Below are 72089 nucleotides of genomic sequence, written 5' to 3'. Positions count from 1 at the left end.
GTCCTTTCGCTTGGATCTTCCGGTGTCGTTTGCCATTCACAACGTGTTCCATAGGTCTTTGTTGCGGCGGTACGTTGTGCAAGTGGTTCCTTCTGTTGAGCCTCCTGCTCCGGTGTTGGTTGAGGGCGAGTTGGAGTACGTGGTGGAGAAGATCTTGGATTCTCGTCTCTCCAGACGGAGGCTTCAGTATCTGGTCAAGTGGAAGGGCTATGGTCAGGAGGATAATTCCTGGGTGGTCGCCTCTGATGTTCATGCGGCCGATTTGGTTCGTGCCTTTCACGCTGCTCATCCTGATCGCCCTGGTGGTCTTGGTGAGGGTTCGGTGACCGCTCCTTAAGGGGGGGTACTGTTGTGAATTGAACTTTTTGGCTCCCTCTTGTGGTCACTAGCGACATGACACTTTGATTTTCTTTTCCCAGCTTGGTACCCACCTGGTTCGTTAGTCCAGGGGTGTTGCTATTTAAACTCCCTGGATTCTCAGTCTGGTGCCTGGCATCGTTGTAATCAGTTCCATTCTGTTTGCTCCTGTCTGCTGGTCCTGGTTCTTTGCAAAATAAGCTAAGTCCTGCTTCCTTATTTTTTGGTTATTTGCATTGCTCTTATTTTTGTCCAGTTTGCACTAAATGTGATTCCTGATATTGCTGGAAGCTCTAGGGGGCTGATATTCTCCCCCCGTGCCGTTAGACGTTTCGGGGGTTCCTGAATATTCAGCGTGGAAATTTTGATAGGGTTTTTGCTGACTATATAAGTCATCTTCCTATATTCTGCTATTAGTCAGTGGGCGTCTCTTTGCTAAAACCTAGTTCATTCTTACGTTTGTCTTTTCTTCTTACCTCACCGTTATTATTTGTTGGGGGCTTGTATCCAACTTTTGGGGTCTTTTCTCTGGAGGCAAGAAAGGTCTATTGTTTCCCTTTAGGGTTAGTTAGTTCTCCGGCTGGCGCGAGACGTCTAGAACCAACGTAGGTACGTTCCCCGGCTACTGCTATTTGTTGTGCTAGGATCAGTTATACGGTCAGCCTAGTTACCACTGCCCTATGAGCTGTTTTTTTGTGTGTGCAGACTTGGTAATTACCTCTGAGACCCTCTGCCATTGGGGTCATAACAATTATTACTTTCTAGGTAGCACAGTGGGGGCATTATTACTTTCTAGGTAGCACAGTGGGGCATTATTACTTTCTAGGTAGCACAGTGGGGACATTATTACTTTCTAGGTAGCACAGTGGAGTCATTATTACTTTCTAGGTAGCACAGTGGAGTCATTATTACTTTCTAGGTAGCACAGTGGGGGCATTATTACTTTCTAGGTAGCACAGTGGGGGCATTATTACTTTCTAGGTAGCACAGTGGGGGCATTATTACTTTCTAGGTAGCACAGTGGGGGCATTATTACTTTCTAGGTAGCACAGTGGGGGCATTATTACTTTCTAGGTAGCACAGTGGAGTCATTATTACTTCCTAGGTAGCACAGTGGAGTCATTATTACTTTCTAGGTAGCACAGTGAGGGCATTATTACTTTCTAGGTAGCACAGTGGGGGGCATTATTACTTTCTAGGTAGCACAGTGGGGGGCATTATTACTTTCTAGGTAGCACAGTGGAGTCATTATTACTTCCTAGGTAGCACAGTGGAGTCATTATTACTTTCTAGGTAGCACAGTGGGGGCATTATTACTTTCTAGGGAACACACGGGGGCATTATTACTTTCTAGGTAGCACAGTGGAGTCATTATTACTTTCTAGGTAGCACAGTGGGAGCATTATTACTTTCTAGGTAGCACAGTGGGGGCATTACTACTTTCTAGGTAGCACAGTGGGAGCATTATTACTTTCTAGGTAGCACAGTGGGGGCATTATTACTTTCTAGGTAGCACAGTGGGGGCATTATTACTTTCTAGGTAGCACAATGGGGGCATTATTACTTTCTAGGTAGCACAGTGGAGTCATTATTACTTTCTAGGTAGCACAGTGGGGGCATTATTACTTTCTAGGCAGCACAGTGGAGTCAATATTACTTTCTAGGTAGCACAGTGGAGTCATTATTACTTTCTATGTAGCACAGTGGGGGCATTATTACTTTATATGCAGCACAGGGGGGGCATTATTACTTTCTAGGTAGCACAGTGGAGTCATTATTACTTTCTAGGTAGCACAGTGGGGGCATTATTACTTTATATGCAGCACAGTGGGGGGCATTATTACTTTCTAGGTAGCACAGTGGGGGCATTATTACTTTCTAGGTAGCACAGTGGGGGCATTATTACTTTCTAGGTAGCACAGTGGGGCATTATTACTTTATATGCAGCACAGTGGGGGGCATTATTACTTTCTAGGTAGCACAGTGGGGGCATTATTACTTTCTAGGTAGCACAGTGGGGGCATTATTACTTTCTAGGTAGCACAGTGGAGTCATTATTACTTTCTAGGTAGCACAGTGGGGGCATTATTACTTTATATGCAGCACAGTGGGGGGCATTATTACTTTCTAGGTAGCACAGTGGGGGCATTATTACTTTCTAGGTAGCACAGTGGGGGCATTATTACTTTCTAGGTAGCACAGTGGAGTCATTATTACTTTCTAGGTAGCACAGTGGGGGCATTATTACTTTCTAGGTAGCACAGTGGGGGCATTATTACTTTCTAGGTAGCACAGTGGGGGCATTATTACTTTCTAGGTAGCACAGTGGGGGCATTATTACTTTCTAGGTAGCACAGTGGAGTCATTATTACTTTCTAGGTTGCACAGTGGGGGCATTATTACTTTCTAGGCAGCACAGTGGAGTCAATATTACTTTCTAGGTAGCACAGTGGAGTCATTATTACTTTCTATGTAGCACAGTGGGGGCATTATTACTTTATATGCAGCACAGGGGGGGAATTATTACTTTCTAGGTAGCACAGTGGGGGCATTAATACTTTCTAGGTAGCACAGTGGGGCATTATTACTTTATATGCAGCACAGTGGGGAGCATTATTACTTTCTAGGTAGCACAGTGGGGGCATTATTACTTTCTAGGTAGCACAGTGGGGGCATTATTACTTTCTAGGTAGCACAGTGGGGCATTATTACTTTATATGCAGCACAGTGGGGGGCATTATTACTTTCTAGGTAGCACAGTGGGGGCATTATTACTTTCTAGGTAGCACAGTGGGGGCATTATTACTTTCTAGGTAGCACAGTGGAGTCATTATTACTTTCTAGGTAGCACAGTGGGGGCATTATTACTTTATATGCAGCACAGTGGGGGGCATTATTACTTTCTAGGTAGCACAGTGGGGGCATTATTACTTTCTAGGTAACACAGTGGAGTCATTATTACTTTCTAGGTAGCACAGTGGAGTCATTATTACTTTCTAGGTAGCACAGTGGGGGCATTATTACTTTCTAGGTAGCACAGTGGAGTCATTATTACTTTCTAGGTAGCACAGTGGAGTCATTATTACTTTCTAGGTAGCACAGTGGGGGCATTATTACTTTCTAGGTAGCACAGTGGGGGCATTATTACTTTCTAGGTAGCACAGTGGGGGCATTATTACTTTCTAGGTAGCACATTGGAGTCATTATTACTTTCTAGGTAGCACAGTGGGGCATTATTACTTTCTAGGTAGCACAGTGGAGTCATTATTACTTTCTAGGTAGCACAGTGGGGGCATTATTACTTTCTAGGTAGCACAGTGGGGGCATTATTACTTTCTAGGTAGCACAGTGGGGCATTATTAATTTCTAGGTAGCACAGTGGGGGCATTATTACTTTCTAGGTAGCACAGTGGAGTCATTATTACTTTCTAGGTAGCACAGTGGGGGCATTATTACTTTCTAGGTAGCACAGTGGGGGCATTATTACTTTCTAGGTAGCACAGTGGGGCATTATTACTTTCTAGGTAGCACAGTGGGGGCATTATTACTTTCTAGGTAGCACAGTGGAGTCATTATTACTTTCTAGGTAGCACAGTGGGGGCATTATTACTTTCTAGGTAGCACAGTGGGGGCATTATTACTTTCTAGGTAGCACAGTGGGGGCATTATTACTTTCTAGGTAGCACAGTGGGGGCATTATTACTTTCTAGGTAGCACAGTGGGGGCATTATTACTTTCTAGGTAGCACAGTGGAGTCATTATTACTTCCTAGGTAGCACAGTGGAGTCATTATTACTTTCTAGGTAGCACAGTGGGGGCATTATTACTTTCTAGGTAGCACAGTGGGGGCATTATTACTTTCTAGGTAGCACAGTGGGGGGCATTATTACTTTCTAGGTAGCACAGTGGAGTCATTATTACTTCCTAGGTAGCACAGTGGAGTCATTATTTCTTTCTAGGTAGCACAGTGGGGGCATTATTACTTTCTAGGTAGCACAGTGGGGGCATTATTACTTCCTAGGTAGCACAGTGGGGGCATTATTACTTTCTAGGTAGCACAGTGGAGTCATTATTACTTCCTAGGTAGCACAGTGGAGTCATTATTACTTTCTAGGTAGCACAGTGGGGGCATTATTACTTTCTAGGTAGCACAGTGGGGGCATTATTACTTTCTAGGTAGCACAGTGGGGGGCATTATTACTTTCTAGGTAGCACAGTGGAGTCATTATTACTTCCTAGGTAGCACAGTGGAGTCATTATTTCTTTCTAGGTAGCACAGTGGAGTTATTATTACTTTCTAGGTAGCACAGTGGGGGCATTATTACTTTCTAGGCAACACACGGGGGCATTATTACTTTCTAGGTAGCACAGTGGAGTCATTATTACTTTCTAGGTAGCACAGTGGGAGCATTATTACTTTCTAGGTAGCACAGTGGGGGCATTACTACTTTCTAGGTAGCACAGTGGGAGCATTATTACTTTCTAGGTAGCACAGTGGGGGCATTATTACTTTCTAGGTAGCACAGTGGGGGCATTACTACTTTCTAGGTAGCACAGTGAGGGCATTATTACTTTCTAGGTAGCACAGTGGGGCATTATTACTTTCTAGGTAGCACAGTGGGGCATTATTACTTTCTAGGTAGCACAGTGGGGGCATTATTACTTTCTAGGTAGCACAGTGGAGTCATTATTACTTTCTAGGTAGCACAGTGGAGTCATTATTACTTTCTAGGTAGCACAGTGGAGTCATTATTACTTTCTAGGTAGCACAGTGGGGGCATTATTACTTTCTAGGTAGCACAGTGGGGGCATTGTTACTTTCTAGGTAGCACAGTGGGGCATTATTACTTTCTAGGTAGCACAGTGGGGGCATTATTACTTTCTAGGTAGCACAGTGGGGGCATTATTACTTTCTAGGTAGCACAGTGGGGGCATTGTTACTTTCTAGGTAGCACAGTGGGGCATTATTACTTTCTAGGTAGCACAGTGGAGTCATTATTACTTTCTAGGTAGCACAGTGGAGTCATTATTACTTTCTAGGTAGCACAGTGGGGGCATTATTACTTTCTAGGTAGCACAGTGGGGGCATTATTACTTTCTAGGTAGCACAGTGGGGGCATTATTACTTTCTAGGTAGCACAGTGGGGGCATTATTACTTTCTAGGTAGCACAGTGGGGGCATTATTACTTTCTAGGTAGCACAGTGGAGTCATTATTACTTCCTAGGTAGCACAGTGGAGTCATTATTACTTTCTAGGTAGCACAGTGGGGGCATTATTACTTTCTAGGTAGCACAGTGGGGGCATTATTACTTTCTAGGTAGCACAGTGGGGGCATTATTACTTTCTAGGTAGCACAGTGGGGGCATTATTACTTTCTAAGTAGCACAGTGGGGGCATTATTACTTTCTAGGTAGCACAGTGGAGTCATTATTACTTTCTAGGTAGCACAGTGGGGGCATTATTACTTTCTAGGTAGCACAGTGGGGGCATTATTACTTTCTAGGTAGCACAGTGGGGGGCATTATTACTTTCTAGGTAGCACAGTGGAGTCATTATTACTTCCTAGGTAGCACAGTGGAGTCATTATTTCTTTCTAGGTAGCATAGTGGGGGCATTATTACTTTCTAGGTAGCACAGTGGGGGCATTATTACTTCCTAGGTAGCACAGTGGGGGCATTATTACTTTCTAGGTAGCACAGTGGAGTTATTATTACTTTCTAGGTAGCACAGTGGGGGCATTATTACTTTCTAGGCAACACACGGGGGCATTATTACTTTCTAGGTAGCACAGTGGAGTCATTATTACTTTCTAGGTAGCACAGTGGGAGCATTATTACTTTCTAGGTAGCACAGTGGGGGCATTACTACTTTCTAGGTAGCACAGTGGGAGCATTATTACTTTCTAGGTAGCACAGTGGGGGCATTATTACTTTCTAGGTAGCACAGTGGGGGCATTACTACTTTCTAGGTAGCACAGTGAGGGCATTATTACTTTCTAGGTAGCACAGTGGGGCATTATTACTTTCTAGGTAGCACAGTGGGGCATTATTACTTTCTAGGTAGCACAGTGGGGGCATTATTACTTTCTAGGTAGCACAGTGGAGTCATTATTACTTTCTAGGTAGCACAGTGGAGTCATTATTACTTTCTAGGTAGCACAGTGGAGTCATTATTACTTTCTAGGTAGCACAGTGGGGGCATTATTACTTTCTAGGTAGCACAGTGGGGGCATTGTTACTTTCTAGGTAGCACAGTGGGGCATTGTTACTTTCTAGGTAGCACAGTGGGGCATTATTACTTTCTAGGTAGCACAGTGGGGGCATTATTACTTTCTAGGTAGCACAGTGGGGGCATTATTACTTTCTAGGTAGCACAGTGGGGGCATTGTTACTTTCTAGGTAGCACAGTGGGGCATTATTACTTTCTAGGTAGCACAGTGGAGTCATTATTACTTCCTAGGTAGCACAGTGGGGGCATTATTACTTTCTAGGTAGCAAAGTGGGGGCATTATTACTTTCTAGGTAGCACAGCACAGTGGGGGCATTATTACTTTCTAGGTAGCAATGTGGAGGCATTATTACTTTCTATGGAACACTATTATTTTTAAGGGCACTATCTATCTGGCACACCGTCCATGCAGCTATGCTTTGGGGGGAGGGGGAAATGACCCAATTTTTGAAGTACTGGGTCACTGTTGAACACTGGGGACGGTGCAGGAAATGTGAGAAGTCAGATGTGTCTTTCTTATAAACTCGTGGCTGGAGAAGTTGTCATTTCAGTCGGGGCCTGATGGAAAAAACAAGAAAAGTGAACAACTCTATCCATAAGTCACTATACATAACTTTACTTAAATCTCTTACATTTTTGGCAGGACTGGTACCTAGCACTTTAGAGTGTTTTTTTTTTTGTGACAGTTTGGTGATACAATTCAATCATTATATAGGGGTAGATGTATAGAAGTCTTGTTGGTAATATTGGTCTTTTTAGTGAGAGTTGTTCTGTAGAGGTACGGTAATATTATGTATTTACTATGTAGTGGTATTGGTAGTAGTATTGTTTGGGTCTTGTGTAGTAGTAGTTTTGGTATTATTGGTCTTTGTATAGCATATATACACTCACTGGCCACTTTATTAGGTACACCATGCTAGTAACGGGTTGGACCCCTTTTGCCTTCAGAACTGCCTCAATTCTTCGTGGTATAGATTCAACAAGGTGCTGGAAGCATTCCTCAGAGATTTTGGTCCATATTGACATGATGGCATCACACAGTTGCCGCAGATTTGTCGGCTGCACATCCCAAAGATGCTCCATACAAGGCAGGATGGATCCATGCTTTCATGTTGTTTACGCCAAATTCTGACCCTACCATCCGAATGTCGCAGCAGAAATCGAGACTCATCAGACCAAGCAACGTTTTTCCAATCTTCTACTGTCCAATTTCGATGAGCTTGTGCAAATTGTAGCCTCAGTTTCCTGTTCTTAGCTGAAAGGAGTGGTACCCGGTGTGGTCTTCTGCTGCTGTAGCCCATCTGCCTCAAAGTTCGACGCACTGTGCGTTCAGAGATGCTCTTAGGCCTACCTTGGTTGTAACGGGTGGCGATTTGAGTCACTGTTGCCTTTCTATCAGCTCGAACCAGTCTGCCCATTCTCCTCTGACCTCTGGCATCAACATGGCATTTCCGCCCACAGAACTGCCGCTCACTGGATTTTTTTTCTTTTTCGGACCATTCTCTGTAAACCCTAGAGATGGTTGTGCGTGAAAATCCCAGTAGATCAGCAGTTTCTGAAATACTCAGACCAGCTCTTCTGGCACCAACAACCATGCCACGTTCAAAGGCACTCAAATCACCTTTCTTCCCCATACTGATGCTCGGTTTGAACTGCAGGAGATTGTCTTGACCATGTCTACATGCCTAAATGCACTGAGTTGCCGCCATGTGATTGGCTGATTAGAAATTAAGTGTTAACAAGAAGTTGGACAGGTGTACCTAATAAAGTGGCCAGTGAGTGTATGTATACATATTTAGGAGGCACGAGGTCCTTTGTCGGAGACATGTAATTTGGGGCTTGAGCCCCTGATCTTTCAAGATCCTACACAGCACTCCCGAGGGTTGGAGGGGGCAATGTAATAATATTTCTCATTTAGAATCCATCTAATATAGTCTGAAGCTACTGAACTGGCTATTCAAAGACTCCAAGAAAATTTTTTTTAGAATTTTTCTTTATCTACTATATAATTGTCTAAGGGTCACGTCCGTCTGTCTGTCCTTCTGTCTGTCACGGATATTCATTGGTCACGGCCTCTGTCTGTCATGTAAATCCAAGTCGCTGATTGGTCGTGGCAAAACGGCCACAACCAATCAGCGATGGGCACAGTCCGGCAGCAAAATGGCCGCTCCTTACTCCCCGCAGTCAGTGCCCGGCGCCCGCTCCATACTCCCGAGTCCCCTCCAGTCAGCGCTCACACATGGTTAATGGCAGCAGTAACAACAGGTAAAGCACTCCATTATCACTGCTATTAACCCTGTGTGTCCCCAACTTTTTACTATTGATGCTGCCTATGCGGCATCAATAGTAAAAAAAATGTAATGTTAAAAATAATAATAAATAAAAAAAAACTGCTATTCTCACCCTCCATAGTCCGCCGAGCCGCACGCGGCTGCCGCCATCTCCCGTTCCTAGAGATGCATTGCGAAATTACCCAGAAGACTTAGCAGTCTCGCTGCATCCTGGGAACGGAAGATGGCGGCAGCCGCGCGCGGCTCGGCGGAGCTTCGGTGGATCCCGGTGGATCCCGGTGGGTGAGTATAGAACTATTTTTTATTTTAATTATTTTTTTAACAGGGATACGGTGCCCACACTGCTAAATACTGCGTGGGCTGTGTGATATACTGCGGGGGCTGTACTATATACTACATGGGCAGTGTGATATACTGCATGGGCTGTGTGATATACTGCGGGGGCTGTACTATATACTACATGGGCAGTGTGATATACTGCATGGGCTGTGTGATATACTGTGGGGGCTGTGCTGTATACTACATGGGCAGTGTTATATACTACGTGGACTGTGTGATATACTGCAGGGCTGTGCTATACACTGTGTGGGCTGTGTTATATACTACGTGGGCTGTGTGATATACTGCGGGGGCTGTGCTATATACTACATGGGCAGTGTTATATACCGCGTGTGCTGTGCTATATACTACGTGAAATTGTGTTATATACTGCCTGGCCTGTGTTATATACTACGTCGCCTGTGTTATATACTGCTTGGCTGCTATATACTGCGTGGGCTGTGTTATATAGTACGTGGGCTGTGTTATGTACTGCGTGGCCTGTATTAACGCATCAGGTAGTCTACAATATGTATGTATGTATATAGCAGCCACATAGTATATAGCACAGGCCACGTACTATTTGTCTGCTATATACTACATGCCTCCTATATACTACGTGGCCTGTGCTATATACTATGTGGCTGCTATATACATACATACATATTCTAAAATACCCAATGCATTAGAATCGGGCCACCATCTAGTATTTTACATATATTACTTTGTGTTTTTGTGCATTCTCTTTGTAGGTTTATGTTCACGTTATTATGACAGATATTACTCATGTTTTTGAGTATCACAATGTGAGGTTTACATAAAAAAAATCCCAACAACCGTTATCTGATTCCATAAAATACATATCAGGGAGGACATGGAGGTGACATAGACCATAAAATACAGATGTTTCCAAAACAACCTCAGAATACAGTTTCTTATCAGCAGTGCCCACTATTTCCTAAAATGTAAAAATCATACGGAAAAATCATGTTTACTCTCATACATATATAGGAATATTTCTTATTTTTGTAGAAAATTATGATAAAAGTAAAATTTTAAAGGTAAAAAGCTTTTTTTTTTATATTGATCCTATAAACTTCAGTCATCTTTTTTTGCCAAATGTGTTGGTGATGGTGAAGGGCCATAATATTTAGTTAATTTTTAGTTAGTTGAACATAATCTACACAGGAATTAATGACAAGTCTCTGGTTAGGTTACAAATATATACGGTATATATATTTATTTACGGTAATCTGATTAATTTAGGGATAGAAACATTTTGCCAGATAATATTAACCAAGAACCTCAGGAGGAAGTAAAGTTTGTTCACATTATAATAATGAATTTAATTCTTAAACGGGACCTTTCAACAAATATTTCATTTTTAACTAGACACACCATGGAATAGTGGCTGCAGTGGAGAAAAATATATTTTTTTATTATTTTGCCTCTCTATTGCGGAGATATTAGCAATCAAATATTAGGCACCTAATGAGTTAACTAGTGGGTGTTATTAGATATTTTTCACTGGGGGCGTGTTCTTCTGCCTCCTGTATGACACTGACCAATCATAAGCAGGCAGCATCATAGAAGTGCGGAAAGACCTGTAATGATGTCATCAGGGTAAAATGACCTGAGCCCACAAGTCCTGCCAGCAGGAGTGTGCAGCCTAAATAAAGACGTGTGTAGCTATTAACTCCAGTGACAAGTTAACTCATTAGGTGCCAAGTATCTGATTTCTAATATCTCCGAAGGAGAAGAAACAGGAAAGAAAAAATTCTTCTGCTCTGCAGCAATTATTACATCATATGTCCAGTTCAACGTGAATAAATTTGGTGCGGTCTTCTGTAAAAAGAGTTGTTTTGAGATCATCGTAATCCTATTCTTGTTGCCAAACATACTGTAAGCCCTGATGGAACTATATATATATATATATATATATATATATATATATATATATATATAATATCTATTCACCAAGTCCAAAAAAGTATAGAAAATCAATAAAAAGATTCTAAAAACGAATCAGACTGATAAAGAAATGTAAACCTAAAATGTAAAATACACTGCGGTGTGAACAGACACAAAGGCCTCGATTCATGAAATCTTTTAGACCAGAATTCTATTGTAAAATACTTAGAAGAGTTGCAAAATTTTTGAGCAATCGGAGGCTGTGCAAAAGTTTGGTAATTTTTGGCATTTTCATGCCATTTTTGCCCAGTTCTGACAAGGTAAGCATAGTTGGGGTTGGATGGGGCATGGTCACCCCACCTCGTCAAATTCATGATGAGAGGCAGCGTTCTTTACAAAACAAATCTATTCTGACTCCAGTCCCTGAATGGAGTAAGATTTGTAGTGAGTTACACACAGATATAAACACCTATTCATGCCTCACCTGATTCATTAAGAGGCATCTGAATCAGGGGCCTTGCACTCCACCACATCCCCACATCAAGACCAGTGTGAAACATGCCGATATGTATAAATTGGGGCCTAATTGATCATATTGCCTTGGTTAAAAAAATAAAAATGTTCTATTTTTTGCATGAAGTACAATTTTACTTCAATAATTTCAGTCGTTTTATTGGTTTTATGATTGATCTGTCAAAGGATACCATTCACCATGTCAATAGATTTCGAGAATTTGGCCAAATATATAAATCTGGATAATATATTTCATGCGCATTTGGGAGGTAGGTTGAGTCAGGAGTGTCTGACCTATCTCATTCTCCTCATTATTCCGAATGTGCAAAGATGGAGTCCACATGATGAGTATTTTTGGGGACTATGGGGTAGATAACTAGCTAATTTGTGGTATCAGTTGTAAAATAAAAGCAGCAGAAGTAAAAATTAAGAAAAATGTTACCATAAAGGGTTATTACCAAGATGTATAAGTAATAACAGCTATAGTGAGGGTTCAATCACATCAATCTTAGGAATTTCCCCTAGAAACCATTAACCGGGCTCTAAATAGCACCATATTGAACGAGCAGAGGTGCAAATACTCAACCTCCACCCTAGTCATTCTCCATGAGACTAATATTGTGATCAGCTTTCTCTGACAATCCCATATACAATAGATTTGTTACTTATACACCTGACTATACTCCTACAAAATCCCTAACAAGTGTGCCTAGAAGAATAAATGATGCGGCCGTCACTAGAGATAAGAGGATCGATCCATAATCCATAGAGGATGTAATTTGAGTGGAATTTCCTGAAATTTGTGTTTTCACGTGAATTCAAACATTTTGAAATTTAATTCATGTTCACGAAAAAAAATTTATCGGCACCATATCCACATTGCTGAAGCATTAGGGAGTGTGCTAACATAATTTTAACATCTCTGCTTGCTGTATCTATGTCATCTGCCGCATTATGATCTTGAAACAATTTCATGTATAACATCTCTACTTGCTTCACCTATGCTGCATGTTATCTGTTGCATTCTATTCAATACTCACTGATATGTGTTTGTTCTTCCCTCATTGTAGATGTTAAGGTACCGTCACACTAGGCGATATCGCCAGCAATCCGTGACGTTGCAGCGACCTGGATAGCGATATCGCTGTATTTGACACGCAGCAGCGATCTGGATCCCGCTGTGAAATTGCTGGTCGCTGCTAGAAGGTCTGCACTTTATTTGGTCGCTAGGTCGCCGTGTATCGCCGTGTTTGACAGCAAAAGCAAGGATACCAGCGATATTTTACACTGGTAACCAGGGTAAACATCGGGTTACTAAGCGCAGGGCCGCGCTTAGTAACCCGATGTTTACCCTGGTTACAAGCGTAAAAGTTAAAAAAACAAACAGTACATGCTCACCTGCGCGTCCCCCAGCCTCTGCTTCCTGACACTGACTGAGCTCCGGCCCTAAACTGAAAGTGAAAGCACAGCGGTGACGTCACCGCTCTGCTGTTAGGGCCGGAGCTCAGTCAGTGTCAGGAAGCAGACGCTGGGGGACGCGCAGGTGAGCATGTACTGTTTGTTTTTTTAACTTTTACGCTTGTAACCAGGGTAAACATCGGGTTACTAAGCGCGGCCCTGCGCTTAGCAACCCGATGCTTACCCTGGTTACCCGGGGACCTCGGCATCGTTGGTCGCTGGAGAGCGGTCTGTGTGACAGCTCTCCAGCGACCACACAGCGACGCTGCAGCGATCGGCATCGCTGTCGCTATCGCTGCAGCGTCGCTTAATGTGACGGTACCTTTATCTGATGGTGAAAGGTGTTATATTGTGTAGATGGAGGCAGGCATAGTGTTAAGGTACCTTCACACTAAGCGACTTAACAACTATAACGATAGCGATCCGTGACGTTGCAGCATCCTGGATAGCGATATCGTTGTGTTTGACACGCAGCAGCGATCAGGATCTTGCTGTGATATCGCTGGTCATTGCTGAAAGTTCAGAACTTTATTTGGTCGTCAGATCGGCGTGTATCGTCGTGTTTGACAGCAAAAGCAACGATGCCAGCAATGTTTTACAATGGTAACCAGGGTAAATATCGGGTTACTAAGCGCAGGGCCGCGCTTAGTAACCCGATATTTACCCTGGTTACCATTGTAAAAGTAAAAAAAAACAAACAGTACATACTCACCCTCTGATGTCTGTCACGTCCCCCGGCGTCCGCGCTGCTGCTCAGAGCTTCCTGCACTGACTGTGTCAGTGCCGGCCGGAAAGCAAAGCACAGCGGTGACGTCACAGTGCAGGGAAGAGGACGCCGGGGGACGCGACAGACACGGCAATGTAAGTATGTAGTGTTTGGGTTTTTTTACATTTACACTGGTAACCAGGGTAAACATCAGGTTACTAAGCGCGGCCCTGCGCTTAGTAACCCGATGTTTAACCTGGTTACCCGGGGACTCCGGCATTATTGGTCGCTGGAGAGCTGTCTGTGTGACAGCTCTCCAGCGACCACACAGCGATGCTGCAGCGATCGGCATCGTTTTCGATATCGCTGCAGCGTCGCTTAATGTCACGGTACCTTTAGGTCTGTCTGTCTTTGATCCCCTGGTGTGTTGACCAGCTGTTAATTTATCCTAAACCAGCTTACCTCCCAGAATCCCTCTTACCTGATCCTCTAGTCAGCCCTGTAAAGGTACCGTCACACTCAGCAACTTTGCAAAGAGAATGACAGCAATCCGTGACGTTGCAGCGTCCTGGTTAGCGATCTCGTTGTGTTTGACACGCAGCAGCGATCTGGATCCCGCTGTGCCATCGCTGGTCGGAGCTAGAAGTCCAGAACTTTATTTTGTTGCCAGGTCGGCGTGTATCGTCATGTTTGACATCAAAAGCAACGACGCCAGCAACGAGCATAGGGGGTGTCGCAGCGTCTCCTTCTAGCCAGTCGGTACACTTCGGCTGTTTGAAATGGAGCTAACAACCAGCGAGAACGAGAAGTGAGTCACCGTTACGTCACTGGATCGCTCCTGCATCGTTCTGGAGTTGCTTTGTTTGACGTCTCTACAGCGACCTAAACAGCAACGCTCCAGCGATCTAGTTTAGGTCGGCTAGTTGTCTATATCGCCGCAGCGTCGCTGAGTGTGATGGTACCTTTAATCTAGATGTATAATAAGGGGTGCACGTGTGTGGGGTCCATGCCCATGTCCTCATTCCCAAGTGTCTGGCAGTTACTTTAATGGCAGTCAGAGCAGGAATCAGGAAACCCACACGTTGTACTCCCTTTTAACTATGTGCTTAGTTTCTAAGTCCATCTTCCCATGTACTTTTGTCATCCACATTCACTGCCCCATCCCCCCTCCATCATCACTCATCCACATCAGCCCCTCTCTCCTTCCATCTCCCATGTACAGCTGCCATGCTTTTTTCGCCTTCCTGAATAATCTCAGTCCATCTTGTCCAAAGATATTGCACAATAAGCCATGTCACAAATCCAGGGACCATTTGCTCTTTCTCTTTTTACTGCTACTACCTATTTCAGGGGTTATCTCTCCTATTCCAGGTCCATCCTCCGGCAACTTCAACCCCTCCCTCACCTCCATCGAAATCCTTTTAATCTTATTAACATTATTTGTACTCCTTCATCTCCCTCTTTTAATTGTGTACTCTGGAATCCATGGTCTCTAAGTAACAAGCTTCCTTACCTGCACAACTATTTTCTGAACAACTCTCTTAATCTGCTGGCCCTCACTGAAGCCTGGATTCAGGATTGTGACACTGTCTACCCTGCCATGATTTCTCATGGTGGCTTACATATTTCCCTTCCCTTGAGACCTGCGAACATACTATCCCATGGACTCACCCACCCAATTCCTTGACCATTTTTCTGCCTGGCAGCCACACTTCGTGTACTCAGAACAGAATTACGAACCCTTATCCTGGATCCTTGTGGAGAGTGACATGTCAAGCCTGACATGCCAAGGTGAAGAGACTTTTAAGATGCTCCTCTGGGAAATATGCAAATTGTCTCTTCAGAGATAGAGGACTAGAACTCTGGTGCCACTTATAGGAAGTAGCAATTCTAAAAGTCAATATCGACTCTCTAACAAACCTTGTCACATGGCTTAGGATATTTTGGTTTTGGCTTTTATTTTAAGGTACTGTCTCACAGTGGCACTTTTGTCGCTACGACGGCACGATCCGTGACGTTCCAGCGATATCCATACGATATCGCTGTGTCTGACACGCAGCAGCGATCAGGGACCCTGCTGAGAATCGTACGTCATAGCAGATCGTTTGGAACTTTCTTTCGTCGCTGGATCTCCCGCTGTCATCGTTGGATCGGTGTGTGTGACACCGATCCAACGATGCGTTCGCTTGTAACCAGGGTAAACATCGGGTTACTAAGCGCAGGGCCGCGCTTAGTAACCCGATGTTTACCCTGGTTACCATCGTAAAAGTAAAAAAAAACAAACAGTACATACTCACATTCCGGTGTCCGTCAGGTCCCTCGCAGTCTGCTTCCCGCTCTGACTGACTGCCGGCCATAAAGTAAGAGCAGAGCACAGCGGTGACGTCAATTAAAAGAGGGAGATGAAGGAGTATTGACCCATCCTGCATGCATAACTACAGACCAGTCTCCAATCTCCCCTTCATATCTAAACTCTTGGTCTACTCCCGCATTGCCAATACCTCTCCACTTTCTTCTAGATCCATCACAGTCTGGCTTCCACCCCCTATATTCTACAGAAACTGCACTCATCAAAGTGACCAATGACTTTTTGACAGCAAAACGTAACAGTGACTACTCTCTGCTCATTTCTCTTGACCTCTCTGCAGATTTCAACAGTGTTGAGCACCATCTCCTTCTATCTGTGCTCCACTCAGTCAGCAAAAAGGACATTGCTCTATCCTGGTTCTCTTCCTATCTTTCTGACCACTCCTTCAGTGTATTGTTCGCTGGTGCCACTTCTTCTCACTATTGGGGTCCCTCAGTGTTCAGTCCTTGGCCCTCTTCTCTCTCTACACAGCCTCAGTTGAAGAGACCATCAGCAAATTTGGCTTTCAGTACCATCTTTATGCTGACAACACACAACTATACACTTCATCCCCTGACCTTATGCCTGCTGTACTACAGAACACCGGTGATTGTCTGTCCACAGTTTCCAACATCATGTCTGCTCTCTATCTCAATCTCAACTTTCTGAAACTGAACTTCTGCTCCCATTGTCTACTTACCTCCCTAAATCTGACATCTTCCTCTCCGTGGGTGGCACCACAATAACGCCTAGGCAGCAGGCGCGCTGTCTGGGTGTTATGTTTGACACTAATCTTTTCATTACCTCCCATATACAATCTCTTGCCCGCTCTTGTCACTTGCACCTGAAGAACATCTCTAGAATCCGCCCCTTTCTCACTATGGAAATAACAAAAACCCTTACCCTTACGCTGATCCACGCCTACCTTGACTACTGTAATTCTCTACTAATTGACCTCCCCCTCACTCAACATTTCCCTCTTCAGTACATCCTTAATGCAGCAGCCAGAGTCATCTACATCTCCTCCATCATTTCTGTTTATCGGCCTACCCATTCTTCTCTATGCTACGCAAGCGACTTTCGACAAACATCCGCACTAATCCGTACCTCCCATGCCCGTGTCCAAGACTTCTACCGAGTTGCACCAATTCTTTGGAATTCTCTAGCCCAAGAAATTAGGACCTACCACAACTTACACAGTTTTAGGCACTCCCTAAAAACACATCTGTTAGGACAGCCTATCATGTTCCCTAATCGAAGTCTTTTTATATATAGCCCATTCACTCTTTCTCTGAACATAACTCTCCATTAAACTCCACTGCAGCTAAAAGCACCACAAATATTGGCTGGTGACCAGCTCATGCAGCCTTTATCTATCCCCTATTCACTCAAGATGACTGAATCATGATTATAAATAATCACCTGCACTTTGTGTCACCCCCACTTCATTGTGGATTGTAAGCTCTTACGAGCAGGGGCGTCATTGTTTTCTCTTTAATTATTGTATTATTTTTAACTATGTCACTTATGACTGTTGTATATGAACCTCTAAATTGTAAAGCACTGCGGAATGTGTTGGCGCTATATAAATAAAGATTATTATTATTTTGCATTTCCTCTTGTGCCTCTCCATAATGTTCTGCCTATACTTATGGCATTTTCAAACCTGTAATTTTGGGAATGAAAATCTCTCTGATCACTTTTGCTCTTAAATTTGCTCTGACTTTTGATTATTTCCAAATAACGTCCAAAAACATCTATTTCTTGTAGTCCGGTACCACACATCATAGAATATAATTGTAAGAAATACTTAAAACTTTACATTGACCTTAAATAGAAAGGCGTAACAGATATACAAATTTGTTCTGCAGATTGTTTGCTTACTATTGTTCTTTTCTTCACTGCCTGGGAAGAAGTCATGTAGACAGTAATTTTTTCCTTTGTTATAGTCCCTAATCTTACATTAAAGACAATTTATTATATCACTTGATGATAAAAAGACATCGCCTGACTATTCAGAAGAGTAGGAAAAGAATATAATACCAATGTACGAAGAGTGTCATTTTATACTGAATTAATTGTTCATTAAGTTACTGTTTTAACTTTTGCCTAGCTTCTTTAACCCATTAACGACAGCCAATATGCCTTTTAAGTCGGTGGTTCAGGGGCCTTATTCCTCAGCAACAGTTTTTAACAGCGCTGAAGAATAAGAGTATGGCACCGCTCGGCGGTGGCACTTTCCGCGGTTCTCAGCTGAACACGACAGAGAACACCCTGCGTTATCGGCCAATTTTGCGTCAGATCGGAGCCGATTAACCCCTTAAATACCCTTGTTGCAAGAGGGTCACGAGACCCTCTCAGAAACCATCAGACCCCAGTGATGAGAATAGAAGGTCCCGATTGTTACCATGGTACCCTGAGGTCATATAATGACCCCGGGGTAAGGTGGCCTGTGAGATCCAGCTGTTAGCTGGGTCTGAGTGATTCACTGACTGTTCTCATGCACTGCAGTACACGAATACTGCAGTGTATGAGACTGGCAATCAAAATACAAATTATTCGAATCCCACAGTGGAATTAATTGAAAAAGTTAAAGAAATTAAAATAAAATTATGTAAAAATGTAAAAAAATACACAAAATGTGCACACAAATGACAAAAAGTCGTTTCGCCAATCAAAACGCAACATTTGTGATAAAGCAAAAAATGTACACATAATTGGTATCGCCGCATCCGAAACAACACGCTGTATAAAACTGGCATGTTATTTATTTACTATGGCGAACGCCGTAAAAAAATAAATAAAAAACGTGCCAATAAGGTTGCTTTTTCATCATATAGACTCACAAAAAAGTGAATAAATAGCAATCAAAAAGCGATATGTAAAAAAAAATGGTATAAATGAAAACGCCAAATCGTCCCGCAAAGAACAAGCCCTAATACGGCTCATTCGGCAAAAAATTAAAAAGTTAGAGCTTTCAGAATATGGCGATGCAAAAAGTAGTTTTTTTATCGCCATTTTCTGAGAGCTGTAACTTTTTTATTTTTTCTCGAACAGAGCTGTATCAGGGGTTATTTTTGCGGGACGATATTCAGATTTTTTTGGTACCATTTTGGGGCACATAATATCTTTTGATCGCTTTCTATTCCGATTTTTCAAACACAGAAAGAACAAAAGACGGAAATTCAGTTATTGTTTTTATTTTTTTACTTTTTGCGCCGTTCACCGTGCAATAAAAGTGATAAGACCAATTTATTCGATACGATTACAGCGATACTGTAATTATATTTTTTTTATGCTTTGCATTTTTTGCACACTAGAAGCAATATTTTACAAAAATAAATTTGTTTTTTTTATAAAGAAAAGCAATTTACTGTGTGATAGCAAAACCTAAAAATAACCTAATAAAAATCTGGTATCGCTGTAACCCAACCGACCTGAAGAATAAATCCACTTTATCACTTATACCCCATGGTAAACAGCACAAAAATAAAAATAAGAACTATTCTTGTACTGATGTCTGCTTGTTCATTGTACCTCCCTAAAATCGTAATAAGGTTCAGCTCACATTTATCCTGCGCTCTCCGCTGAGCATTTATGACAGGGTTTCCGTGCAAATTCCCCAAAACCGTGATTCAGACAAAACCTCTGATGGAACCACTCACTTATGAGGCAGATGAGTCACTTTGGACTGGTCTCTGTTCTCGGTATCCCATCTGGTCTCAGTATCCCATCATTTTAGGCATTTTTTAGTTCACAAGTACGATTATTGTAGCAGGGAGAAAGCACTTAACAATTTATGAGGTGTGTGTCTCCAGAAGCATTCAAAAAGTCAAACGCTGCTCCTTCCCATCCAAACCCTGCTGTGCACCCGAACAATGGTTATCCCCCACATATGGGGTATCAGCGTACTCTGGAATAATTGCTTCACAATTTTTTGTGTCCATTTTTCCCTGTTACCCTTGTGAAAATAAAAACATTGGAGCTAAAAATATGATTTTGTGGGAAAAATTCAATTTTTTATTTTCGCGGCTCTATATTATAAACTTCTGTGAAATACCCGGAGGTTTAGTGTGCTAACCACACATCTAAATACTTTTCTTCAGGGGTCTAATTTCCAAAATGGGGTCACTTGTGGGAAGTTTTCCTTGTTAACCCCTTCCCGACATTTGACGTACTATCCCGTCGAGGTGGGGTGGGCCCGTATGACCGCCGACGGGATAGTACGTCATCATCGATCAGCGGCGCTCACGGGGGGAGCGCGGCCGATCGCGGCCGGGTGTCAGCTGCATATCGCAGCTGACATCCGGCACTATGTGCCAGGAGCGGTCACGGACCGCCCCCGGCACATTAACCCCCGGCACACCGCGATCAAACATGATCGCAGTGTACCGGCGGTATAGGGAAGCATCGCGCAGGGAGGGGGCTCCCTGCGGGCTTCCCTGAGACCCCCGGAGCAACGCGATGTGATCGCGTTGCTCTGAGGGTCTCCTACCTCCCTCCTCGCCGCAGGTCCCGGATCCAAGATGGCCGCGGCATCCGGGTCCTGCAGGGAGGGAGGTGGCTTACCGAGTGTCTGCTCAGAGCAGACACTTGGAAAGCCTGCAGCCCTGCACAGCAGATCGTCGATCTGGCAGAGTGCTGTGCACACTGCCAGATCAATGATCTGTGATGTCCCCCCCTGGGACAAAGTAAAAAAGTAAAAAAAAAATTTTTCCACATGTGTAAAAAAAAATAAAAAAAAAATTCCTAAATAAATAATAATAAAAAAAATATATTATTCCCATAAATACATTTCTTTATCTAAATAAAAAAAACAAAACAATAAAAGTACACATATTTAGTATCGCCGCGTCCGTAACGACCCAACCTATAAAACTGCCCCACTAGTTAACCCCTTCAGTAAACACCGTAAGAAAAAAAAAAAAAAAACGAGGCAAAAAACAACGCTTTATTACCATACCGCCGAACAAAAAGTGGAATAACACACGATCAAAAAGACTGATATAAATATCCATGGTACCGCTGAAAACGTCATCTTGTCCCGCAAAAAAAAAGCCGCCATACAGCATCATCAGCAAAAAAATAAAAAAGTTATAGTCCTGAGAATAAAGCGATACCAAAATAATTATTTTTTCTATATTTTAGTTTTTATCGTATAAAAGCGCCAAAACATAAAAAAATGATATAAATGAGATATCGCTGTAATCGTACTGACCCGACGAATAAAACTGCTTTATCAATTTTACCAAACGCGGAACGGTATAAACGCCTCTCCCAAAAGAAATTCATGAATAGCAGGTTTTTGGTCATTCTGCCTCACAAAAATCGGAATAAAAAGCGATCAAAAATGGTCACGTGTCCGAAAATGTTACCAATAAAAACGTCAACTCGTCCCGCAAAAAACAAGACCTCACATGACTCTGTGGAGCAAAATGTGGAAAAATTATAGGTCTCAAAATGTGGAGACGCAAAAACTTTTTTGCTATAAAAAGCGTCGCTGGTTTCACACTTGCGTTTTTGTCTGCAGCGTTTTTTGCACAAAAAACCGCATGCGTTTTTTCCCTATATTTGACATTGAAAACGCATGCGGTTTTTTTGTACGCGTTTGGTCGCGTTTTCAAACGCATGCGGTTTTTTTCTGCATGCGTTCATTTTCAGAAATACAACCTGCAGTATTTTCTTGCGTTTTTAAGCACATGCGTTTGTTTGCGTTAAAAACGCATGCATTTTTATCGAAAAAAAACAGAAAACACACTGAAAAGCCACCCACCACCATCAAGGTGATAAAGGGATCCAAACCCTAACCCTAACTCTACCCCTAACCTCACCCCTAACCGTTTAATGAACATTTTCTGACAGTCATAGTGCCACGTATTTCAGTGCCACGTATTTCAGTGCCACGTATTTCAGTGCCACGTATTTCAGTGCCACGTATTTCTGTGCCACGTATTTCAGTGCCACGTGTTTCAGTGCCACGTATTTCAGTGCCACGTATCACGTATTTCAGTGCCACATATTTTAGTACCACGTATTTCAGTGCCACGTATTTCAGTGCCACGTATTTCAGTGCCACGTATTTCAGTGCCACGTGTTTCAGTGCCACGTGTTTCAGTGCCACGTATTTAAGTGCCACGTATCACATATTTCAGTGCCACGTATTTCAGTGCCACGTATTTCAGTGCCACGTATTTCAGTGCCACGTATTTCAGTGCCACGTATTTCAGTGCCACGTATCACATATTTCAGTGCCACGTATTTCAGTGCCACATATTTCAGTGCCACGTATCACGTATTTCAGTGCCACGTGTTTCAGTGCCACGTATTTCAGTGCCACGTATTTCAGTGCCACATATTTCAGTGCCACGTATTTCAGTGCCACGTATTTTAGGGCCACGTATTTCAGTGCCACGTGTTTCAGTGCCACGTGTTTCAGTGCCACGTGTTTCAGTGCCACGTATTTCAGTGCCACGTATTTCAGTGCCACGTATTTCAGTGCCACGTATTTCAGTGCCACGTATTTCAGTGCCACGTATCACGTATTTCAGTGCCACGTGTTTCAGTGCCACGTATTTAAGTGCCACGTATCACGTATTTCAGTGCCACGTATTTCAGTGCCACGTATTTCAGTGCCACGTATTTCAGTGCCACGTATTTCAGTGCCACGTATTTCAGTGCCACGTATTTTAGTGACACGTATTTTAGTGACACGTATTTCAGTCACGTTTAGGGTTAGGGTGAGGGGTAGGGTTAGGGTTAGGGCTAGGGTTGGAGGTAAAGTTAGGGTTAGGGTTTGGATTACATTTACGTTTGGATTAGGGTTGGGATTAGAATTATGGGTGTGTCAGGGCTAGGGGTGTGGTTAGGGTTACCGTTGGGATTAGGGTTAGGGGTGTGTTTGGGTTAGGGTTTCAGGTAGAATTGGGGAGTTTCCACTGTCCAGGCACATCAGGGGCTCTCCAAGCGCGACATGGCGTCCAATCTCAATTCCAGCCAATTCTGCGTTGAAAAAGTAAAACAGTGCTCCTTCCCTTCCGAGCTCTCCCGTGCGCCCAAAAAGGGGTTTACCCCAACATATGTGTTATCAGCGTACTCGGGACAAATTGAACAACAACTTCTGGGGTCCAAGTTCTCTTGTTATCCTTAGGAAAATAAAAATTTGGGGGGCTAAAAATCATTTTTGTGGGAAAAAAAAGATGTTTTATTTTCACGGCTCTGCGTTATAAACTGTAGTGAAACACTTGGGGGTTCAAAGTTCTCACAACACATCTAGATAAGTTCCTTGGGAGGTCTAGTTTCCAATATGGGGTCACTTGTGGGGGGTTTGTACTGTTTGGGTACATCAGGGGCTCTGCAAATGCAACGTGACGGCTGCTGACCAATCCATTTAAGTCTGCATTCCAAATGGCGCTCCTTCCCTTCCGAGCTCTGTCATGCGCCCAAACAGTGGTTCCCCCCCACATATGGGGTATCAGCGTACTCAGGACAAATTGGAAAACAAATTTTGGGGTCCAATTTATTCTGTTACCCTTGTAAAAATACAAAGCTGGGTGCTAAAAAAATCATTTTTGAGAAAAAAAATAAAAATTATTTTCACGGCTCTGCGTTATAATCTGTAGTGAAACACTTGGGGGTTCAAAGCTCTCAAAACACATCTAGATAAGATCCTTAGGGGGTCTACTTTTCAAAATGGTGTCACTTGTAGGGAGTTTCAATGTTTAGGCACATCAGGGGCTCTCCAAACGCAACATGGCGTCCCATCTCAATTCCAGTCAATTTTGCATTGAAAAGTCAAATGGCGCTCCTTCCCTTCCAAGCTCTGCCATGCGCCCAAACAATGGTTTACACCCACATATGGGGTATCAGCGTACTCAGGACAAATTGGCCAACATTTTTTGGGGTCCAATTTCTTCTCTTACCCTTGGGAAAATAAAAAATTGGGGGCGAAAAGATCATTTTTGTGAAAAAATATGATTTTTTATTTTTACGGCTCTGCATTATAAACTTCTGTGAAGCACTTGGTGGGTCAAAGTGCTCACCACACATCTAGATAAGTTCCTTAGGGGGTCTACTTTCCAAAATGGTGTCACTTGTAGGGAGTTTCAATGTTTAGGCACATCAGGGGCTCTCCAAACGCAACATGGCGTCCCATCTCAATTCCAGTCAATTTTGCATTGAAAAGTCAAATGGCGCTCCTTCCCTTCCAAGCTCTGCCATGCGCCCAAACAATGGTTTACACCCACATATGGGGTATCATCGTACTCAGGACAAATTGCACAACATTTTTTGGGGTCCAATTTCTTCTCTTACCCTTGGGAAAATAAAAAATTGGGGGCGAAAAGATCATTTTTGTGAAAAAATATGATTTTTTATTTTTACGGCTCTGCATTATAAACTTCTGTGAAGCACTTGGTGGGTCAAAGTGCTCACCACACATCTAGATAAGTTCCTTAGGGGGTCTACTTTCCAAAATGGTGTCACTTGTAGGGAGTTTCAATGTTTAGGCACATCAGGGGCTCTCCAAACGCAACATGGCGTCCCATCTCAATTCCAGTCAATTTTGCATTGAAAAGTCAAATGGCGCTCCTTCCCTTCCAAGCTCTGCCATGCGCCCAAACAATGGTTTACACCCACATATGGGGTATCATCGTACTCAGGACAAATTGGCCAACATTTTTTGGGGTCCAATTTCTTCTCTTACCCTTGGGAAAATAAAAAATTGGGGGCGAAAAGATCATTTTTGTGAAAAAATATGATTTTTTATTTTTACGGCTCTGCATTATAAACTTCTGTGAAGCACTTGGTGGGTCAAAGTGCTCACCACACATCTAGATAAGTTCCTTAGGGGGTCTACTTTCCAAAATGGTGTCACTTGTAGGGAGTTTCAATGGTTAGGCACATCAGGGGCTCTCCAAACGCAACATGGCGTCCCATCTCAATTCCAGTCAATTTTGCATTGAAAAGTCAAATGGCGCTCCTTCCCTTCCAAGCTCTGCCATGCGCCCAAACAATGGTTTACACCCACATATGGGGTATCATCGTACTCAGGACAAATTGCACAACATTTTTTGGCGTCCAATTTCTTCTCTTACCCTTGGGAAAATAAAAAATTGGGGGCGAAAAGATCATTTTTGTGAAACAATATGATTTTTTATTTTTACGGCTCTGCATTATAAACTTCTGTGAAGCACTTGGTGGGTCAAAGTGCTCACCACACATCAAGATAAGTTCCTTAGGGGGTCTACTTTCCAAAATGGTGTCACTTGTAGGGGGTTTCAGTGTTTAGGCACATCAGGGGCTCTCCAAACGCAACATGGCGTCCCATCTCAATTCCAGTCAATTTTGCATTGAAAAGTCAAATGGCGCTCCTTTCCTTCCGAGCTCTGCCATACGCCCAAACAGTGGTTTACCCCCACATATGGGGTATCAGCGTACTCAGGACAAATTGTACAACAACTTTGGGGGTCCATTTTCTCCTGTTACCCTTGGTAAAATAAAACAAATTGGAGCTGAAATAAATTTTGTGTGAAAAAAAGTTAAATGTTCATTTTTATTTAAACATTCCAAAAATTCCTGTGAAACACCTGAAGGGTTAATAAACTTCTTGAATGTGGTTTTGAGCACCTTGAGGGGTGCAGTTTTTAGAATGGTGTCACACTTGGGTATTTTCTATCATATAGACCCCTCAAAATGACTTCAAATGAGATGTGGTCCCTAAAAAAAAATGGTGTTGTAAAAATGAGAAATTGCTGGTCAACTTTTAACCCTTATAACTCCGTCACAAAAAAAAATTTTGGTTCCAAAATTGTACTGATGTAAAGTAGACATGTGGGAAATGTTACTTATTAAGTATTTTGCGTGACATATGTCTGTGATTTAAGGGCATAAAAATTCAAAGTTGGAAAATTGCAAAATTTTCAAAATTTTCGCCAAATTTCCATTTTTTTCACAAATAAACGCAAGTTATATCGAATAAATTTTACCACTAACATGAAGTACAATATGTCACGAGAAAACAATGTCAGAATCGCCAAGATCCGTCAAAGCGTTCCAGAGTTATAGCCTCATAAAGGGACAGTGGTCAGAATTGTAAAAATTGGCCCGGTCATTAACGTGCAAACCACCCTTGGGGGTGAAGGGGTTAAGGTACATCAGGGGCTCTCCATATGCGACATGGTGTCTGATCTCGATTCCATCCATTTATGCGTCAAACAGTGCTCCCTCCCTTCCAAGCCCTGCCGTGCTCTCAAACAATGGTTGTCCCCCACATACAGTACAGACCAAAAGTTTGGACACACCTTCTTTTATGTAGAAGCGCATACCGGTGCGAAACGGCCATTGTCTGTTGCTTCTCCTCTTCACGCTTCCTTGCTGTTTTTATGTGATTTCCAAATACAGGACATAAATGGGACAGTGAGTGCCTGTATCATGTAATGATGAAGCTTCTCATACCATACACTTTAATTTTCCATTCTATTTTTTCACAGAGGCAAGCAAAATCTTATATTTCTTTTATACATATTTTTAGAAGGCATTAGAGAAAATGTATTTTTATTTTACAGAACCAGCATCACTATAGGCTGAATTTGGTATTACAGTTCAGACACTTTCAAGAGAATTGGGCCTAGAACGACACTATTTCTAGAAAAAAATAATTTTCTCATCTAAGAAAATTGCATTAAATAATAAACAAATTTTTTCATTGTGTTTGAATCAGAATAAAACAAAAAAAAACTCCCATATATTTAAAAATTTAGATGGAATTATTTATACAAAAATGTTTTTAAATACCTTTCTGGGAGCATCCATTTTTGAGACCCTCATTTCCATTGTGTGTCAGTATAAATATTGTTGCATGATGCATGTGCTTTAGTGCTTTATTGCAGCTGAAATGAATAGAAAACAATTACTTAGAAAATGTTATATATTATGATAGTCTTGAGGATATGATGGAGTACAGCCCCCTCCCCAAGTCACCTGAAGAACTGCCTGCAGATCCTGTGGGTATCGCGGATAGAGTTAGCAGTTCAATGCAGCTGCCCTTAACTTATCCAACCTCATGTAATAATGAGATAACTCTGCTTACTTGTTCCAGTGTATACAGCAAAGCCACCAAGTAATCTATAGATAAAAATAAGTAACAGCTTATTGTGTGTTTTTTATTTTAAAACCTAAAATCTTTCTAACATTTTTTTTTGTTAAGGATAGCCACATAAGAACATAAACATAAGTACCAATTTAAAAAAATGATTTAAAGGATATTATTCTGAATGTATAACTAGGATGCGAGGCGCTCAATGCACCATTTCTTGACTGTCTCTATGTACCAGTACTCACACGAAGAGATTTCATCAGATAGCTTAACTCGACTGCAGAGGCACGTATGAAGATTACAGAAGAAGGATTATTTTTAAGCTGAATTCTTATAGGCATGCACAATTACAATAGGTAGAAAGGACTGTACTGAACCAGGGATGCAAAACAAACAAACTTTTTTTAACATGGCTGACATACAGAGAATGATGAAGAAGAAGAGAGGGGCTGGCATCAGAGCTATGGGGGTAGACAGGAAGAGAGGAAAGATAAACTTCTAAAAGGCAAACCTAATAGCATAGCAACGCAACAATACAATACTGTATGATTGCCAAGTCGTAGGACATGACAGATATGGAAATGCATGTATTTTAAGCTACAGTTTATTTTTGCAGTTGGATTTCATTAAGCATTTTGCACTGTTGGCCTTCTCCAGCCTTTGTATTATAGAACAACATTAACTTAGAATTCAACAGTCAACTCATTCTAAAGGCGATTTTGTGACTCTTAACTGTCTATTCCAGTGCTCCTCTCGGCGGATTTATGATCACATGAAAGTTTGGCTCCCGTTTTATGTGTCATAAATCCGCTGAGAAGAGCTCAGAAAATGACAGATAAAAGGATTACAAACTCCCCGTCAGAACAAGCTCACTGAAACCTTCTCAGATAACTCTTTCTGCAGCCCGCAATACACCGATGCAATACAGAAAGCCAACGGTGCAACATTTTTAACGAAACACAACTGCAACATTTGTTTAAGCCCAAAATACATAGATTTTTTTTGCCCGTGAATTTTCCGATGATGCATTCTCTGTAAGTCATTAGCTTCATCTCTGATGGGTAAATTTCTTTTAAAGTGCTCGTTGCTCACCAGTCTGCATAAAAGATAATATTCAGCTTGTGCTACGGACTTGATGAGGACAACCAGCTTGTTACGTGATGGATGCTTTCTCCGGAACGCTATTCAGTGCAATATTTTCAAGGCTAAATATAATTAAAAGGCAATTTTTTTTTTTTATTTGCGTTGTGCTGCTATATGTGGGTTCGGGCTAATTGTTTTCATCTTGCTCACTGAGTCCTGAATAACTTTTCATAGGACCCCAGACGCTGCACTGTGACAGTTAAACCAAGGAGCATCGGATACGATGAAATTGCTCTACAATCAACCTTGCCAACGGCCTTTTCAGCTGCACAAAGCTGGCTCTATCTTTGTATATTGAGTGAGCTAAATCAATGTTAAATGTTTGGCTCTTTTTACAGGACAATGACCAGGACCTGAGCTGCATCCTTCTCTTATGATTGACACTTGAAACGTTGAGTAGGAATAAGCCAGAGGCACTGCTACAAGCTCGAAATCTCTGTTGGGGATAACAACTGGTGACATCTGCAGAAAGGCCGACAAAAGACAGTTGAAAGCCGTGTTTGTTGCTTTCCCCTCTCAGATCTCCGCTCTTTCATACGGCTCCTTATTCGCTTTAATATTATGATTCAGCACCTGGCTCTTTTGAACCTTACTTTAAACTTCAAAAGCCGAGGTGGTATTAACAAACATGAAACAAAAAAAGTGGCAGTAGCTTGATTTACTGTTGTCGTCTTATCAAGGGGGATTTTTGTCACCAGCTGCCACGTTCTGTCATCTTTCTAGCCATTATCATTTCTCCACTTAATAACGGCTTTGAATGCAGGCGGAATGAGCAACGTATAGCGATCTGGGGATGACAAGATGAGCAAATGAAGGGAAAGATGTTGTAGGTTGGGGGGGGGAGAGTAAAAGAAAGCGAGGGAAACAAATAAAGGCTCTGGTACTTTACCGGTGACCTTGATTGTAGAATTAAACGTATCAAACTAAACGGTGCGTCCTGACGCTTTTGAATTCCGCTCCGCGATTTCTCTGTAACCGTTCCTTTGTTCTCGGAATACAAGCGCTTTTCCTTAAGATACCGACCCAGCTGTTTGATTTAGGGTTTGTCAACCTTAATGAAGAACATAATACTGTGGTTCCAAATCATTTAGCGATGATAGATCAGTTCTGCCAAACCCGCTAACGTAGATAAATTTTAGATTTTTAGGTGTTAGTAAATACATTTATGCGCAACAGAAAATATTATTTCTCGATTTTAATATTAGATTGTAATTTTTAATTAATTGATTTATTTACATACCTATTTTATTATTAGATTGTCATTTTTATTTATTTATTTACCTGTTTTTAGACGGAAAATATTATTTTTTTACTTTACTATTAAATCGGCATTTTTATTTATTTACTTACTTATTTTATTATTGGATTGCTATTTTTATTTATTTATTTACTTTTTCTTAGATGGAAAATATTATTTCTCATTTTATTATTAAATCTTAATTTTTATTTATTTACTTTTTTATGGAAAATATTATTTCTTAATTTTAATATTAGATTGCCATTTTTATTTATTTATTTACTTTTTCTTAGATGGAAAATATTATTTTTCATTTTATTATTAAGTAGTAATTTTTATTTATTTACTTTTTTTATGGAAAACATTATTTCTTAATTTTATTATTAGATTGTCATTTTTATTTTTTAATAATTTTTTAGATGTAAAATATTATTTCTTGATTTTATTAGATTTTTATTTTTATTTCTTTATGTACTTTTTTTAATGGAAAATATTATTTTCTTGATTTTATTACTAAATTGTAAGTTTTTTTGTTTACCTTTTTTAGATGCAAAATATTATTTCTTGATTTCATTACTAAATTGTAATTTTTATTTTTTACCTTTTTTAGAGGGAAATATTATTTCTTGATTTTATTATTATATTATCATTTTTCTTTATTTACCTTTTTATTTTATTATTAGATTATCATTTTTATTCATTTATTTATTTGCCTTTTTAAAAGGAAAATATATATTCCTGATTATATTTTTAGATTATTATTTTTATTTAACTTAATTTTGACAGAAAATATTTTTTCTTGAGTTTATTATTAGATTATCATTAACATTTATTACCTTTTCTAGACAGAAATTATTCTTGATTTTATTTTTAGAGATGTTATTTTTATTAATTTACATTACATTTTTCAATTATATTTTTTATTCATAAATATTTTTTTATTTTTGTATTCATTTCTTTTTGTATTTCTTTTTTTTTTATTTTATCTTCATTTTTTTTATTTTGCATTCAAAAACATATTGCCCACCCCTCCATAGAAACAGGGAAAAAGAATGAAAGAATGAGGTGAAGTCGGGGAAGGAAATAAAATTAACAGGTAATGCCTGGATCAATTTACAAACAATACACAGTTTGTAATAAAAGGTATATTTATCAATGTTTTAAAAACAAAAACTATGACCTTCAAGCTCAACAATGGAAACCCATGGGAATGCCCCAAAATGCAGAGGAACATCTCTAAACTCCAATTCTGATCAGGGTTTTTATAAGCCTGGCCCTCTGGGCAAATTTTGGCAAGTATGTAAAGCAGGGATACAAACAAATTGCAATCTTACATTTGAATGCATATTGTAATTGTATGTTTATATTCAAGTTTAGACTTTGCATCTACCACCCAGAGGTATAAAGAAAATGCTACAAAATATTAATATTTCTGTTCCAGTCATATCAAGAAATAAGACTCCTAAGCCACAGTGGATAGAAATGTCATCCCACGGAACCCAAGAGTGGAAATACCAATTCATTGACATAAGTTTTCACATTTGTTACTTTCCAATACAGCAATAGAACATTTGTGAATTCCCAGTAGGGCCGTCTTATTAGGTAGATTAGGCCTAAAGTTAAAGAGGACATATTTTCTTTGTATTTTAGGCAATAATAATGTCATTTTTTACATTTTAAAAGTTACAAAAAGGGAAACTGATGCAAACGTTTGGACACTCTTGGATTTGTGTGCTCAGATAACTTTCGCCAATATTTGAGACCTGTTAGGGTCATGGCTTGTTCACTATCATCGTTAGGAAAGGCCAAGTGATGCAAATTTCCCAGCTTTATAATAATCTATATTACCCAATAGAAAAAATGGAGTTCAAGTCCAAATCAATTAAAAAGGTATAAATTGATTGCATTCTAATGGTCATCAGTACTTTCCCTTGTGCTATTACCGACTATATGTGTATAATGTGTCTATTTCTGCAATAAATGTATGCCTTTTCAATTGATTTGGACTTGAACTCCATTTTTTCTATTGGGTAATAAGGATTCTATGCTGGAGTGTCCTCTTTTCTATTTCTCTGTTTTTTGCTCCCCCACTTGGTGTTGAGCATGCATGACAGACTAATATATATGTTTTCCGTTGTGGTCTGTATATATCTGTTTATAATAATGTAGCTTTCTCTAACTTTGTGCCAAAATCAGCAATGAAAATGACGGAGGCCCACAAAGCAAGAGAAGGCTAGAAGAAAATAGCAAAGTGTTTTCAAGTTGCCCTTTCCACAATTCGAAATGTAATTATGAAATGACAGTTAACATGAGCAGTGGAGGTCAATGTAAAGTTTTTAAGACCAAGCAAAATTTCAGTGAGAGCTGCTTGCAGGATTGCTAGGGAGGTAAATCAGAACCCACACTTGACTGCAAGATACCTTCAGAAAGATCTCCCAGACTACGGAGTTGTTGTACATTGTTTTACTGTTCAGAGACACCTGCACAAATATGGCCTTCATCGAAGAGTCATCAGAAGAAAACCTCTCCTGTGTCCTTACCATAGAATTCAGCATCAGAAGTATGCAAAAGAACATCAAAACAAGCCTGATGCATTTTGGAAACAAGTCCTGTGGACCAATGAGGTTAAAATAGGACTTTTTGGCCACAATTAGTGTTGAGCATTCCGATACCGCAAGTATCGGGTATCGGCCGATACTTGTGGTATCGGAATTCCGATACCGAGATCCGATACTTTTGTGGTATCGGGAATCAGTATCGGGATCAATATTAATGTGTAAAATAAAGAATAAAAATAAAAAATATTGATATACTCACCCTCTGACATGCCCTGGTTGTAATCGCCAGCCTCCGTTCATAAGAATGAGCGCTTGAAAGACCTTAGAAGACGTCACTGCTTTGTGATTGGTCGCGTAGCGGTCACGCGACCGCTACGCGACCAATCAGAAGCTGCGGACGTCTTCTAAGGTATTTCAAGCGCTTGAAAGACCTTAGGTGACGTCACTGCTTTGTGATTGGTCGCGTAGCGGTCACGCGACCGCTACGGACCAATCAGAGCGCAGTGACCTCATCTAAGGCCCTTCAAGCGCGCATTCTTAGGTACACAACAGCTCCCGGTTACGGCGGTAAAGTCCAGGCTGCGTCGGAGGGTGAGTATATCCCTATTTTTTATTTTAATTCTTTCTTTTACAAATTGATATGGATCCCAGGGCCTGAAGGAGAGTTTCCTCTCCTTCAGACCCTGGGAACCATACAGGATACCGTCCGATACTTGGTGTCCCATTGACTTGTATTGGTATCGGGTATCGGTATCGGATTAGATCCGATACTTTGCCGGTATCGGCCGATACTTTCCGATACCGATACTTTCAAGTATCGGACGGTATCGCTCAACACTACTCAGCACAGGAACATTATATTTAAACACATCCCATTGTGGAAGTTATTATTATTCCAAATTCTATTGAATAAAATTATTCTTTGTTCGTGTGAAAAGCTCTTTAAGGATCAATGATTAGGGTTAATTATGCCTATGCTTTTAAGGCACAGTATGATCTTTCTCAATGGAACTTTCCTAATGATTTGGATTAATTGTTTAAGCCCCTTCCCTATGTATGAAGTCTTATAATAATAAATCCTATGTTGGTTCCTTATGTATGGAGCAGGCTCAGGAGCTGAGTCGACTCGATACCTAGCAAATCCTGGCTGTGCTAGCTAGTTCTGAACTCTGCGGTTTATCCATCTAATTTTTGCTAACAGAGGGAAAGAAATGGCACCATTGCTGTTACTTGGCATCTTATTCTTCCTGTGAAGCCCAGCCTGTGGATGATCGTCATATGAGAGCATCATTTTGAATATACACTACAACAGACCTGGGCAAACTACGACCCATGGGCCACATCTGGTCCTTTCGCTGTTCCTATGCGGCACGCAGAATGGAACAGTAAGAGGGCTGGAAGCAATGGTTTATTGGTCGTTGTCATGGCTGCCATCCTCTCCTCCTTGTAAGGTCTCAATTCTGAGGAAGAGAAGGGGAGAGAAGGCCAGTCCATGATGTGCAGAGCAAGGTTCAGCATCACGCCTTGCAGCACAGCAGGTGAGTGCGGCCAGTGCACGTGATGGAGGAGTCGTTCTACCAGCAGATCCTTTGTCTCATCCCAGAAAGGAGAGCAAGACAGTGATCCCCGGAGAGAATGAAACCACCGAACCTGGGGAGCAGATACTACTGCAGGTCCAGGAGGAGAAGCAAGCAGAACTGTGAGTGTCACTAGTGTCCTGCATGGTTACATCAAAGTGTGATGGCATCTTCAGCTGTAGTCTGACCACAAGTCTCAGCATCTGTCTCTACCCTGATCACTTTATGAACACACACACGCTCGCCTGAGTGTCCATGTGTTCCATATAGGCAGGGCCATATTTAGAGTTTCTGCTGCCCTAGGCACTTTTAGTGCTGCCTCCCCCATTGGTGAGTATGACACTATCGGCAGTGACTTTGGCAATAATCGCTGATGTGAAAGTAGCCTTTGCAGCAGATCCGGCAATTTTTCCGCATCTGCCGCATAACGGATCACTTACGGCAACACTGCGTTCAGCCTCATTCATTCCCTATGGGACTTGCGGACATGTGCGGCACTTGTGGTTTTGCCACGATCCGGTAAATGCGGTACTTGCAGCAATGGAAAAAAAACGCTGCTAGCAGTGTTTTTTTGTCTCACCGCAAGTGCCGCACATGTCCACAAGTAGCCATCACTACCTGTCCCTGCACCTTGCTAGCTCATCCCTAACCATCTCTCCCTGACCTAAAACTACACTATAAAGCTTTAGAAAAACAATTTATTAACTGATATATTCCTCTGATAATGAGGGCTCCAGGCTACGGCGTAGACTGGGACGGGCAGTCTCCGGGTGTCCATTCTCTCTGTGCACACCCTCAGTCCCTGCCTCACTGCCTGTGCACAGACCTCCCTCCACCGGACCCAGTAATCACCGCTCGCAGTAGCATACCGGCAGAGGTGTATCTAGAGTTTCTGGCACCCGATGCAAGAATTCATTTTGGTGCCCCCCCCAGGACATATGCAATTTGCACACTTAGTCATGTACCGATGAGCTCCTCTCCCTAATGCTCTCAATGTTCACTGAAAAACAAAGAAGCAGAAGAGAAGTTCGTTGTCACAGGACCATAAGTATGAAAGTCACATATGAGTGAAGTGTCCATGTGACGACTACTGGAACCTGCAGAGCTGAATCCTGACATCGCAGCTTCTGAATTCTCACAACTAATGCACTGTACACTTTTAGGATTCTCCCTTGCCGGTGGACAGTCATATCAGCACAAGCATGTGATTTGTATACTTCTGACCACATTCCGACTAGACGTGCCCAGCCTCGCTCAGTTCATTTTCATTGAGTGAGGCCACACGTCTAGTCAGCACGTGACCGCATGAATGTAAATCGCCAGCACGACAGAATCCTGACAGCGTGCAGTGCGCACTGTGAGAACTCAGAAGTCTGCAGTCACAAAGAATGACTGCAGACTCATCACAAACCTGGACATCCCCTTTAATGCTCCTAACATAAATAAAACATGAGAGTTAGTCAGTATCACAAATAGCATTTACATCCAGGTACCTTATAGATGATGTCATCTCTAGAGCCGTTCTCCTTTTCTTCATCTTGTCCAGACCCCATGATGAGTTTTCTCATCCACAGCCGTCTCTGCAAACTTCCATCTTCTCCGGTCTTTTGCAGAAAATCTCCACATGATGTCCTTAAAGACAGAAGTGTCATTATAATGCTCCTGAATAAAAAATTGCCCCTCAATATATTGTCTGCACAAAATATGACCCCCCCACATCTCTTATGGTACATGCTCTTCACACTGACCTCTCCTTTTTATACCGGCTCCCTCTTCACACTATCCTCTCATACTGTGTCCCCGCTATAGGGCCCAGTCTCTATACTGTACTCTCTCATCAGACTCCCCCTACTTGGTATACTGTTCCCTCCTGGCTGTGCCCTTACACTGGCCCCCCCCATGCTACGAACCCACTACTCAGTTTCTATTCTGTGCCCACTCACTTTTCTCCCCCATACTGTCTCCTTACACTTTTCCCCTCCTTCCTCATACTGTCTCCTCTCACATCCCTCCTGTTCACCATACTGTCTCCTCATATATTTACCCCCTCACTTTCTATACTGCCTGCTCACCTGACTCCAGATACTGTTTCTGCACACATCCCATCACCCTCAGTCCCCGTACTCTGTACACATACATTTTTCACATCGCTACTCATACTGCGTCCATATACATTCCCCTGTTCGCTACCCATACTGTCTGCACCCATCCCCCATACTGTTTCCTCATACATGTCCCCCATTCTCCCATACTGTTACTCATATTTGCCCCCATTCGCCAGTACTGTTTCCTCATATATGCCCCCTTACCCCCTCACTGTTTCCTCATATATGCCCCCCATTCCCCTGTACTTTCCCCATCTCCCTTTTGCTCTTCATTTTGTGTCCTCACATCTCCCCCACACATTAAATCCCCCCATCCCCACTACAAATCTCCCCACACACAATAAATCCCCTCATCCCCACTCAAATTGTCCGCCCCCCGTGCACTTATCCTTCGGTGTCTTCTGCTCCACTGGAGCACTTATCACCAGTGTTCACCTCTGCAGCGCGAGTGAGCGAAATCAGCCGCGTGATCACATGATCTGATCAAGCTGCTCACTTTGCTCTGACCTGGCAGTCAGAGCCTCAATTGTACTCACTTCTGTAAAGGCCCCGTCACACACAGCGACGCTGCAGCGATACAGACAACGATGCTGATCGCTGCAGCGTCGCTGTTTTGTCGCTGTGTGGTCGCTGGGGAGCTGTCACACAGACAGCTCTCTCCAGAGACCAACGATCAGGGGAACGACTTCGGCATCGTTGAAACTGTCTTCAACGATGCCGAAGTCCCCCTGCAGCACCCGGGTAACCAGGGTAAACATCGGGTTACTAAGCGCAGGGCCGCGCTTAGTAACCCGATGTTTACCCTGGTTACCAAAAAAAACAAACAGTACATACTCACCATCTGATGTCCGTCAGGTCCCTTGCCGTCTGCTTCCTGCTCTGACTGAGTGCCGCCGTACAGTGAGAGCAGAGCGCAGCGGTGACGTCACTGCTGTGCTGTGCTCTCACTGTACGGCCGGATCTCAGTCAGAGCAGGAAGCAGACGGCAAGGGACCTGACGGACATCAGATGGTGAGTATGTACTGTTTTTTTTTTTTTACATTTACGCTGGTAACCAGGGTAAACATCGGGTTACTAAGCGTGGCCCTGTGCTTAGTAACCCGATGTTTACCCTGGTTACCAGTGAAGACATCGCTGGATCGGTGTCACACACACCGATTCAGCGATGTCAGCGGGACCTCAACGATCAAAAAATGGCCCAGGCCATTCCGACATGACCAGCGATCTCGCAGCAGGGGCCTGATCGCTGGTACGTGTCACACATAGCGAGATCGCTACTGAGGTCGCTGTTGCGTCACAAAACTTGTGACTAAGCAGCGATCTCGCTAGCGATCTCGCTATGTGTGACGGGGCCTTAAGATGCGAGTACAATCTATCCCTGGGCAGGGGTGGACACTGACAGCTTGGGGCCCCTGTGCAAGAAATGTGTCTGGGCCCCCCTCCTTTTATGGTGACAAAGCTACATTTATATATATATATATATATATATATATATATATATATATATATATATATATATACAGCCACACACACATACATGTGTATGTATTACATACCGTATATACTCGAGTATAAGCTGACCCAAGTATAAGCCGAGGCACCTAATTATGCCACAGAAAACTGGGTAAACTTATTGACTCGAGTGTAAGCCGGGTATGCATTGTCCCCCTCATTCCTATCCCGGTATGTGTGGTTCCCCCGTCCTGTCCCGGTATGCGTGGCCCCCCTTGTTGTATGCATAGCTCGGCTCCCCTGGTACCATCTTGTATGCATGGCTCCCCTGTCCCATCTTGTATGCATGGCTCGGCTCCCCCCTTCCATCTTGAATGCATGGCTCGGCTCCCCCATCTTGTATGCGTGGCTCGGCTCCCCCCCTCCCATCTTGTATGCATGGCTCTGCTCCCCCCTCCCATCTTGTATGCATGGCTCGGCTCCCCCCCTCCCATCTTGTATGCATGGCTCGACTCCCCCCTCCCATCTTGTATGCATGGCTCAGCTCCCCCATCTCATCTTGTATGCATGGCTCTGTTCCCCCTCCCATCTTGTATGCATGGCTCGGCTCCCCCCTCTCCCATCTTGAATGCATGGCTCATCTCCCCCATCTTGTATGTGCAGCGCCCCAGAGTCCTGGTCATTGCAGTAATGTCGCTCTTCCACCAGGGGGAGTGATATTACGTCTGATGGTACTAAAGGTGTTTACCTTGCCAGGTATCACAGTCACACACTACACTTCACACTCCAGTCCACCAGGGGGAGCAAAGGTTCTATCTACTAGGCCACTCCTCACACACGGGTAAAACTGGTGGGTTGGATAGGAAGTCAGGGAGAGAAGCTACCTGGGTTTGACCCAGAGAGGACCTATCAGGCAGACAGGGGGAGAAGGAGGAACATCTGAGCTGCAGACAGAGGGTCCCTGTCAGGGGTGGGATCCTGACAGAGGCCAAGCACGAGATAGAACGTTACGGAGCTGCGCCTGCACTCCATTGCGGCAGCATCCTAAGAAAGGACACGAAGCGAAGTATATTGTGGAGAGTGAGAAACGAGGTCACAGCACAAGGAGATAATACCGGGAGGAGTTCTGCCCTGAGATCGGCAGCCTCCTTCTGAGGCGCGTAGCCAGTGGCTGGAACACCGAGGGAGTAATAGGCTCTACGCATTACTTCACAGACCGGCAGGACAGTCAATTCCAAGTTGGTTGCCCGATCTTAATACCTATGAAGACACGGAGACAATTTGTGGGAGAGGGGCGTCTCTAGGGTCCCTATAAAATAGCTCCAGGTCTACCCCGTCATGCGGGTTGTCCTATCCATACCATCTGGGGGACAGAGAGAGAGAGAACATCAGAAACATCCAAGAGAGTTGGGGGATGGAGAGAAAGAACAGAAACATACACGACAGTTATGAGGACTATCCCGTGGTGCTCAGCAGGGAGGTACTACAACACACAGGCGCTAGTAGGAAGGCTACTGATTTCCACCTGCACAAGGGAGCTCTGGATGTGCCTTCGGACCGGCTGGACTCTGCCTGCCCTGTGATCTGTGCTCTGGACTGTGGACACTGAAGTCTTCAGTAAAAGGTAAAGAGACTGCAACCTTGTGTCCTCGTTATTCATTGCGCCTTACAACATCCACCATCACCACCTACCTACTATCTTGGGAAGCCCTGGGGAAATACTTCACCTGTGGGAAGGTATACCATCTAGCTGCCATAATATCACCCCAGTGGACCACTAAGCAGCGTCGGTCACCCTGACCGAATACCTCAGGTGGCGTCACGAACACCAGACAAACTTCACCTTTAATTGGACGCCCCTCAGAAGGGCCACAGACCGAGTCGGGCCACCGTGACATCCCCAGAACCAAGACAAAGGGACCCGGTACCGAGTACCCCATTGCCCTTAACGTGGGGGCGCTCCATATGCATGGCTCGTCTCCCCTCCCATCTTGTATGCATGGCTCAGCTCCCCCCATCTTGTATGCATGGCTCTGCTCCCCCCCTCCCATCTTGTATGCATGGCTCGGCTCCCCCCTCCCATCTTGTATGCATGGCTCAGCTCCCCCATCCCATCTTGTATGCATGGCTCTGCTCCCCCTCCCATCTAGTATGCATGGCTCGGCTCCCCCCCTCTCCCATCTTGAATGCATGGCTCGTCCCCCCCCCTTCTTGTATGCATGGCTCGTCTCCCCCTCCCATCTTGTATGCATGGCTCAGCTCCCCCCCATCTTGTATGTATGGCCCAGCTCCCCCCCTCCCATTTTGTATGCATGGCTCCCCATCTTACTTCGTCCTCCTTCTCCTCCCCGTCCTCCTTCTCTTCCCCATCCTCCTTCTCTTCCCCGTCTTCCTTCTCCTCCAAGTCCTCCTTCATCCTCCTTCTTTTCCCCTGTCCTACTTCTCCTCCTTTGTCCTCCTTCTCCTACCCTGTTGTCCTTCTCCTCCCCATCCTCCCTCTCCTCCCCATCCTCCTTCATCCTCCCCCGGGCCGTCATACTCACCCTCCTCACAGCGCACTGAACGGACTCCCTGCATCTCTGTCCTGACTCCCAGCGCTGGAGCTTCTTCCTGTGTGAGCGGTCACGTGGTACCGCTCATTAAGGTCATGAATATGCATCCATATTCATCACCTTAATGAGTGGTACCACGTGACTGTTGTGAGCACAGGACGAGCTGCCAGCGCTGTGACCAAAGGAGCTGCAGGCACTGCTGGAGGAGGGTGAGTATGTCATCTTCAAGGAGGGGGGAGTAAGGAGGTGGGGGTGAGGGGGATGATGGGTGGGTGGGCGGTTGCCCCAGACTTAATAAAAAAATAAAAAAACCTTGCTCAGGTGCTGCCCCCCGCATCCTGCCGCCCTAGGCACATGCCCTCACATGCCTAGTGGCAAATACGGTCCTGCCCACACTGTCCCTCTTATGGTGCATGTTCTACACTGACTTCTCCTTTCCATACTGGCCTCTCTCTTCACACTGTCCTTTATCTCTATGCATGGTTCGGCTCCCCCCATCTTGTATACATGGCTCAGCTCCCCCATCTTGTATGTATGGCTCAGCTTCCCCCCTCCCATCTTGTATGCATGGCTCCCCCATCCTCCTTCGTCCTCCTTCTCCTCCCCCATCCTCCTTCTTTTCCCCCTTCCTCCTTCTCCTCCCCAGTCCTCCTTCTTCTCCTGTCCTACTTCTCCTCCCCGTCCTCCTTCTCCTTCCCGTCCTTCTTCGTCCCAGTCCTACTTCTCCTCCTTCATCCTCCTTCTCCTCCCCTGTCCTCCTCCTCTCCCGTCCTCCATCTTCCCCCGGGCCGTCATGCTCACCCTCCTCACAGAGCACTGAATGGACTCCTTGCATCTCTGTCCCGACTCCCGATGCTGCAGCTTCTTCCTGTGTGAGCGGTCACGCGTTACTGCTCATTAAGGTCATGAATATGCATCCATATTCATCACCTTAATGAGCCGTACCACATGACCGCTGAGCTGCCAGCACTGAGACCAAAGGAGCTGCAGGCACTGCTGGAGGAGGGTGGGTATGTCGTCTTCGAGGAGGGGGGGAGTAAGGAGGTGGAAGTGAGGGGGGATGGTGGGTGGGCAGGCGTTTGCCCCTGACTTAATTAAAAAAACCTTGCTCAGGTGCTGCCCCCCGCATCCTGCTGCCCTAGGCACATGCCCTCACGTTCCTAGTTTCAAATACGGCCCTGCATATAGGAATACTTTTGGACTAAGCATCAGTTGTAAGTTATTGATCATGTGAGGGCACAGACTTGGAAATGGACTAGACATAAAACTTTTTGTTTCTGGCAGATATTGCTGCATAAATAGGGGTCATTACGTTAGGACTGTGTTGCTGTGGCTTTGTGCTGGTGGGGTGGCGCGGTCTGGAGTCATGGGGGCTCAGTCTCGCAGCATGGGTGCTGTGGGGCAACAGGCCGTCCGCCCTGCTGGTGCATGGCCGCTGCGGCGGTGGTCGCCGCACGGCTCCGCTCCGTTAGGGCATTAGGACCCACTACGAGGTTTGCCAAAAAACGGCCATTGTTGCTGTGGCTGTGTGCTGGTGGGGCGGCGCGGTCTGGAGTCATGGGGGCTCAGTCTCGCAGCATGGGTGCTGTGAGGCAACAGGCCGTCCGCCCTGCTGGTGCATGGCCGCTGCGGCGGTGGTCGCCGCACGGCTCCGCTCCGTTAGGGCGTTAGAACCCACTAGGAGTTTTGCCGTGAAGGGGCAGCGGGCTTCATACAGTCTGATCAGAATGTTAAACTGAAAACCTCATGTTCAGTATTTAAATTTTTGCCTAGCGGCTTTAGAGCAACGTATGATTTTGGGATGTGCGGTTCATGCTCTTTTTTTTTTTTACTTTTTGCACAATATCATATATGTTCATTTCCGTTTTGGGGGACTCACATGCTGCACCATTCTCTCAGATAAAAAAGGACACCCAAAAGTCCTCATTATAGCTAACTAGCTATTGAATCCGTTCTACCCCCGGGTGTCGTGCATTTTTATTGGTACTTTTTTGTCTCTCTCTCTCTCCCCACACCCTCTCTCTCTCTCCTGTCCCTCTCTACTGTCCCTCTCTCCTCTGTCTCCTCATCCTCTCTCTCCTCACCCTCTGTCCTCCCTCTCTCGCCTCATCCTCTTTTTACTCTCTCCTCACCCTCTCTCTCTCCTCTCTCTCCTCTCTCTCCTCTCCCTCTCTCTCCTCATCCTCTCTCTCCTCACTCTCTCTCCTCACACTCTCTCGTCATCCTCTTTCTACTCTCTCTCCTCACCTTCTCTCTCCTCACCCTCTCTCTCTCCTCTTCCTCTTTCTACTCTCTCCTCACCCTCTCTCTTCACCCTCTCTCTCTCCTCTCCCTCTCTCTCCTCATCCTCTCTCTCTTCACCCTCTCTCCTCCCTCTCTCTCGTCATCCTCTTTCTACTCTCTCTCCTCACCCTCTCTCTCTCCTCCCTCTCCTCACCCTCTCTCTCCTCACCCTCTCTCCTCTCTCTCTCCTCTTCCTCTTTCTACTCTCTCCTCATCCTCTCTCCTCTCTCTCCTCTCCCTCTCTCTCCTCATCCTCTCTCTCTTCACCCTCTCTCCTCCCTCTCTCTCGTCATCCTCTTTCTACTCTCTCTCCTCACCCTCTCTCTCTCCTCTCTCTCCTCTCTCTCCTCACCCTCTCTCTCCTCACCCTCTCTCTCCTCACCCTCTCTCCTCTCTCTCCCTCCTCTTACTCTTTCTACTCTCTCTCCTCATCCTCTCTCTTCACCCTCTCTCTCCTCACCCTCTGTTTCTTATCACCCTCTCTTTGGTTTTGTGCATTCTCTACTTCAGTTTTCCATCCCTTTCTGTATTGCTTCTTGCAGCTCTCTGAGGTCCCCTTCACTCTCTCTCTCCTCACTGCCGGTGAAGCTGTTCCAACCGACGTCCTGGAGATATTAACGCCGTTGTGCAGCATGTGCTGACTCCTGCGCATGCGCCCGACGCTTCAGACAGAAGGACAGGTTGGTTTTTACCAACCTGTACAGGTTTGGTATCTCCATAATTGTACTGACATGGAAAATCATGTTTTCATGCTATTTTTACCACATAATGAACACAGGAGAAACAAACACCCCCCTCCCCCCAAAAAACCCCCCAAAAAACAATAGTGGAATTGCATTTCTTTCCCTCATTTTGTCACATTGGATTTTTTTTTCCCATTTTTCAATACATTGTGTGGTAAAATGGATGGTGTCATTCAATACTGCAACACTTCCCACAAAAAGCAACCCCTCATAATGCTATGGGGACAGAAAAATAAAAAATGTTATTGCTCTTAGGAAAAAGGTTAAACAAAAAAAGAACACTCAAAAATAGATGCACAGGGACAGGTTAGAAAAACACATTTGTCCATTGATTTTGTTTTATGTCTGATACTGCTGCTCAGGTCCATTGAAGTGTGTGGCACTGATACCACACTGGACCCGTGGACTGGTGTGGGGCAATTTTTGAAATCATCAGCCATATTATTCTAATCGTGGTCAAACCTATTCTATTGTGACCAGGGATGGAGAGTGCATGGATATCTGGTTCAGATCTCTATGATGGTGTCCTGGAATCTACTGTATTGTCTTTTACATCTGTTGACCTATGACACATCATTATTAGACAAATGATCTCATGAGCCCTAATTTCCTTGGTAACCAAAGGAAGCAAGAGCAGACTTGACTGAGCAAATGTCAGGTTCAATTAGCACTTTTTTCGTTTTTTAGCAAGTGCGGACTTCATGTTTAGGTAAGCCTCATAAACTAGACGGAGTATTGGTACAGCCTTGTCCCAGGTCAGACATGTCAGCGACTCAATATATCTCAGAGTTCATTTTCTTTTCCTGTTTTGCAGAAAGTTGCAGTTTGATGTTTCCTCCAGAATGAGCTGCTGACCTTCTAAACAATGTTCCTTCAAAGAAGAGCTTCCTTGTTGAGCCTTTGAACAGTTAGCAGATGTTTGGTCATACTTTCTCCAGTGCAGGGGTGGTAATCTGTCAGACACTTACTGTCTGGAAACTGCACGAGTGATGGATTGAAGTACCAACTTCCTTGAAACAATATATAGCTCAAATGTCTAGATGCTGGGTGACAACAAACTGCAGCTATTACAGTGCCCACTACCGCTTTCGGCCATCTCCGGAAAGTCCATCAATATATGATCTGTCCATGCCCATATCGTAATCTTTGTTATCAGCATTGGACACACAGAACATCAGTAACGTCTAACAGGTCAATGAGATTATTTGTGAATCTTACAATAAGAAATAGACCAGAGTGGTAGGTGATTACTCCACGGTGACCTTAAAATGGGGTTGTCTTCTGCAGTACCCTTGGAGCCTGGTCTCTCTGGGTGATCAGCAAGTGGGTCAGTTCACTTGACAGCAGCAAAAGATGAATTGTCCAAACTAGGTTCTTTAACAATCTGGATGATTACGGAACAGCGCTAGTACAGGAGGTCAGTTTTAATGTTTTTTTCTTGGGAGAATTGGGCATTTAAGAAGAGGTTGTCTAAGTAGTGAACAAGCTCTTTGTCAAAGCCTCCAACATTGATCCCATTCCTCCTCATTTTGACCGGTCCACCACAGAGCATCCACAGGCACAGGCATCACTATAATCTGGCTGATGAGACCCAGTAGCAAAAAAAATGAAAAGTCTTGAGATAAGTGATAGGTATGCAGATAGATAGATAGATAGACACAGTGGGGGAAATAAGTATTTGATCCCTTGCTGATTTTGTAAGTTTGCCCACTGACAAAGACATGAACAGTCTATAATTTTAAGGGTAGATTAATTTTAACATTGAGAGATAGAATATAAAAAATAAAATCCAGAAAATCACGTTGTATAAATTATACAAATTTATTTGCATTTTGCAAGGAGAAATAAGTATTTGATCCTCCACCAACCATTAAGAGTTCTGGCTCCTACAGACCAGATAGACGCTCCTAATCGACTTTTTACCTGCATTAAAGTTAGTTGTCTTACGTAGTCACCTTTATAAAAGACTCCTGTCCACAGACTCAATTAATCAGTCAGACTCTAACCTCTACAACATGGGCAAGACCAAAGAGCTTTATAAGGATGTCAGGGACAAGATCATAGACCTGCACGAAGCTGGAATGGGCTACAAAACCATAAGTAAGACGCTGGGTGAGAAGGAGACAACTGTTGGTGCAATAGTAAGAAATGGAAGAAATAGAAAATGACTGTCAATCGACATCAATCTGGGGCACCATGCAAAATCTCACCTTGTGGAGTATCCTGGATCATGAGGAAGGTGAGAGATCAGCCTAAAATTACACAGGGGAAACGTGTTAATGATCTCAAGGCAGCTAGGACCACAGTCACCAAGAAAGCCATTGGTAACACATTATGCTGTAAAGGTTTAATATCTTGCAGTGCCCAGAAGGTCCCCCTGCCCAAGAAGGCACATGTGCAGGCCCGTCTGAAGTTTGCCAATGAACACTTGGATGATTCTGTGAGTGATTCAGAGAAGGTGCTGTGGTCAGATGAGACAAAAATTGAGGTCTTTGGCATTAACTCAACTCGCCGTGTTTGGAGGAAGAGAAATGCTGCCTATGACCCAAAGAACACCGTCCCCACTGTCAGGCATAGAGGTGGAAACATTATTTCCAGGTCACCACCTGACAGCACACTGGAGGACGTCCTTCTTATCCATGATGGGACAGGAAACACGAGAGGTTAAAAGGACCCTCCCCCTACCACCCTTCAGTGTTTTTCCTGTCCCATTATGGATAGGAACGGACGAGAGGAAGCTACCATTCTGTGCGGGGGGATGTGGATCGGGGGGGCTTTGCCTCACCCTTCCCTCCATGAGGCACCCGCTGGCCGACACCCGACCGAGGGTCCCTCTGCCTACCAGTGTAGCGCTGCTCCTGGTATGAGGATCGCTTCCCCCTGCCGGGGGCTCTCGATCCTTCTGTCGCGCCCCCTGGTGCATGCGATCCCAGCGGCGGCCTCTGCTGATGTCGGCGTCTCCATGCGGCCGGCATGGGGAAGGAAATCCTCGCTGCACCATCCTCTCTTTCCGGCCGCGCGTCACTTCCGGTTTGCGGCTGAGGGGGGCGGGCGGCGTCTCTGCAAGCGGTAGTGAGCGCGGGAGCGCTGTACAGATGAACAGAGGAACAGAAATATAAAGGTATGTGCGGGGGCAGTAAGCGATCTCCAGTGCATCATGGAGGACGCAGCTATAGCAGAGGGGCAGGAGTCCACGGCGCTAGTAAGTAGAGCAGGGGCCCTGTATTATGGATATCTTTAAAAAAAAAAAATGGGGCATTATCCTAGAGTTTGTTATTTCCTATAGGCTGCCTCATTACCTGAAAAACCGTTAAAGAAGCCTGGCAAAAGCAAAAAGTGTCCTATTTGTGCAGCCAAACTGAAAGATACCTGGCAGAAACCCCTATGTGAAGCGTGCACCTGCAGAATCATAGGAGAGGAGCAGGCTTCTCTTATGTCAAATATGAGAGCCATGATAAGAGAGGAGGTTCAGGCTTCCGTATCAGGTCTGGCACTACCTCAAGCCTCACCTTCGGAGAGACCGAGCAAAAGGCAGAGGGTCGATTACTCTTCAGGAGACCCGTCATCTTCTGTGTCCGATATAGAGGAGGAAGAGGAGAGCAGAGACCTTCTGGAGAAAGGGAGAAGATACTTATTCTCCGCGGCGGACACAGGAGAACTGTTGGAGGCTGTTCGGCATACTATGCAAATTGAGGAACCACAACCATCTTGTTCGGTTCAGGATGAAATGTTTGGTGGCTTGCGCTCACAGACTGCGAAAGTGTTTCCGGTAAATTCCCATATCAGATCCATGATTCTGGATGAATGGGAGGAGGCGGAGAAGAGACTGACTATCCCTAAAGATTTCCGACTCCGCTTGCCGTTTGACCCGGATGAAGTTAAAGAATGGGTCGATATTCCTAAAATAGACATTCCATTGGCTAAAGTATCCAGAAGAACCTCAATCCCTTTTGAGGACTCTTCCAATCTGAAAGAGCCCATGGATAGGAAAGCAGATGGCCTTTTAAAAAGGGCCTGGGAGAGTTCTTCGGCAGTTATTGGAGCAAATATTGCAGCGACATCAGTGGCTCGCTCCATGGACCTGTGGCTAAATGATCTTCAGAATCAATTAATAGCCAAAACTCCTAGGGATACTATCCTGAAATCCCTGCCTCTGTTAAAATTGGCGACCACCTTTTTGGCAGACGCATCCGCAGAGACTGTTAGGTTTGCGGCTAGAGGTCAATCTCTATCTAATGCAGCCCGAAGAGCTATCTGGCTCAAAAGCTGGTCGGGTGATATGCACTCCAAAAATAAATTGTGTTCCATACCCTTTTCTGGGGGCAGGGTCTTCGGACCGGTCCTCGACGATATCTTAGAGAAGGCCTCAGATGTAAAAAAGGGGTTACCAGAAGAAAAGCCTAAAAAATTCCAGCCCTTTCGGAGACCCCGCTATAATCAAAAACCAGATTACAGGGGTAAAGGGAAACAAGGTAGATGGAGCTACCAGAAAGGGGGGGGGATAGTAGACCCAAAACCAAAGACTCGAGTTACTCAGGTCCGAGGTCTAGCTACCATAGAAAATGACGCCATCAGAGTAGGGGGTCGTCTAGCCGGATTCCTAGAAGGTTGGAGGGAAATAACAACAAGTCCTTGGGTGTTACAAGTGGTGTCCCAGGGATACAAGATCGAATTTACCTCCCTTCCACCCGAAAGGTTTCTGGTGTCCAGCTCACATCTAAAATCTTCATCCCCCATGTGGTCGGATATACAGGACCTCCTAAAAATGGCGGCAATTGTTCCGGTCCCCTCTCAAGAAGAGTACAGAGGTCATTACTCGAATCTCTTCTCGATAACAAAACCGTCGGGAGAATCGAGAACAATAATAAATCTGAAGCTTCTAAACAATTGGGTGGTATACAAAAGATTCAAAATGGAGTCAATTCGATCTACCATTCCTCTGTTGGGAAAGGGTATGGTGATGTGCACTCTAGATCTAGAGAGTGCATATTACCATGTTCCCATTTACTTAAACCACCAAAAGTTCCTGCGGTTCGCGGTAAACATGGAAGGGAAGATCTACCACTTTCAATTTCGCTGTCTCCCCTTCGGCCTGGCGTCGGCTCCCAGGGTTTTTACAAAACTTATGGTAGAGGTGGTCGCATATCTGAGAAATCAGGATTTGATGCTAATCCCTTATTTAGATGACTTTTTAGTAGCGGCAGAGTCAGTAGACCAGCTCAGGATCAACTGTCAATCCCTCATTTCCACACTAGAGAGTCTCGGATGGATTATAAATTGGAAGAAATCAGATCTAATACCGAAATCCAGAATAAAATTCCTAGGAGTCATGCTCGATTCAGAAACAAGAATGTCCTACCTTCCGGAAGACAGGCTAAAGGGTATAGTAAAAAAGGTCCATCACTTCTCCCGAGGCCGAAATACGATCAGAGACGGGATGGTAATACTGGGGTTAATGACGGCCTGCATCCCTTGCGTGAGATGGAGCCAGTTTCATTCCCGACAGCTTCAGCAGGGAGTTCTGAAGAGCTGGAACAGAAGACAGAATTCTCTAAGGCTAGGTTCAGATTGCGTTAGTGCAATCCGTTTAGCGCGAGCGCTAGCGGATTGCGCTAACGCAATGTCTTTTTCGGGGCCGCGTTCAGGGGTCGCGTTAACGTCCCCGCTCTCGCAGATCCCCGATCTGCGAGAGCGGGGAACGGACCTCTGGCGCGCCGCGGACGCTGCAAGCAGCGTCCGAGGCGCGCTACAAAAGACCGGCACATCGCTAGTGCGTGCCGAAAATGACACGCGCTAGCAATGCGCTCTAACATTGCCGGCAATGGGAGCGCTAACGGACGCGGTGCACGGCGTTAATTTCGCCGTGCAACGCTGTCCGTTAGCGCTATCCCATTAACGCAATGGGAACCTAGCCTAAATCAAAGACTGAATCTTTCATTTCAGATCAAGAGATCTCTGGTGTGGTGGACTCTCTCCAAAAATCTCCGGCTGGGGGTACCATGGCTTCAAACCCCGAGTGTGTCAGTCACGACAGACGCAAGTCAGCAAGGTTGGGGAGGTCATGTCCTAGGAAGATATTTCCAAGGTCGTTGGGAAAGAAAGAACAGCAAGAAGTCATCAAACCACAGAGAGTTGCATGCGGTTTGGAAGGTCTTAATGGCGGCACAACATTTGCTGAAGAACAAGCATGTAAAAGTCTTTTCGGACAATACGACGACTGTAGCCTTCCTTCGACATCAGGGGGGCCCAAGACATTTGGCATTACAAGATCTGGCGGAACAGATCTTCAAGTGGGCAGAGAAGTCAGTACTGTCAATCTCGACTGTACATCTGGAGGGATCCAAGAACCAGTTGGCGGATTTCCTGAGCAGGAAAAGTGTATCTCCTACAGAGTGGGAACTGAACAGCGAAGTATTCAGGGGTCTTTGTCATCGTTGGGGGAAACCGACTGTGGACCTATTTGCTACAAAGCAAAACGCAAAGGTCAAAACCTATTACTCCCTAAACCCCTGGGAAAGCCCAGCTGCGATCGATGCCCTGTCACAACCCTGGAACAACGGTCTTCTGTATGCGTTTGCGCCTCTGGCAATGATTCCAAGAACACTCAGGAAAATCTGCGAGGACGGGGCCAAAGTCATTCTCATAGCTCCTCACTGGCCGAAACGAAGTTGGTTTCCATTGTTAAAAAAATTATCAGTGGAAGAACCCCTCCTGTTACCAGAAAGAGAGGATCTTCTTCTACAGGGTCCAGTTCTACACCAGAACCCAGGAGCACTTCAGTTGGCAGCCTGGATCCTGAACGGAAGGTCTTGAGGGCAAAAGGTCTTTCAGATGACATCATTTCTACCCTTCAAGCCAGCAGAAAGCCGGTGACATCTGCTATCTACACAAAAATATGGAAACGATTTTGTGGATTCTGCGGGGAGATGACAGTTGATACTGACCATCCAGATATCCCAAAAATTCTCGACTTCTTGCAGTCAGGATTTCAAAAAGGTCTTAGACCAAGTACATTAAGAGTCCAGATAGCGGCCCTGAGTGTATTTTTTGATTTTTCTCTATCTACCCACCCCTGGATTAGTTGATTCTCTAGAGCAGTCCAGAGGCTAAGGCCATTAATTAGAAAATCAGTCCCGCCGTGGGATCTTAATCTGGTCCTGAATTTTCTGTGCGATCAGTCCTGGGATATATCTGGAGACATAGATATTAACAAACTCTCTCTTAAAACCGCGTTTTTAGTTGTGATCACATCGGCAAAAAGATTGGGGGAACTACAGGCTCTTTCGGTACAGAACCCGTATTTACAGATCTTTGAGGATAAAATAGTACTAAGGCTTGATCCGACCCTAAGGTCGTCTCAGATACTAATATGAATCAGGAGATTGTTTTACCGTCATTTTGCCAATTCCCTAAAAAACAAAAAGAAAGATTTTACCATAACCTTGATGTAAGAGAGTCAGTACTCAGGTACCTTGATTTATCTAGACTCTGGAGACGGGACAATAACTTGTTCGTTCAGTTCAGGGGTCCAAATAAGGGGAAAAAAGCGTCTAAAGTGACTATCGCATGGTGGATAAAATCTACAATTAATTTAGCCTACAAAGCTAAAGGTCTGAATTCCCCAGTTAATCTTAAAGCCCACTCATCTAGGGCCATGGCCACATCATGGGCGGAGAAAGGGGGGGCTACGGCAGACCAGATCTGTAGAGCTGCATCATGGTCTAATCTTAGTACCTTTTCTAAACACTATAAGTTAGATGTAGTTTCGCCTCAGTTGGCCTTTGGTAGAAAGGTACTTCAAGCAGTGGTCCCACCCTAAATACCATTCTCCTTTGGTATTTCTCCAGTGTGCTGTCAGGTGGTGACCTGGAAAACAGTAATTAGACTTACTGGTAATTGTATTTCCAGGAATCCATCCTGACAGCACTGTTAGTTCCCTCCCTATTGTTTGATCTTTATACTTATGTGATGTAACATTTGTATGATTGATTATTTTCTTGGAATAAAACTTGTTTTTTTTGCATCCATCCAGATGTGTTACTTTGGAAAAACACTGAAGGGTGGTAGGGGGAGGGTCCTTTTAACCTCTCGTGTTTCCTGTCCCATCATGGATAAGAAGGACGTCCTCCAGTGTGCTGTCAGGATGGATTCCTGGAAATACAATTACCAGTAAGTCTAATTACTGTTTTTTTGGGAGTGTTTCTCTGCTAAGAACACAGGACTACTTCACCTCATCAGTGGGAGAATGGATGGAGCCATGTACCTTAAAATCCTGAGTGACAACCTCCTTCCTTCTGCCAGGACATTAAAAATAGGTTGTGGCTGGGTCTTCCAGCAAGACAATGACCCAAAACATACAGCCAATGAAACAAAGGAGTGGCTCAAAAAGAAGCACATTAAGGTCATAGAGTGGTCTAGCCAGTCTTCAGACCTTAATCCCATAGAAAACTTATGGAGGGAGTTGAAGCTTCGAGTTGCCATGCAACAGCCACAAAATCTTAATGATTAAGAGTTCATCTGGAAAGAGGAGTGGACAAAAATTCCTCCTGACGTGCGCAAACTTCATCATCAACTACAAAAAACATCTGACTGCTGTGCTTGCCAACAAGGGTTTTGTTCTTGTATTAAGACATGTTTGCCAGAGGGATCAAATACTTAATTCTCACTGCAAAATGCAAATAAATGTATCTAATTTATACATTGTGATTTTCTGGATTTTATTTTTGATATTCTATCTCTCAATGTTAAATTTAACATACCCTTAAAATTATACACAGTTCATGTCTTTGTCAGTGGGAAAACTTACAAAATCAGCAAGGGATCAAATAATTATTTCCCCCACTTGTATATGAACATTTCAGAGCAGCGCTCTGGGTGCTTTTGGCCCATGACGCAGGTCAAAAAGAACATTACCTGTAACCAATTATTAATCGTTTTGCGACTTTCGGTTTATGTTCAAATGGTGTATCCACGGGACGCCATTCTTTATCGATCGCGTGTTCGTCAGGGGACACGAGGGCCCAAATATCAACATAATCGTTTGCCCAAATTTTGTTAACAGTCATCTAAGTGAGACCCAAGGGGGCATATGTCACAGAAAAATACATCTTTATGTATGCTGGTCCAATTAGGGGGATTTTTTTAGGACTTTGGTCTAACACACGAGGGTTAACTAAAACATTTTGATCGGGGGAAAATTAGAGCACTTTTAAGGCAGAAAGCAAATCCACACCCTCCCCCAAGCCCCTTAATACTGGTCCTCACCGATACCTTGCTGAACTGTCTGAATGGGAGGAGCCGGAGCAGTCTGCAAAGGAACAGCCGCATCTTGGGAATGACCAGGAACCGTAGAGATTCCAGGGGATCAACGGTGATGCTTTGACCTATGGCGCAAATGCCTTTGTGATCCGTCAAATTCTGGATCGGCAAAGACCTGGAGCAGCATGAGGAACACCTGCTCCGCCTGCTATAAGAGCATGCAGAGCAACAGAGCTGATTGGGACTGTAGAATGAAGATGGAATTGAGGACCTGGCAGTGCAGTTACCGTGCCCATAACGGCATGGAGTTAGGGTGCCGGGGATCCAGCACCCGCCACTAAGTGGGCCATTGATGAAGCCGACATAATGTGGGCACTGTACCCATAGTGAGTAACTGTTGTGGTGGGATTGGCCCTTGCAGGGGGTTTGAAATTTTCATGGGGGTTGGTGGGGGTTGCATAGCAACAGTGCTGTCTATTAGAATAGCACTAGCTGCATCAGGTTGTGCATGGACTTTACAGGGTGCAGTGGTACTAAGTAGTTCCTGTGCATCAGGGACTTGCAAAGAGGAAGGAGGCTCCTCAACAGAGGATGCACTGCTGCAAGCCTGTCCTTCCATTGCAATCAGTGGCTGGCACATGAGGCATGGGGGGTGCAGGGAGGAGTAAGGTGGCAGTGTTGGATACAGAGGGCTGCAAGATGGTGGCTCTGCCTTGCCTCTACAAGGAGGAAGGGGTGCAGAAGCCATGGGAGCCGAGGGGTGAGTGGCAATAACATGTCAGTGCAGCGCTGCGATGCCTCCAGGACATGACAGGTTTGCAGCCGCTGCGTGGAGAGTAAAGGGCATGTTCGGGGGATGACGCGCATGATGCTTGCGCCCGTCCCGTGATGTAACAGGGTGGAGCTTAGATGCTTTAGCGGGCGGATACATTGAGCAGCCTTCGGGAACCAATGGCTGAGAAGCAAGAGGGGGCGCTTCCTACTCAACCAAGATTTTGGTAAGTCAGGAAACACCTTCCCTCCTGATTCTGTCCTTTATCACTGACAACAATGAGTCAGCCATCTCTCACCAGCAGGCAGCACCGCGCACGCTCAGGACAATGCAGCCTCCGGGTCCAACTGCTGTGAGGAGAGAGGCAGGAAGAGACTGGGACATCATTTATAAGGGGGCTCAAAGGGAGGAGGAAAAAGGAGAGGTGCCATCATGACAAACATGAAGGGAGGAGATAAGGAAAAGCATGGAACATTGGGACACAAGCTTTAATCCCTTCTAAACGGGGCACATGTAACACCCCAGGGTCCTGGTTGTTACAGTGGCTTTGCTTTACTCATGGGGAGAGTGTGTCATGCTTGGATGCAAAGGAAGATCTCTTTTATCAGGTAACCACAAATCACACAACATGATCACACTCCAGGCCAGAAGGGGGAGCTCTGATCCAGCTTGTGGGTGTCTCCCCTATATATATTCTGGTCTGGAGGGAAAGTTAGTTAGTTCCTGTCAGAGAGACAGTTAGTGCCAGACTGGAGCAGTCTGAGGCAGAAAGACGTGTGAGGGGCCGTGCAGCCAAGAGGGTGCTGTAAAAAGGCTCGAGTCACCTGTCATACGGGTTTGTGTCCCACCTTTAAGGAGGACAGAGAGAACTGTGAGGACCTTGACAGAAGCCATAGGCAGCAATGACTACACTACTGCGCTAGTAGGAAGGCTTTTAACTCCACCTGGTAAAGAAGACTTCCAAGCCAGCCAGACCCTACCTGTACCTGTGATCTGGTGCCCTGGACTGTGGTTGCCTGAAGTCTTTGATAAATCAGGTAAAGAGACTGCAAACCTGTGTCCTCCGTTCTTTACTGCACTACTCACCATCTCCATCTACACATTTGGAGCCCTGGGGACCTACTTCACCTGTGGGAAGTTATTCCATCCTAGATGCTTTAACATCACCCCAGAGGACCCCTTTAAGCAGCGACGGTTATCTGTGACCGAATACCACAGGTGGCATCACAAACACAAACTTTATTCATAAAACCCCTTTAAAGACCTTTCCTTTTACTTGGATGCCCAGGGCCACGGATCGGTTTGCCGCCACTGTGTCATCCCCTTAAGTACCGGACCCAGTACCAAGTACCCCAAGGCCCTGGTGGCCGTTCCACACACCAGTCAGGGGGCATCCAATAAAGGCTTGAAGTGCCCCTCAGTATTACTATAGTATATCATTAGCCCTAAAAAGGGCTGTTGTTGTACTTAAAAGGAATATAAATGTGGTTGAATCCCTACCTAACATGTAGCTAAAATTCTGTCCCTCTCTCACCAGCACCTCTCCCTACTCTGCCTGTTTCCGAGGTGCAGTGTGCCGAGCATGGCGTCACAGGTCGAATATAGACCTGATGACTCCATTCGGACAGCCAATCATAGTAATGCCACAACCAAGATGGATATGGCATTACAGTGACTGGCAAGCAATCCTCACATGTTCATTGGCTGTCTAAAAAGGGCCAAACTTGTAGGGTGGGGACTCGAGCTCCTGGCTCGAGCATTAAAAAAATACTCGCTGAGTAACGAGCACACTGATGCTCGCTCATCTCTATAAGTGACATCTTAGGGTCAGTATGTGAAGTCGAATTTCACTCTCCATACAGAAAGGATTACTACGTGCCTTTCTTGTAATCTGACAAGTCCATGTGGGCAATGACATTTTTTCATCATTTGCAGATCATTAACCTGTCTATGACTTCCATCATTCCACCACTTTTCCTTCTTGGTGTTGCAATTTCATTGTTGAGGAGAATATACACATCGATGCCGGTAAAATGTACTAACCGGCAGCTCTTACAATGTACCAATATAAAGGACTCACTTCACACTTGTTTCAGTAACATTTTACACTTGTAAAACGGCAGCGTCCTCAGGTTACTGTTGGGCACCATCATTTCCTCCTCTGGTACCTGACTTGTTCCCGGACTTTGCTACATACAGTATATATCTCTTACTCGCTCACCTTTCCTTCTTTCGTATTTAGATTGGACGAGACGTCTTGCATATCAATGGCGTATTCTCAAAGACACCTCAACCTTGACATAATTTTTCCTCTTTGTCAAAACTTGAATCCTATAAGCAGCCACTTGCCTGGCACGCTCCCACCTAAAGCACAATTATAAGAATAATAATTAACAGGCCCTCATTAATTTAGGATCAAACACCCCTCTCCCCCTTCACAAAGGCAAGAACTGCCAATGTGATCACTTAAAGAGAGGCGTGTGCCTTCCTTATACCTCGTGGCACCTAATCTACTGAGCCCATTAGGCATCGAGTTGGCCGTTAAAGGCCTGTGTAACATTGAGTCAAGGACAGTTAATGGATGCCGAATCACAAACAAGAGTGCTGCAAGCATGTCAGTCAAGACTAACCTGGGGCAAAAGCATCAAAATGCAGGTTGGAGTTCTGACATTCCTGCAGGCTCTGTACGCCTCGCCAGTGAATTTTTAAAGTCAATATCCCCTTATGCTTCTGAGCGCTTTCTGTCTGATGAGCAAAAATAATGTAGAGCTGATTGAACTGTGACTAAAGGAACACTTAAAAGGCAGCAGAGCAAGACTCAACTTTTTTTTTTTCCCCATAATTTTGATAATAATTAAGACACTTATCACAGGTTCGGGTATTATGATTAGAAGGGAACATTAATACGACCACAGAATCAGAGTTTATTCATAGTGGTATAGTAGAATAAACAGAACACAGTGATTAAGCAGTATTTTCCCCTTTGGTTATAGAACTGGTTTCTATTTAATAACCTAAGAAAAATCTCTAAAACACATAAAATATATATTCAATATATAGTCATCATTTGTATATTATTATTACTATTGCATTTTAATTATATATAGTTATTGCTGTTTCATATTATTAATAATATGTAACAATATGTAATAATAAAATAATTTGTTGCTTTTTAATTGTTTATTACAGAAGAATATATTACCTTATGATCATTTTTATATTTTTATTATAATGTTATTGATGGTGCTGTTTTATTATTATATATTATATTTTTATTAGTGTGTTTTAATTATATGTTATTGTCACTACTGTCATCTATATTTTCTTTTATAAGATAGTAAATATTATGATTACCATTTTTAAATGTAATGTATATAATTTTTTAAATTTATATATTACATTTTTATTTTTAGCGTGTTTGAGTTAATCACATTGGCAAATACATTATATTACTTATTTTGCGCTAATATTTGTATGTATTATTCTCAAGAGCTGCATTTACAATTCTGCTGATCTTCAGTGGAAATGTTAAGCAAGATTATAAGAAATAAAATATAAATAAGGAACACTTACCTTAGAAATTGCACACAGTTGGAAATAAGTGAATCTCCTAAAATGTCTTTCAGATTTGTTTGGTATAGCTAGCAGATTCGATTCAGTCCGAATAAAATCAGTCCAAATCATAAGTGCCCTGATTGCAATTAAAGGATGTTTATTATGCTCTGAGGTCTCTCAAGATCGCAAAGCGTAATAAAAGAAGGGTAGTGAAAGAGTTAAAAAAAAGAAAGGAAACAATATATTTACCTGTAGAGATGGGCAACCTCAAACAGTAAAGTTTGGGGTCTGTATCGAAAACATCTACTGTTCAGGCACGAACCCCGAACATGGAAGTCCGTGTTACTGTTCAGGTTGGGCACCCCGAACACCGGGTGTTTCTGAAAGGAAAACACCGCTTCTGATCATGGTAAAATCTGTTATGACCCCAATGGCAGAGGATCTCAGGAATAATGCTAAGTCAGTAAATACAGAAAACCAGCTCATAGGGCAGTGGTAACTGGGCTGACCATATAACTAATCCTAGCACCACAAATACCAGCAGCCGGGGAACGTTCCTACGTTGATCCTAGACGTCTCGCGCCAGCCGGAGAGCTAACTACCCCTAGAAGGGAAAAGAAAGACCTTTCTTGCCTCCAGAGGAAATACCCCAAAAAGTTGGATAGAAGCCCCCCACAAATAATAACGGTGAGGTAAGAGGAAAAGACAAACATAAGAATGAGCTAGGAATTTAGCAAAGAGAGGCCCACTAGCTAATAGCAGAATATAGAAAGATAACTTATATGGTCAGCAAAAAATCCTATCAAAAATATCCACACTGGAAATTCAAGAACCCCCGAACCGTCTAACCCCGGGGGGAGAACACCAGCCCCCTAGAGCTTCCAGCAAGGTCAGGAATCACATTTAGTACAAGCTGGACAAAAATGATAGCAAACAAATAACCGAAAAAACAAAGAAGCAAGACTTAGCTTAATTTAACACGAACCAGGACCAGCAAACAGGAGCAAATAGAATGTGTCTGATGACACCGATGCCAGGCACTGGACTAAGGTTCCAGGAGGTTTATATAGCAACACCCCTGAAGTAACGACCCAGCTGGGTGCAGACAGAGGGAAGGAAATCCCAGAGTCATATCACTAGTAACCACTAGAGGGAGCCAAAAAAGTCTAATTCACAACAGTACCCCCCCCTTAAGGAGGGGTCACCGAACCCTCACCAAGACCACCAGGGCGATCAGGATGAGCAGCGTGAAAGGCACGAACCAAATCGGCCGCATGCACATCAGAGGCAACCACCCAGGAATTATCCTCCTGACCATAACCCTTCCACTTGACCAAATACTGAAGCCTCCGCCTGGAGAGACGAGAATCCAAGATCTTCTCCACCACGTAATCTACTCCAGGACAGTCAGAAGGCTCCACATGTCCCGAGGAAAAACGAGGATGGAAACCAGAGTTGCAGAAAAATGGCGAAACCAAAGTAGCGGAACTAGCCCGATTATTTAGGGCAAACTCAGCCAACGGCAAGAAGGTCACCCAATCATCCTGATCTGCCGAAACAAAACACCTCAAGTAAGCTTCCAGAGTCTGATTAGTTCGCTCAGTTTGTCCATTAGTCTGAGGATGAAAGGCAGACGAGAACGATAAATCAATGCCCATCCTAGCACAAAAGGATCGCCAGAACCTGGAAACAAACTGGGATCCTCTGTCAGACACAATATTCTCAGGAATGCCGTGTAAACGAACCACATTCTGAAGGAACACAGGAACCAGATCGGAAGAGGAAGGCAGCTTAGGCAAAGGCACCAAATGGACCATTTTTGAAAAGCGATCACATACCACCCAGATGACAGACATACCCCGAGACACCGGAAGATCAGAAATGAAATCCATGGAAATATGTGTCCAAGGCCTCTTCGGGACAGGCAAGGGCAAGAGCAACCCGCTGGCACGGGAACAGCAAGGCTTAGCTCGAGCACAAGTCCCACAGGACTGCACAAATGACCGTACATCCCGTGACAAGGAAGGCCACCAAAATGACCTAGCCACCAGATCTCTGGTGCCAAAAATTCCCGGATGACCTGCCAACACCGAGGAATAAACCTCGGAAATGACTCTGCTGGTCCACTTATCAGGAACAAACAGTCTGTCAGGTGGACAAGAGTCAGGTCTACCAGCTTGAAATCTCTGCAACACACGTCGCAAATCAGGAGAAATGGCTGACAAAATAACTCCTTCTTTAAGAATACCAACAGGTTCTGTGACTCCAGGAGAGTCAGGCACAAAGCTCCTTGAAAGAGCATCAGCTTTCACATTCTTTGAACCTGGTAAATACGAGACCACAAAGTCAAAACGGGAGAAAAACAATGACCAGCGGGCCTGTCTAGGATTCAAGCGTTTAGCAGACTCGAGATACATCAAATTTTTGTGATCAGTCAAGACCACCACACGATGCTTAGCACCCTCGAGCCAATGATGCCACTCCTCAAATGCCCACTTCATGGCCAGTAATTCCCGATTGCCCACATCATAATTCCGCTCAGCAGGCGAAAACTTCCTAGAGAAGAAAGCACATGGTCTCATTACCGAGCAACCAGGGCCTCTCTGTGACAAAACGGCCCCTGCCCCAATCTCAGAAGCATCCACCTCGACCTGAAAGGGAAGTGCGACATCAGGCTGGCACAAAACAGGCGCCGAAGTAAACCGGCGCTTCAACTCCTGGAACGCCTCCACGGCTGCAGGAGCCCAGTTAGCAACATCAGAACCTTTCTTGGTCATATCCGTCAAAGGTTTAACAACGCTAGAAAAATTAGTGATAAAACGACGGTAGAAGTTAGCAAAACCCAAGAACTTCTGAAGACTCTTAACTGACGTGGGTTGAGTCCACTCATGAATAGTTCGGACCTTGACTGGGTCCATCTCTACAGCAGAAAGGGAAAAAATAAACCCCAAAAAGGGAACTTTCTGTACTCCAAAGAGACACTTTGAGCCTTTAACAAACAAGGCATTCTCACGCAAAACCTGAAACACCATCCTGACCTGCTCCACATGTGAGTCCCAATCTTCAGAGAAAACCAGAATATCATCCAGATAAACAATCATAAATTTATCCAGATACTTCCGGAAAATATCATGCATAAAGGACTGAAATACTGAGGGAGCATTAGAAAGCCCAAAAGGCATCACCAAGTACTCAAAATGACCTTCGGGCGTATTAAATGCAGTCTTCCATTCATCACCTTGCTTAATGCACACAAGGTTGTATGCACCACGAAGATCTATCTTGGTGAACCACTTGGCACCCTTAATCCGGGCAAACAAGTCCGACAAGAGAGGCAAAGGATACTGAAATTTTACAGTGATTTTATTCAGTAGCCGATAGTCAATACAAGGTCTCAAAGATCCGTCCTTCTTAGCCACAAAAAAGAATCCCGCACCAAGAGGGGAAGAGGATGGACGGATATGCCCCTTCTCCAGAGACTCCTTGATATATGAACGCATTGCGGCATGCTCAGGTACTGACAGATTAAATAATCTTCCCTTAGGAAATTTACTACCTGGAATCAAATCTATGGCGCAGTCACAGTCCCTATGAGGAGGCAGAGCACTGGATCTGGACTCACTGAATACATCCTGATAATCAGACAAATACTCAGGAACTTCCGAAGGAGTAGAGGAAGCAATAGACACCGGCGGGGAATCAGCATGAATTCCCTGACAGCCCCAACTTGACACAGACATTGCCTTCCAATCCAGGACTGGATTGTGGGTCTGTAACCATGGCAGACCCAAAACGACCAAATCATGCATTTTATGCAGAACAAGAAAACGAATCACCTCCCGATGTTCAGGAGTCATGCACATGGTCACCTGCGTCCAAAACTGCAGTTTATTTTCCGCCAATGGCGTAGCATCAATACCTCTAAGAGGAATAGGATTTACTAACGGTTCAAGAACAAAACCACAGCGCTTGGCAAATGACAGATCCATAAGACTCAGGGCGGCACCTGAATCCACAAACGCCATAACAGGGTAAGAAGACAAAGAGCAAATTAAAGTCACAGACAAAATAAATTTAGGTTGCAAATTACCAATGGCGACAGGACTAACAACCCTTGTTAGGCGTTTAGAGCATGCTGATATAACATGTGTAGAATCACCACAGTAAAAACACAACCCATTCTGACGTCTATGATTTTTCCGTTCATTTCTAGTCTGAATTCTATCACATTGCATTAAATCAGGTGTTTGTTCAGACAACACCACCAGAGGATTAGCGGTTTTGCGCTCCCACAAACGCCGGTCAATTTGAATAGCAAGCGCCATAGAATCATTCAGACTTGTAGGAATGGGGAAACCCACCATCACATTCTTAATGGCTTCAGAAAGGCCATTTCTGAAATTTGCGGCCAGAGCACACTCATTCCACTGAGTAAGCACGGACCATTTCCGAAATTTTTGGCAATACACTTCAGCTTCATCCTGACCCTGAGAAATAGCCAGCAAGGCTTTTTCTGCCTGAATTTCAAGATTGGGTTCCTCGTAAAGCAATCCGAGTGCCAGAAAAAACGCATCAATATTCGCCAATGCCGGATCTCCTGGCGCTAGCGAGAAAGCCCAATCCTGAGGGTCGCCCCGTAAAAAAGAAATAACAATTTTAACTTGCTGAGCAGAATCTCCAGATGAACGGGGTCTCAGAGAAAGAAACAATTTACAATTATTCTTGAAATTCCTAAACCTAAATCGATCTCCAGAAAACAATTCCGGAATAGGTATTTTAGGTTCAGACATAGGACTACTGGTAACAAAATCTTGTATACCCTGCACACGAGCTGCCAGCTGGTCAACACTTGTAATCAAGGTCTGCACATTCATGTCTGCAGCAAGCACACGCCACTCAAAGGTAAAAGGGAGGAAGAGAAGGAAGGGAAAAAAAAAACCTCAGAATTTCCTTTCTTATTATCCCACTTCTGCAATGCTTTAAACATTCAATATTGGCCTGGCATACTGTTATGACCCCAATGGCAGAGGGTCTCAGGAATAATGCTAAGTCAGTAAATACAGAAAACCAGCTCATAGGGCAGTGGTAACTGGGCTGACCATATAACTAATCCTAGCACCACAAATACCAGCAGCCGGGGAACGTTCCTACGTTGATCCTAGACGTCTCGCGCCAGCCGGAGAGCTAACTACCCCTAGAAGGGAAAAGAAAGACCTTTCTTGCCTCCAGAGGAAATACCCCAAAAAGTTGGATAGAAGCCCCCCACAAATAATAACGGTGAGGTAAGAGGAAAAGACAAACATAAGAATGAGCTAGGAATTTAGCAAAGAGAGGCCCACTAGCTAATAGCAGAATATAGAAAGATAACTTATATGGTCAGCAAAAAATCCTATCAAAAATATCCACACTGGAAATTCAAGAACCCCCGAACCGTCTAACCCCGGGGGGAGAACACCAGCCCCCTAGAGCTTCCAGCAAGGTCAGGAATCACATTTAGTACAAGCTGGACAAAAATGATAGCAAACAAATAACCGAAAAAACAAAGAAGCAAGACTTAGCTTAATTTAACACGAACCAGGACCAGCAAACAGGAGCAAATAGAATGTGTCTGATGACACCGATGCCAGGCACTGGACTAAGGTTCCAGGAGGTTTATATAGCAACACCCCTGAAGTAACGACCCAGCTGGGTGCAGACAGAGGGAAGGAAATCCCAGAGTCATATCACTAGTAACCACTAGAGGGAGCCAAAAAAGTCTAATTCACAACAGTACCCCCCCCTTAAGGAGGGGTCACCGAACCCTCACCAAGACCACCAGGGCGATCAGGATGAGCAGCGTGAAAGGCACGAACCAAATCGGCCGCATGCACATCAGAGGCAACCACCCAGGAATTATCCTCCTGACCATAACCCTTCCACTTGACCAAATACTGAAGCCTCCGCCTGGAGAGACGAGAATCCAAGATCTTCTCCACCACGTAATCTACTCCAGGACAGTCAGAAGGCTCCACATGTCCCGAGGAAAAACGAGGATGGAAACCAGAGTTGCAGAAAAATGGCGAAACCAAAGTAGCGGAACTAGCCCGATTATTTAGGGCAAACTCAGCCAACGGCAAGAAGGTCACCCAATCATCCTGATCTGCCGAAACAAAACACCTCAAGTAAGCTTCCAGAGTCTGATTAGTTCGCTCAGTTTGTCCATTAGTCTGAGGATGAAAGGCAGACGAGAACGATAAATCAATGCCCATCCTAGCACAAAAGGATCGCCAGAACCTGGAAACAAACTGGGATCCTCTGTCAGACACAATATTCTCAGGAATGCCGTGTAAACGAACCACATTCTGAAGGAACACAGGAACCAGATCGGAAGAGGAAGGCAGCTTAGGCAAAGGCACCAAATGGACCATTTTTGAAAAGCGATCACATACCACCCAGATGACAGACATACCCCGAGACACCGGAAGATCAGAAATGAAATCCATGGAAATATGTGTCCAAGGCCTCTTCGGGACAGGCAAGGGCAAGAGCAACCCGCTGGCACGGGAACAGCAAGGCTTAGCTCGAGCACAAGTCCCACAGGACTGCACAAATGACCGTACATCCCGTGACAAGGAAGGCCACCAAAATGACCTAGCCACCAGATCTCTGGTGCCAAAAATTCCCGGATGACCTGCCAACACCGAGGAATAAACCTCGGAAATGACTCTGCTGGTCCACTTATCAGGAACAAACAGTCTGTCAGGTGGACAAGAGTCAGGTCTACCAGCTTGAAATCTCTGCAACACACGTCGCAAATCAGGAGAAATGGCTGACAAAATAACTCCTTCTTTAAGAATACCAACAGGTTCTGTGACTCCAGGAGAGTCAGGCACAAAGCTCCTTGAAAGAGCATCAGCTTTCACATTCTTTGAACCTGGTAAATACGAGACCACAAAGTCAAAACGGGAGAAAAACAATGACCAGCGGGCCTGTCTAGGATTCAAGCGTTTAGCAGACTCGAGATACATCAAATTTTTGTGATCAGTCAAGACCACCACACGATGCTTAGCACCCTCGAGCCAATGATGCCACTCCTCAAATGCCCACTTCATGGCCAGTAATTCCCGATTGCCCACATCATAATTCCGCTCAGCAGGCGAAAACTTCCTAGAGAAGAAAGCACATGGTCTCATTACCGAGCAACCAGGGCCTCTCTGTGACAAAACGGCCCCTGCCCCAATCTCAGAAGCATCCACCTCGACCTGAAAGGGAAGTGCGACATCAGGCTGGCACAAAACAGGCGCCGAAGTAAACCGGCGCTTCAACTCCTGGAACGCCTCCACGGCTGCAGGAGCCCAGTTAGCAACATCAGAACCTTTCTTGGTCATATCCGTCAAAGGTTTAACAACGCTAGAAAAATTAGTGATAAAACGACGGTAGAAGTTAGCAAAACCCAAGAACTTCTGAAGACTCTTAACTGACGTGGGTTGAGTCCACTCATGAATAGTTCGGACCTTGACTGGGTCCATCTCCACAGCAGAAAGGGAAAAAATAAACCCCAAAAAGGGAACTTTCTGTACTCCAAAGAGACACTTTGAGCCTTTAACAAACAAGGCATTCTCACGCAAAACCTGAAACACCATCCTGACCTGCTCCACATGTGAGTCCCAATCTTCAGAGAAAACCAGAATATCATCCAGATAAACAATCATAAATTTATCCAGATACTTCCGGAAAATATCATGCATAAAGGACTGAAATACTGAGGGAGCATTAGAAAGCCCAAAAGGCATCACCAAGTACTCAAAATGACCTTCGGGCGTTTTAAATGCAGTCTTCCATTCATCACCTTGCTTAATGCACACAAGGTTGTATGCACCACGAAGATCTATCTTGGTGAACCACTTGGCACCCTTAATCCGGGCAAACAAGTCCGACAAGAGAGGCAAAGGATACTGAAATTTTACAGTGATTTTATTCAGTAGCCGATAGTCAATACAAGGTCTCAAAGATCCGTCCTTCTTAGCCACAAAAAAGAATCCCGCACCAAGAGGGGAAGAGGATGGACGGATATGCCCCTTCTCCAGAGACTCCTTGATATATGAACGCATTGCGGCATGCTCAGGTACTGACAGATTAAATAATCTTCCCTTAGGAAATTTACTACCTGGAATCAAATCTATGGCGCAGTCACAGTCCCTATGAGGAGGCAGAGCACTGGATCTGGACTCACTGAATACATCCTGATAATCAGACAAATACTCAGGAACTTCCGAAGGAGTAGAGGAAGCAATAGACACCGGCGGGGAATCAGCATGAATTCCCTGACAGCCCCAACTTGACACAGACATTGCCTTCCAATCCAGGACTGGATTGTGGGTCTGTAACCATGGCAGACCCAAAACGACCAAATCATGCATTTTATGCAGAACAAGAAAACGAATCACCTCCCGATGTTCAGGAGTCATGCACATGGTCACCTGCGTCCAAAACTGCAGTTTATTTTCCGCCAATGGCGTAGCATCAATACCTCTAAGAGGAATAGGATTTACTAACGGTTCAAGAACAAAACCACAGCGCTTGGCAAATGACAGATCCATAAGACTCAGGGCGGCACCTGAATCCACAAACGCCATAACAGGGTAAGAAGACAAAGAGCAAATTAAAGTCACAGACAAAATAAATTTAGGTTGCAAATTACCAATGGCGACAGGACTAACAACCCTTGTTAGGCGTTTAGAGCATGCTGATATAACATGTGTAGAATCACCACAGTAAAAACACAACCCATTCTGACGTCTATGATTTTTCCGTTCATTTCTAGTCTGAATTCTATCACATTGCATTAAATCAGGTGTTTGTTCAGACAACACCACCAGAGGATTAGCGGTTTTGCGCTCCCGCAAACGCCGGTCAATTTGAATAGCAAGCGCCATAGAATCATTCAGACTTGTAGGAATGGGGAAACCCACCATCACATTCTTAATGGCTTCAGAAAGGCCATTTCTGAAATTTGCGGCCAGAGCACACTCATTCCACTGAGTAAGCACGGACCATTTCCGAAATTTTTGGCAATACACTTCAGCTTCATCCTGACCCTGAGAAATAGCCAGCAAGGCTTTTTCTGCCTGAATTTCAAGATTGGGTTCCTCGTAAAGCAATCCGAGTGCCAGAAAAAACGCATCAATATTCGCCAATGCCGGATCTCCTGGCGCTAGCGAGAAAGCCCAATCCTGAGGGTCGCCCCGTAAAAAAGAAATAACAATTTTAACTTGCTGAGCAGAATCTCCAGATGAACGGGGTCTCAGAGAAAGAAACAATTTACAATTATTCTTGAAATTCCTAAACCTAAATCGATCTCCAGAAAACAATTCCGGAATAGGTATTTTAGGTTCAGACATAGGACTACTGGTAACAAAATCTTGTATACCCTGCACACGAGCTGCCAGCTGGTCAACACTTGTAATCAAGGTCTGCACATTCATGTCTGCAGCAAGCACACGCCACTCAAAGGTAAAGGGGAGGAAGAGAAGGAAGGGAAAAAAAAAACCTCAGAATTTCCTTTCTTATTATCCCACTTCTGCAATGCTTTAAACATTCAATATTGGCCTGGCATACTGTTATGACCCCAATGGCAGAGGGTCTCAGGAATAATGCTAAGTCAGTAAATACAGAAAACCAGCTCATAGGGCAGTGGTAACTGGGCTGACCATATAACTAATCCTAGCACCACAAATACCAGCAGCCGGGGAACGTTCCTACGTTGATCCTAGACGTCTCGCGCCAGCCGGAGAGCTAACTACCCCTAGAAGGGAAAAGAAAGACCTTTCTTGCCTCCAGAGGAAATACCCCAAAAAGTTGGATAGAAGCCCCCCACAAATAATAACGGTGAGGTAAGAGGAAAAGACAAACATAAGAATGAGCTAGGAATTTAGCAAAGAGAGGCCCACTAGCTAATAGCAGAATATAGAAAGATAACTTATATGGTCAGCAAAAAATCCTATCAAAAATATCCACACTGGAAATTCAAGAACCCCCGAACCGTCTAACGGCCCGGGGGGAGAACACCAGCCCCCTAGAGCTTCCAGCAAGGTCAGGAATCACATTTAGTACAAACTGGACAAAAATGATAGCAAACAAATAACCCAAAAAACAAAGAAGCAAGACTTAGCTTAATTTAACACGAACCAGGACCAGCAAACAGGAGCAAACAGAATGTGTCTGATAACACCGATGCCAGGCACTGGACTAAGGTTCCAGGAGGTTTATATAGCAACACCCCTGAAGTAATGACCCAGCTGGGTGCAGACAGAGGGAAGGAAATCCCAGAGTCATATCACTAGTAACCACTAGAGGGAGCCAAAAAAGTCTAATTCACAACAAAAATCATTACTGCCAATCAGACAGCCACGGTTGCCACGCTGTCAAATTACAGCATGAGCCCACAGCTGCAAGTAAACAGTTTACTTCCGCCCACTGATGTGGGTTGAAGGGACTACTACTCCCATCAGCCTACGCCTTCTGCCACTAATAACAGTAAAAGCAGGTGGTGGCTGATGGGAGTATTCATCAGTCGGCGCCTGCACTCTAAAAAAATAATATTAATAAAAATCCGGCATGGGTTCGCCTGTATTTTTGATAACCAGCACGCAAAACTGACAGCTGCAGGCTGCAACCCTCACATGTTAGTGTTAGCAAGGCTAGTTATCAGCAGAGAGGGGTCCCCATGTTGTTTTTTATTTAATTATTTAAATAAATAATTTTAAAAATGGAGTGGTTTCCCCCTCCATTTTTTGACATCAAGTCAAGCTAAAGCAGACAGCTGGGGGCTGGTATTCTATGGCTCGTAAGAAGCCATGGACATTGGCAGTCTGGTATGGGGCCATGGACATTGGCCCCCCCAGCCCAAAAATAGCAGCACGCAGCTGCCCAGAAAAGGCAGATCTATGCAGCGCTGAGCTCAGAAAGTTCACCAGGAAAAATGAGAAATTTTTCTCAATGTGTTAGCGGTAATCTCACTGAGGTCCTCGCAGTTCAGGGGCATGGCTGGGAATGAAGCTTCAGTGACCTGTGGTAACCTCAATGATGTTGCCACTTGTCACTGAGGCTGAGGTCGCAGCAGCTCATTCCTCAGTGATTCTCAGCTTAGAAGGGTGTATCTTGGACAACGGACAGGTGAGGGATATGGTTGTTTTTGTTTGTTTGTTTTATTACAGGAGATGTTGGCTTCATTGGAATTGGGCGTTAGGTGAGTATTTTTGTTGTTTATTATTTTTTGTTTTTTACAGGAGACGAGGGCTTTAGTGGAATGGGTGTTAGGTGAGTATAACTGTGTTTGTTATTTTTAATTAACCCCTTAAGCCCTGAGGGTGGTTTGCACGTTAATGACCGGGCCGATTTTTTCAATTCTGACCACTGTCCCTTTATGAGGTTATAACTATGGAACGCTTCAATGGATCTTGGTGATTCTGACATGGTTTTCTCGTGACTTATTGTACTTCATGATAGTGGTAAAATTTCTTAGATATAGCTTGCGTTTATTTGTGAAAAAAACAAATTTGGCGAAAATTTTGAAAATTTTGCAATTTTCCAACTTTGAATTTTTATGCCCTTAAATCACAGAGATATGTCACACAAAATACTTAATAAGTAACATTTCCCACATGTCTACTTTACATCAGCACAATTTTGGAACCAAAATTTTTTTTTGTTAGGGAGTTATAAGGGTTAAAATTTGACCAGCAATTTCTCATTTTTACAACACCATTTTTTTTAGGGACCACATCTCATTTGAAGTCATTTTGAGGGGTCTATATGATAGAAAATACCCAAGTGTGACACCATTCTAAAAGCTGCACTGCTCAAGGTGCTCAAAACCACATTCAAGAAGTTTATTAACCCTTCAGGTGTTTCACAGGAATTTTTGGAATGTTTAAATAAAAATGAACATTTAACTTTTTTTCACACAAAATTTATTTCAGCTCCAATTTGCTTTATTTTACCAAGGGTAACAGGAGAAAATGGACAGCAAAAGTTGTTGTGCAATTTGTCCTGAGTACGCAGATACCCCATATGTGGGGGTAAACCACTGTTTGGGCGCATGGCAGAGCTCGGAAGGGAAGGAGCGCCATTTGACTTTTCAATGCAAAATTGACTGGAATTGAGATGGGATGCCATTTTGCGTTTGGAGAGCCCCTGATGTGCCTAAACATTGAAACCCCCCACAAGTGACACCATTTTGGAAACTAGACCTCCTAAGAACCTTATCTAGATGTGTGGTGAGTACTTTGACCCAACAAGTGCTTCACAGAAGTTTATAATGCAGAGCCGTAAAAATAGAAAATCATATTTTTTCACAAAAATGATCTTTTCGCCCCCAATTTTTTATTTTCCCAAGGGTAAGAGAAGAAATTGGACCCCAAAAGTTGTTGTACAATTTGTCTTGAGAACGCTGATACCCCATATGTGGGGGTAAACCACTGTTTGGGCGCATGGCAGAGCTCGGAAGGGAAGGAGCGCCATTTGACTTTTCAATGCAAAATTGACTGGAATTGAGATGGGATGCCATTTTGCGTTTGGAGAGCCCCTGATGTGCCTAAACATTGAAACCCCCCACAAGTGACACCATTTTGGAAACTAGACCTCCTAAGAACCTTATCTAGATGTGTGGTGAGCACTTTGACCCAACAAGTGCTTCACAGAAGTTTATAATGCAGAGCCGTAAAAATAGAAAATCATATTTTTTCACAAAAATGATCTTTTCGCCCCCAATTTTTTATTTTCCCAAGGGTAAGAGAAGAAATTGGACCCCAAAAGTTGTTGTACAATTTGTCTTGAGAACGCTGATACCCCATATGTGGGGGTAAACCACTGTTTGGGCGCATGGCAGAGCTCGGAAGGGAAGGAGCGCCATTTGACTTTTCAATGCAAAATTGACTGGAATTGAGATGGGATGCCATTTTGCGTTTGGAGAGCCCCTGATGCGCCTAAACATTAAAATCCCCCACAAGTGACACCATTTTGGAAAGTAGACCCCTTAAGGAACTTATCTAGATGTGTGGTGAGCACTTTGACCCAACAAGTGCTTCACAGAAGTTTATAATGCAGAAACGTAAAAATAAAAAATCATATTTTTTCACAAAAATGATCTTTTTGCCCCCAATTTTGTATTTTTCCAAGGGTAAGAGAAGAAATTGGACAGCAAAAGTTGTTGTGCAATTTGTCCTGAGTACGCTGATACCCGATATGTGGGGGTAAATGACTGTTTGGGCGCATGGCAGAGCTCGGAAGGGAAGGAGCGCCATTTGACTTTTCAATGCAAAATTGACTGGAATTGAGATGGGACACCATGTCGCGTTTGGAGAGCCCCTGATGTGCCTAATCATTAAGACCCCCCACAAGTGACACCATTTTGGAAAGTAGACCCCCTAAGGAACTTATCTAGATGTGCTTTGAGAGCTTTGAACCCCAAGTGTTTCACTGCAGTTTATAACGCAGAGCCGTGAAAATAAAAAATATTTTTTTTTTCACAAAAATTATTTTTAGCCCCCAGTTTTGTATTTTGCCAAGGGTAACAGGAGATATTGAACCCCAAAAGTTGTTGTCCAATTTATCCTGAGTACGCTGATACCCCATATGTGGGGAAGAACCACCATTTGGGCACATGACAGAGCTCGAAAGGGAAGGAGCACCATTTGGAATGCAGACTTAGATGGATTGGTCTGCACGCGTCACATTGCATTTGCAGAGCCCCTGATGTACCCAAACAGTAGAGACCCCCCAAAACTGACCCCATATTGGAAACTAGACCTCCCAAGGTACTTATCTAGATGTGTTGTGAGAACTTTGACGCAGAGCCGTGAAAATAAAAAATATTTTTTTCCCACAAAAATAATTTTTAGCCCCCCAAATTTTTATTTTCCCAAGGGTAACAAGAGAACTTGGACCCCAAAAGTTGTTGTCCAATTTGTCCCAAGTACACTGATACCCCATATGTTGGGGTAAACCCCTGTTTGGGCGCACGGGAGAGCTTGGAAGGGAAGGAGCACTGTTTTACTTTTTCAACGCAGAATTGGCTGGAATTGAGATCGGATGCCATGTCGCGTTTGGAGAGCCCCTGATGTGCCTAAACAGTGGAAACTCCCCAATTCTAACTAAACCCTAATCCAAACACACTCCTAACCCTAATCCCAGCGGTAACCCTAACGACACCCCTAACCCTGACACACCCCTAACTCTAATCCCAACCCTAACCCTAACTTTAGCCTCAACCCTAACTTTAGCTCCAACCCAAACCCTAACTTTAGCTCCAACCCTAGCCCTAACCCTAACCCTAGCCCTAACCCTAACCTGTTATGACCCCAATGGCAGAGGGTCTCAGGAATAATGCTAAGTCAGTAAATACAGAAAACCAGCTCATAGGGCAGTGGTAACTGGGCTGACCATATAACTAATCCTAGCACCACAAATACCAGCAGCCGGGGAACGTTCCTACGTTGATCCTAGATGTCTCGCGCCAGCCGGAGAGCTAACTACCCCTAGAAGGGAAAAGAAAGACCTTTCTTGCCTCCAGAGGAAATACCCCAAAAAGTTGGATAGAAGCCCCCCACAAATAATAACGGTGAGGTAAGAGGAAAAGACAAACATAAGAATGAGCTAGGAATTTAGCAAAGAGAGGCCCACTAGCTAATAGCAGAATATAGAAAGATAACTTATATGGTCAGCAAAAAATCCTATCAAAAATATCCACACTGGAAATTCAAGAACCCCCGAACCGTCTAACGGCCCGGGGGGAGAACACCAGCCCCCTAGAGCTTCCAGCAAGGTCAGGAATCACATTTAGTACAAGCTGGACAAAAATGATAGCAAACAAATAACCCAAAAAACAAGAAGCAAGACTTAGCTTAATTTAACACGAACCAGGACCAGCAAACAGGAGCAAACAGAATGTGTCTGATAACACCGATGCCAGGCACTGGACTAAGGTTCAAGGAGGTTTATATAGCAACACCCCTGAAGTAACGACCCAGCTGGGTGCAGACAGAGGGAAGGAAATCCCAGAGTCATATCACTAGTAACCACTAGAGGGAGCCAAAAAAGTCTAATTCACAACAGTACCCCCCCCTTAAGGAGGGGTCACCGAACCCTCACCAAGACCACCAGGGCGATCAGGATGAGCAGCGTGAAAGGCACGAACCAAATCGGCCGCATGCACATCAGAGGCAACCACCCAGGAATTATCCTCCTGACCATAACCCTTCCACTTGACCAAATACTGAAGCCTCCGCCTGGAGAGACGAGAATCCAAGATCTCCTCCACCACGTACTCCAACTCACCCTCAACCAACACCGGAGCAGGAGGCTCAGCAGAAGGAACCACAGGCACAATGTAGCGTCGTAACAAAGACCTATGGAACACGTTGTGAATGGCAAACGAAACCGGAAGATCCAAGCGAAAGGACACAGGATTAAGGATTTCCAATATCTTGTAAGGACCGATGAAGCGAGGCTTAAATTTAGGAGAGGAGACCTTCATAGGAACAAATCGAGAAGACAGCCACACCAAATCCCCAACACGAAGTCGGGGACCCACACCGCGGCGGCGGTTGGCAAAACGCTGAGCCTTCTCCTGTGACAACTTCAAGTTGTCCAC

General features: G+C 44.1%; 1 long non-coding RNA gene across 1 annotated transcript; it reads right to left on the bottom strand.

Annotated features, from left to right (window-relative positions):
• Nucleotides 1–27122: 27122 nt before the first annotated feature.
• On the bottom strand, nucleotides 27123–29466 carry LOC143809057 (uncharacterized). Its single transcript, XR_013222048.1, has 3 exons — nucleotides 29256–29466; nucleotides 29029–29153; nucleotides 27123–27252 (listed from the first exon to the last, which is right to left on the bottom strand). It is a non-coding gene; the product is annotated as an uncharacterized LOC143809057 (long non-coding RNA).
• Nucleotides 29467–72089: the final 42623 nt, after the last annotated feature.

Source organism: Ranitomeya variabilis, chromosome 2, assembly GCF_051348905.1.
Source record: "Ranitomeya variabilis isolate aRanVar5 chromosome 2, aRanVar5.hap1, whole genome shotgun sequence".
Classification (NCBI taxonomy): domain Eukaryota; kingdom Metazoa; phylum Chordata; class Amphibia; order Anura; family Dendrobatidae; genus Ranitomeya; species Ranitomeya variabilis.
The sequence above is the reverse complement of the archived record's forward strand: the minus strand, read 5'-3'. Positions and strand labels throughout refer to the sequence as shown.